General features: G+C 39.9%; 1 protein-coding gene across 2 annotated transcripts; it reads left to right on the top strand.

Annotated features, from left to right (window-relative positions):
- The first annotated feature begins 14,034 nt into the window (after positions 1 to 14,034).
- Positions 14,035 to 56,734, top strand: NID1 (nidogen 1). Of its 2 annotated transcripts, XM_032184254.1 has the most exons (20): positions 14,035 to 14,251; positions 18,472 to 18,771; positions 19,932 to 20,161; positions 20,742 to 21,166; positions 22,196 to 22,345; positions 23,599 to 23,850; positions 24,989 to 25,189; positions 26,777 to 27,022; positions 27,913 to 28,056; positions 29,408 to 29,536; positions 32,761 to 32,904; positions 33,643 to 33,765; positions 41,072 to 41,296; positions 41,910 to 42,082; positions 44,050 to 44,176; positions 49,145 to 49,316; positions 50,450 to 50,607; positions 51,990 to 52,113; positions 53,256 to 53,368; positions 54,942 to 56,734. In XM_032184254.1, exons 1-20 carry the CDS (start codon positions 14,060 to 14,062, stop codon positions 55,061 to 55,063), a joined length of 3,750 nt encoding a protein of 1,249 aa, XP_032040145.1. In that variant the 5' UTR covers positions 14,035 to 14,059; the 3' UTR covers positions 55,064 to 56,734. The 2 variants fall into 2 exon arrangements, with proteins under 2 accessions (XP_032040145.1, XP_032040146.1); XM_032184255.1 differs by lacking the exon at positions 32,761 to 32,904.
- The last annotated feature ends 904 nt before the right edge of the window (positions 56,735 to 57,638 follow it).

The raw sequence follows: 57,638 nt of genomic DNA, 5'->3' as shown, positions 1-57,638 counted from the left end.
ACAAATAGAGCTGCAGATGTTACTGCAGGAACTACATCAAAGAAAAACTCTGCTTGAAGAAAGTACTATGCAGATCCCTTAACTTTGGGGAGCTATTGACCATGAGCCAGCACTGTGCCCTCGTGGCCAAGAGGGCCAATGGGATCCTGGCATGCATTAAAAGGAGTGTGGCCAGCAGGTCAAGGGAGGTGATCCTCCCCTTCTACTCTGCCCTGGTCAGGCCTCACCTGGAGTACTGTGTCCAGTTCTGGGCTCCCCGGTACAAAAAAGACAGGGATCTCCTGGAAAGAGTCCAAAGATGATATGGGGCCTGGAGCCATATGAGCCTTATGAGGAAAGGCTGAGAGACCTGGGTCTGTTCAGCCTGGAGAAAATAAGACTAAGAGGGGATCTCATCAGTGTGTATAAATACCCAAGCTGTGGGAGACAGAGGGATTTAGCCAACCTCTTTTCAGTGGTTTGTGAGGACAGGACAAGGGGTAATGGCCACAAGAGAGAGCCCAGGAAGTTCTGCACCAACATGCGAAAGAACTTTTTCACGGTGAGGGTGACAGAGCACTGGGACAAGCTGCCCAGGGAGGTTGTGGAGTCTCCTTCTCTGGAGATATTCAAGGCCTGTCTGGACGCCTACCATGGCAGCCTGCTCTAAGGAACCTGCTTTGGCAGGGGGTTGGACTCGATGATCTTTCGAGATCCCTTCCAACCCCTTCAATTCTGTGATTCTGTAGTTTCCCCAAAAACTCTCATAAGCAAGTTGCTTGAAGATACCAACACAGTAACAACTTTGTCTTTTTCACTTCTTTTAATAAGCCTGTGTCCGCATAAGTTTATTATATTAAATAAGCATCTTTACAGAACAATAATAAGGTAACTTCAAAATTTAGGAAAGATTGTAATTAAGGTGTCACTGCAAACTTAATTTGAACACCTTTGCAAGTGTTTTTTCAGTGTTTTTTTTTTTTTTTTTTTTTTTTTTAGCAACTCATTCCCCCAGGCTCCTCACTTCCTTCAGAGGACAGAGTGGAGAGTGTAATAAGTGTTCTGGGTTGTTTCAAAGTGATGTGGCTGTTTGTAGGGTGTAAGATTCATGAGAATTGGGGTTTGATGAAACAAGGGCTCGCATAAGGGCACATCAGGTCTTTGTAACTACAGGCTGTTTGGGATTTTTGGCCTGAGCATCATCAAGAGGATTTTAGTAAGCACAGGATGAAGAGAGCTGGTGAGCTTTGCAGAGAGAGGGTAGAAGCTGTCCAGTGCTACATACATGCTGTGAAAGGAGAAAGGACAGAATGATTGAACAGCTGGGATGGAGGGCAGGGAGTAGGTATTTACCCTGGACGTACTTCTGTCACCTCCAGCTGTGCCGGTTGTAGTTTATTTTGGAGCAAAATCCAGTATAATACAAGGGCAGATTTCCAATCCTCTTATAGAACGGACAGCATGCAGTAAGAAGGCATCAATCATTTTTGCTATTAAAACATTTTAAGAGATGTGTTCCTGTATGCAGCTGTGTTTCCTCGTAACTATGCCATGCAGAGGATGTTTCATCACAACTTCTATTTTTTGTTTTATTTTTCATGTTTTGATGGCTCAGATTAAAAAAAGAAAAGGACTAAATCTCAGGCAAATGTAGTACGGCCATATGATAAATTAATAGAAAAATATATATATTTTTTAAATATATAAATACCTTAATGAAAGAAACTGAGCAGCCAAATTTAATTCTGATGAATCTGTATGAAACATTTTGAGATATGCATCCCCTTGTTCACTAATTTAAATGAGAGAAAAGCATTAAAGAGTCCTTTATCAGTGGGATAGTTGACAAAGCTAGAATCAAAAGTGACTTTAGCTAACTGATACAGCTTGCTGGGATAGTCATATTGGACTGCTTGTCTGCAGTTGTTCCACAGGTTGCTGACATCAGGTGTGCATTACATATGTCATGCTAAGTATTGATTTTTTGAGAAGAAAATACATATTAAATATGTAGTCAGATCAGGAACTAGTTTAGGTAGACGATTATTTTTGAAATAATCCTTCAAACAAAATGGACCTTTTGTTTATCTTCTGACTAGTATCCTCTTTGGAAGACAAACACCTCTACACCTAAAAGATGCTCAGAGCATGGAATGATATGTATCAAAGAAGAACCTAGTGACATCTTTTCACATCCTTGCTACTACATTTTTTCCAAACTTGGCAATATATATAGGCTTGGGTAGGCATTTACTATTACATAGCTCTCCTGATACACAAAGCACAAAGGTTTCCTGACTTGTTTTTTTTCCATATCTGCATGTGTCTTTATTATAGTGTACCACCATATATTGCTACACAAAATCAAGTTTTTAGATCAGTAATTCAGTGAGATCAGCACAGAAGAAACAAATTATAATGTGCTTAATCATCGAGAGTCACTAATTACTTCTGGATAAAATTAAAGGAAAATTATGCAAACTGTCGTACACCCTGTCTTCTTTGTGTGCAGTGAGGAGAGAAGTTGCTTAGATTGTTCTGGTATTGTTTGAATTTTACACATATCTATTGATCAAAAAATTTGGAAAAAGGAAAAAAAAATATGATGATAATACCTGTAATTTAACTTTTCATTACAATCTCCCAAATAAAGTTGATACTGTAATTAAAGCTCTAGTTAACATTCACCTGTTTGGGAAATTTACCTTTTCATATATGGAAGCAGAATCTGTACTGTAATTACATGCTGATTCTGTGCTTGAGCTTTCACATCGCTGCTCCTGCCTTTAAATGATGTATGCGTATAGTGACTGGAGGCAGCTGCAGCCGCTTACAAAGGAAATGAGTGATTGCTGTGTTTAGTAAAAAGCACATCTAGATTTAACAAAAGCACATCTAGATTTAACATCTCTAGATTTAACATAAGAGGTCTAGCAGCAGCTCCCAGCATCCTGTTTACTGCAGGTGCCTTTATGGCAGGGACCAGCTGAGGGTGCTGCTGCTACTTCTCTGTCCTGCAGCGTGCTGAAAAGGAGCTGAGAGCAGCGCTGTGCTGGGACAAAAGGTGTGCTGGTGTAGTTTTGCCTTTCTCCTTCCACCATATCCTTGCAAACTCCTACCCCCCACAGCGTCGACAGCCTGCCAAGTAACTAACTGGTGGCAGTGAGCACCATCTCCAGCCTGAAAGACAGGCTCTAATAGCTGTGGTGCCATGGAGCAGGAAGGGAACATCTCTCTTGGTTGTGAGTGTGGAGCTGAGCTAAGTAACCATGGTCCTGCTGCAGTAGTGTGTTGCCAGCTCTCTTGTTAGCTCCTTGCTGCAGGGTAGCCTCAATGCTGGCCTGGTGACAGAAAGTGAGGCCGTGGGCTCAGACAGGGGATGCTAAGTGCCACCAAAAGATTCTGCAAAATGACAATGGGAAGATAAGTGAGTCAGCCACCTGCTGCAGGGCTTGCCGAGGCAGCATAAAAGGTATCTCGTATAATGTACGAGGAAGTTCAGGCAGTCCTGGGGGTCTTTATGGAGGACAGGGGCCAGGGTGCAGCTGCTGTGCACAACAAATACCATGACAAGATGGGGGCTGTGCTCTCAAGCACCAAGCCTGCGCCCTGTACAGATTTGGATAAGCTTATCCCAACAAACTGAGCATCTGTGTCTAGTACATGGGGCCATTGAGAAAGAATTTGCAGTATCAAAAAGCTGCGTGGTAGGAGTCAGTTGTTTGTCTCATTTTCAAAGTCTGTCTTGAAACTATAGCAGAGAGGTTTTCATTGACCACTGGACTCAGTCTGTCATGCTAGCAGTTTGCATTTGTCTGAGCCCTGTTTCTGTTTCGAAGCATTTCTGCAGAGCTGCACAACAGGGGTTACCTCCTTTAGCATAAGTGTTGGCTGCATAGAAGTATCTTTTGTGGGGAGCTTTTGCTTCCCTCGTGGTAGCTGTAGCTGCTTGACTGCTTTCAAGCAATCCCAGTGCTAACTTTGAAAAGCCACCTTTTGGAGGCTGCAAGGCATACAGTGTTAAAAGTATCATATATGGGTAGCCTGTGTGTATTGAATAGCATATGCTTGGAGCATTTCTTGGATGACTTAACAGATGTTGGACCTCTGTCAGGGAAAAACCTTCTGAGCCCTCAGCATCTGCTTCACTGTCTTCAGTTTGCCAGATATCCTAAAGAAAAACCCTGCAATGCCAGGAACCATTTAACACTCACAGAATGGTGTCTGAAGACAGAAGGAAATGAAATGAAATTATATGATTTGCTCTTTGGACCAGCACCAGTGCCTGTCTTGTGCCTAGGGGGAGCCAAGGATGCCTGTTCTCCTTTTTCAAACATCCGTGCTTACTACTGAGTAGCAGCATTTCTTCCTTCATGCTCAGCAACACTCATTTTGAGAATTCATTCTTCTTAGCTGAGCTTTACTGGAGATAAGTGAGACCTTCAGTCAAAGGAGAGATTTATTTATTTATTTATTTATTTATTTATTTATTTATTTATTTATTTATTTATTTTTGTGCAGGGTGTGAAGACCAGCAGGACCACCAAACCTTGGGTTTCATTTTGTAGGACTGGGAGCATATGCATTGTTTAGGAGCACTCCACTTCTTGCTTGTTTGTCTGCAGGATTGGATAGCCCATGTTTTTCATTTCTGCTTGCTGTTAGTATGGAATCAGCCTTCTTAAAGTGAATGACATAATATGCATGCACAAACCCTGGTGATATCAGGTTTTATCTTTGTATCCTCTGACTCAAAAGGCTCAGGTTCTCTTTCTCTTTCCCACCTTCCTACTCCATCCTCATTTGACTCCTCTTCAAGATCCATTCTGTCCCTACCCTGGTTTGTTCCTTCTCAATTGAAAACAGACATCCTCCTCAAAGTAAGGAGTGAGGCTGCTGAGGCCAGTGGAAGTCCAGCAGGCTTCTTCTCAGCTCCGTGTCTGGCTCCAGCACAACTAGCAGCAGCTGAAAGCAGCTGGTTCACATGCTGGGAGTAACAGCTCAGCTACTCTGCTGAAGCAATGCATGCGACAGCTGGTTATATCTGGTACCAGAGGGGAAAAACACGTTCTGTAAAAATGGGCTATTTGGAAATGGCAAACGTCCTGTCCTTAGATGAGGCTGAAAAAATTGGTGGGATTTCAGTTTAGGTCAGGAACTGAGAAAACTGAATAGCATGCTGTAGGAAATGTTCAAAACTCTTAGTAACCAGAAAAAGTTATCAGAGTAAGTGGCAGTGAAATAATAAGGGTAATGTACCTAAATTATCCTATATGTGTAATACATACGATGCTAAATATAAGCCCCAAGTTTGCAAATGCTCAAGCAGGAATTCTTCCAAGTTTTTGAGAACACTTAGATGTATGAAGTGTGTAGGGCATGCTGGCAAGTATGTGAAAATGAGCGTTAGCAAAGAAGACAACAAGGTTAATTTTTGTCATAGTTTGCCATGTAAAATGGGTGTGATGTCATGGGGGCTTTAAAGGTGAGGTGTTATTCAGGAGAGAATTGTTCCTAGCAGAAGTTTGTCTTTAGTCTAATGCTGCATCTTTGTACTTTGCTGTCTTTGGACAGATGGGTATTTGAAAAATACTGCGCTGTCAGGGGTGATTTGCTGCTGCTGTTGTGTTAAATCAGCCTGTTTGTTTTACATTACTCTGAAGCATATTTCCTGTTTTCAAAGTTAGGTCACAATTTATGGAGATCAGAAACAGCTTGTAGGTATTTAAGACCAACCTTTTAATTCCTCCTCTACGTAACATGGAAACTATTGCAAAAACTTCATGTCTTTCTGTGCTTGCTGAGCTATAATTTATCAGCCATATACCCCTCTAGTAAGGCTGAACATGTCAGCCAGCAACCCAATTCTTCATTACATATTCAACTTAAAAAAACTGACTCTAAATTTTACTTGTGATATTTATTTTTTTGTCCATTTCTGCCATGTGGTAGCACCTTGAATATCTGAAGTTGGTGAGCTTTCCAGAAGCTCCTGAGCATTAAGAATAATGACAGAGTTCCACTCTCTGGATACCCACAGAGACCATTATTAGTTAAAATTGGCATTTGCCTTGAGAAGAAACACAATCTGCTCCGCTTCAGAAAGCTGCTTCTGGTTGTCAGGAAATCTCTGCTGAGTTTCCTGCCTGTCGTCTGATTTGCCAGGTGGACAAATTCCCTTGGTGCTTTCATTTTTCTGTCTATGAAGTGGAATAATAATGTTTCTTAAGTCAGCAGGAGAGGTTTTGAGACTTGACACAGTAGTACGTAGTAATGAGGAGTGCTGTCGGGACCATGATTGCTGGATGAAAACCTGCTTTGTACTTTAGTGCTGCTGCAGGGAATAAGCTGCAGAAAATACTTACATTTTGGATGGGGCAAAGTCCTGTGCTGTGTACGTAAATGACTGAATTGTATTCACTAACATGGAAGAAGCAGAGGGCAGCAGATTTCCCTCAGGAAGAACACAATGCGCTTGTTTGTTCAAAGGCTGTGGCTCATTCTGCACAACTTAGAATCCCTGCTCAGATGATGAAAATGTAAAAATCAGTACATCCACAGAAATCAGTTATTTTATTAAAATCTATGTCTATGGTAATACACATTTCTTCCACGTTGTTTGTTTCCAATAATTGTGTTTCCAAATATTTTCACAATGTTTAAGCTCTGTCCACACAGCTTTCTCAATGGCAGTCTCGTGTTGTATTTAATGGCTCTAGAGATGGGTGGGATTGATAGACTGGTTCATCATTTTAAGAGACAAGTGCATTAAACACATTTGATGCATTTACAACAATAGTTGTATTTAATGAGTAACTAGAGAATTAAGAACCAGATATAGATCATTTTATTTTAGGTAATACTTTTTCCGTCCTAAGTCACTTCCTTTAGTTTAGTGATTTCACTTGTAACTAAAAACTACCCATGCTGGCAAAAGTGGGGTTTGAAAGATCTGTGACGCTGGAAAACATTCAAATATTTTTCATGCAGGAAGTTTGAGAGAATCGTAAAAGATTTTGCAATTAAAGGGAAACAGGCATGAGTTTCTCTGAGAAAGAACTCGAGGAATGAGAACTGGTCAATGAGCCATAAAGCGGGTCAGCCCTAAGATCCCAAAAGGTTAATAAAAGCCTGTTCTGGAAAAAGACGAGGAAGGAAACTAAGAAGAACATACCAGTACAGAGTTGAAGGCTCTTGTGGAGAGTAGGTGAAGGAGGATGTTACGGTAGGTTCAGACAGCTCACAGGGTGTTAAAAAGGAGAGAAGACAAGACAGAAATTGATTAGATAGAAGTCCAGTCCTGAGCAACAAAACCAATTAATTACTTGAAAAATGTCTTGGTAAACTTTTTTTTTTTTTTTTTTCTTTTCTCCCCTATTGTAAGAGTATTGCTGCCCCTAGAAAAATTTAAAATATGCCTCTGAGAAGGAGGCTCCAGATACACAGGTACGTCTATAGTGCTAAATGAGAGGGGACCAGGATCTCTCTTAGCACTGGGTCTGTGAGTATCCGAACTGCTTGAATGTTAGCTGATTTCCTGCCTGCTCCCAGTGGCTCTTTCCCAGACAAAGCACAGGAGCAGCCTGCAGACAGTTTGCTCCAAGGACCAGCCTCAAAAGGCAGTCACACACAAGCCAAGACCAGGCTTTGTTCTTGGCCCTAAGCAATCTTCCAAAGCTTTGCAGTTTCAAATACCTGCACATCCCCTCATGTGGCATACCCTCAGTTTCGTGCTGTAACTAAACCACTTGTGTATAATCGTTCTCTTTATCTTTGACAGCATGTACTGGAAAAAAAAAATCCAAAAAATATTTGTTGTTTCCTAGGACTACAGTAACTCAGCAGAGCTCACAGGCCAAATGCTAAGCAGTGTGGACATGGCCACTGAGATCTCAGGGTTAGCAGTCTGGACACAATCCAGCCCTTGCTATGTGGCCTTAGGGATCACACCCTGTCTTTCTTTTAATTGGGAGCATAGACTACACACAGGGGCTGTTCTCAGCAGCCTCTTGCAGAGAAAAAAAAAAAAAAAAAAAAAGAGCTCCCGCTTTTGCTCCTATCCCGTCACTCCTCCGATGAATAAGTTATTGCATCAACCCTAGCGCTTGCACATACTGCCTCTTTTCCCAGGGGCAACATGATTGTTTCTGTGCAGAGCTGCTTTAGCGCAGATCCTCATGTTTTATTGTTGCTCTGTGACAAAGCTAGTGGTACATCCTAGGCTGAACACTCAACTTTGTTTGGGAAGAAATGAGTGGGCCACTGTTTATATTAGTCTGCAGATTCCAAGCGAACAGCAATGTAAGTTCTTAGGTCAGCTGCAATTCATGGAATTACTCCTGGTTTTTGGATCTGGACTGTTTCAGGCCAGAGGATAATTCACAGGCTTTATGCAGTTAAAAAAAAAAAAAAAAAAAAAAAAAAAAAAGAGAGAGAGAGAGAGACAAACACTCTTTCAGCATTACAGATGTGCGGCATACTACAGCCTACTCCAGGTATTATGTCCAACTGATTTTAAACATTTTATCTACAAGCATAAAAACTAGGCTTTTAGGTTAAAAATGCATAGTAAATTCTTGAATTTACAAGCAACCTCATTTGAAGAAATGTTAATCCCTAGTGTTCGATCTGGCCAAGCATGGGTTTAATTAGGGAACTGTTGTTCTTCATCTGTGCAGGGCTTTCACAACTGTTCTACATGTAAAGATGAACCACAATCTAATCTTAATTAATAAGAATAGGTGCTAACTTTATTTTTTTTTCCCTTTTCCAGTCCTGTTGTAAAAAACAGTGATGAAAATGATTGGCCTCTGCTGCCCCACAGCGTCATTTACCCGTTGTGAAAGTTGGTTTCTCTGTTTTATTCACAGCTACTCAAGGTAATATGCTCTCCTTGGTGAGTTTCACTGGCTTATGTAATGGATTCCACTTCAAAAAATCAGTTTCCAAAATAAGTCCTTTTCCTTCTACAAGATATTATCTGATCATGCTAGGGAAAAATTTATTAAGTGTCCTCATTAACCTGCCATGGCTGATTAGACTCACCTGAGAAATCATGTCTATTTTTTTTCCTTTTTTTTTTGTTTTTTCCTAATTGTAATTGTTATAAATTGTGTTTTCTCAGAGGCAGAGGGTCTAGGCATGGAGGCTGGATGCTCTACAGACACAATGAGCAGGGTGTGAGATAATAGTTTGGCTGTCACGGGGAACTCTGTGCCAGAGTTTCAGACTTTATTAGCCCTTTTCAGTGTTCATGGAAAAGTTAAGGCTGAGCTTCTATACTAATAATTTGTAATTGAATTTCTAGCTACCACTAGCCCTCTCTTTCCTTCTCGATAGTCATCTAGAGGCTTTGCTGCAGGGACTCAGTGCAACACCTTTTTTGTATCCCACGTACAACCGAAATTCGCATTCACTGCAGTGAAATTCTGGATGCCCCAGGAAAACAGAAAGCAAAATTTAGCAATGCTAAATTGGTTTGGGTGCGTGTTTAATCTTAAGTGGTGGTTTAGCAAGAAACGCATTAAATGCAACCTCATCACCAGGCTACAGGATGTATTTTCCCCATGTTTGCTCTCTCTGCTCTGAAGTCTGACACAATAAGATGTAAGTGAGGCAGAGGAGCTATGTCTTAAGTCTCAGAGTAGACAGGAGATAAAGGATACCTTTTCCATATCTGTCTTCCTGTCCCAGTCAAATTGCTTTTCCATATTCTATTCCCATTGTTTAAAAACAATGTTCCTTTATATTGTAATCATTTATCTATTTATTTATTTCACATATATAAGGAATGGGTCATACCTTTTGTCTTCCCACCTCCTATGTGGTTTTAAAAGTTTGAAGTCAGTTCTTAGTGTCTGTCTGGAGACTTTTGTTGCACAAAGCTAAAACTTTTAGATAGCAACAAAATAGTAAGACTTGGAATAGTTAGTGCTGTGCTCAAAATGTATATAGAAGACCAGCTATGTACCTGCTTTCCCCATTCCAACTCTATTACTACAAAGAAGTTGTAGTATTTTTCCTGGATGAGAAACTCCATTCTTGAAAGACTTGAGGCTATAGGCTGTAAAAAGGATTTTTTGATAAAATACCAAAACCAAAATGATAAAGAGTGTCATATTTTTCATGTGGTACGTGACAGATGGGAGAATTGTGAGGCTGTTATTTTTACATAGCTAATTTCTGTGACACTGGTATTTTTCTTTTCCATTTTCCATCTTGTTTTTCCTAGGCTGTAGACAGGGATGAAGGGAAGTGTTCCTGCAACTGCGTAAGCATAACATCTCTGTGTAACCTCCTCCATGGTAATTTGTTTCTGTCCCTTTTTGATACAGCTATCAGTTCTAAGACTAATAAGACATACAAGTGGAAGGAGGTAACCCTAGAAATGTAAGCAGTCTCCCCAAACAGTGGACTCAGGAAATAGCTGGGAGATATTTCTTCTCCCTTGCTTTGCCCCTGCTGCAGGCAGTGCCCAGTGTTACTGCTGCCCACCGTTACATCCCAGCAATCTCTCTCTTCTGTAATGACCAGGTCACTGTTGCACATCCCCATTGCTGCCCAGCTGTTCTCCAGCACAGGATATGAATTCCCAAGGAAGTTGTCCTTTTCTTGCCCTGAAAGATTACCACGTGAGAGAAACAGGGCAGTTCACAATCTTTTGTACCCTGCACTGATGCAGAGGGCCAGCCACGTTCATCTCTTCTCAAGATCGTCTAACACTGCTTCAAAACCAGTCTCCTTCTGTAGACAGTTCTGCTGCAAAATATCCTATTTGGAAATTGTTCCTAAATCTTGTGACCTCCATAATGATACAGGCTCATTTAGAGGGAAACTCTTAATGTTCCACTCTACTGAACAACAAACATTAAGTGCCAGGATGGAGTGATTTAAATTCCTGATGCTCACTCCACGATCTTCCTGCAAGCTTTGCCTTTGCTTGTGACCTTCTGATTCCCATGACCTTCTCTCTCAAAAAATGCTTCTTCTCAGCAGACCTCGGTCCTCTCCTTTCCTGTCATTATCCCAAATGCTCAGTTCTTCCCAGCTTATTACCACATGGTTACTCTCTCTTTTGATGATCCATCTGCTGGAATGCTTCCTCATCTTTGGACAGCTGACGGTCATCATGAGCAGCCCAGGTCACCACTTTCCTTCTTCCAACCAAGCCAGCAAGGAGTACCCTCCAGCTCCCCTTTTCTATTCAAGAAAGTGGGGAGAAGGTTGGGATTGTCAGGAGGATCACACAAAAACCATGTCTGTAGTCCTGTTTTCTACATCTCCTCATGTGTAGGCAGTGGAAATTTTCAAATATACACGCGTGAATACCTGTGAGCTATTTCAGTACCATATCAACACAAAAACTCAAGGAAAAAATCTGAGAGGCTATCTTGTCCCAGGATCAAATACAGAATTATTTCTTACAGTAATCCAATCAATCTGGAATAAGACTACTTAAAGCTTTCTGTAATTCTGCTTCCACTATGTGTAATCTCTGATTTTTCAAAAACTGGACCCCATGGTAAGGAAACTTTTTCTGCTATTTGGTTTTGTGGTGTCTTTTGGTCATTTTAATCCTTGGTTGTCTGTATTCCTTAAACACACTGATCCAATTCCTCCCTCTGTTTGGTAGCACCCTTCAGATACTTGAATGGAAGATGCTTCATATCTTTGATGGCAGATGGAAATCAAATCTCCTCCCTGTAATCATTTAGGCATGTGCAAAGTTCAGCTCTTTAATAATGCTTTATATGCTGCTCCCTCTGGTCCTCTGATCTTTTTAAATGTCTCGCTCAGAGTTCTCTCCCGTAGTGCACTTCTCGTGAGATCTCTGATCTTGCAAGCAGTCTCTGGAAAAGCAGTGTCATCACCTCCCTGTAGAAAAGGTCACTTACATCCCAGTAACTCAGTAAAACCTGCTCCTGTCTTGTACTTGATCTCTGGGGGCCACATTGCTTTGTAAACTGTTGCCATGTCTGGTTTGTTACCCATTGAAAAGGCAATATTCTTGGCATTTAATATTTGGAAGATTTTGCATGGTAATATCCTGGAGATAGCTGGTATTATGACAGTTTGCCTCTGAATATATTTCTTCCCATTTAAAATCTTATAAAAGTATTTTGCATTCTATGTTCTGCTTGGCATTAGAAATTAACATCTCCCAAGTAATTACAACATACGTAAACATGCTACTCTACCCCTTTTTCAGGTCATTATTGAAGATGCTAGGAAAGACAGCTTAAATAATTTTTTTGGCTGAGAACTAACAGTTCTCATTACTCACCACTGTGGGAGCAACATTGTAAACAAGGTAAACTTATTCAACAGAAACACTGCAATCCTCTTAACCCCAAAACAGACTAAACAATCACAATGTCCTGACTCATGGACAGAGGATTTACCATAACATTGCTATTACTCTGTTTTAAATATCCAGATGTATACGTTTAACTCTCCAGCCTTCAAATCAATTTCAGATTTACTACAAGAAGTTTCTGGCTTCCCAGTGATCCTCATCTTCCAAATTCTGGATGTAGTACTAGGAAATCATAGAGATCTGGCAGGAAAATGTTATCCTCAGATTTTTTTTCATATACATGTATATGCTTTTATCTTTCTCTGGCTCAGGTTGACTTTTGTGTCAAAGAATGTGGCTATGGAAAACTTCAAGCTTAACAGAAATGACATTTTTATGTTGTGAGTGTATATATGGGGGTGTTTTAGGGTTTGATTTAGGTTTTCTCTTTGTTGTGGAGCTGTGTTCCACAAACACATCTTGTCCTTACCTTCTGTAGGTTTGGAAGTAGCCTTATGCTGAATAGAGGAGGTTAGAAAGAAAGGGTGATTTTTGGTGAAGGCATTCCATCGTATTTGAGTGTGCACACTTAACGTGGGCAAGGAGCTGTTGCTGTTACTGGTTACTGTTTAATGGGCTGTGAAAATACGGGGAGAAGGTGCAGGTGAAAGTACAAAGTGAGCTCAGTTGTGTGGAGGGAGGGCTTCTCTTCCCAGACCTCCAGGCTACGTGTGTCTCAGTGGCTGCTTTTGCTGAAATGTAGAAATCAGGTGGACAGGGTTGCTAATGATAATAATGTTCGTTACATACCCAAATGTATTTCTACCTTTTAGGAAAGCATGGTTATAGCACTTCCCCGCGTGTCTTGTGATCTTGTAACTCACCAAATGTGAACGGTAGTTTCTTACCAAAAAGCTTTATCTGTGAGATTCTGGGAAAACGGGTGAAATCGGATGAGACTGACTGGGGAAAAGGAGAGAACTGGAAGGAGCAGGTGTTTAGAGACAAGTAAGAAGTCATGTAAAAGGCATGTGAGTAGGGTTTCAGCTGCCTCCCCTCAGGCGATTCTCTACTATAGGTATTCCGTGGAAATAGCACAGCATACGCTTCTCTGGACAAGATTTAATGATTTAAAGATTTAATTTGAATTAATTATTAACAATTCAATTCAAATTATTTAATTTGAATTAATGATTAAAGTTTTAATTTGAAGATTTAAAGATGTAATTAAAGATTTAAAACACTGGTGTTTTCTATAAATGTCTTTGCTTGGAACCTTTAGGAAAAAGCATGAAATTTATCCATTCTTCAGCTGATTCTGGGTGTTTCCTGCTGGCAGGAAAGTAGGAAGAGACTGCAGGCAGAGAAGTAGGAAGGTGTAGTCAGGGGCTGTTTGCTGCTCTGCATGTAGGTTCCTATGCACCTCATCCTCAGCGAAGTTCCTTTTCCAGGCTGGTCCGTGGGGTTTACTTGACAGCCGGTGACGCTGTGGCATTGACAGGATGACTTCACGAAAGACCTTTGGGCGTACTTTTGGGTTATCATCATTATTTCCCCTGCCGATAACCCCCCCGGCGTCGAGCCGCCCCCACACGGCGCTGCCTCCGTCCCCCCTCACACCACTTCTCCCCGCCTCAGCCCTCAGCCCGCCCCCCGCTGCCCGCCCCGCCCGCTGCCCGCGCTTATAGCGGCGGGGCCGCGCCGCTGCCGCCTCCCCGGCAGCCGCCAGCCATGGGTCCCGCACTGCCCTGCCCGCCCTGCGCGCTGCTGGCCCTGGCCGCGGCCATGGCGCTGCCCGCCCCGCTCCTTCTCGCCCCGGCCCCGCAGCCCCAGCCCCGTGCCGAGCCGCTGCTGCTGCTGCCCCACGGCCCGGGGCACGGCGACGCGGCGCTGCAGCACGGCGACGACTCGCGCTCGGCGGCGCTGGAGCTGAGCCGGGCGCTGCGCTTCTACGGGGCGGCCGTGCGCGCCCTACACGTGAGTGCGGGGTGCGGGGGGAGCCCGGCGGCGGGGTGTGGGGTTTTAGGTTGCAGCCCAGCCCGCTGGGCAGAGGAATTGACGCGCTGGAGGGGTGGCTGCTGGGGCGCATCTTCGCGGAGCTGCTTGGGAAGCTTCGCACCTTGCAGTGCCTTTCGCGCTGCGGCTGCAGGTGTGCAGCGTGGCTCCCCCGTGCTGGGGAGCGCCGAAGCCGTGCTCCTGCTCCTTGTCCGCACTGTCCCTACCTATTTAAGTCCCGAAATCCCAGCGGAAAGCCAAAACGCTGAGGGATGTCTACGTGTGAAGAGGCAGGCAGAGGTAACCGGTAGGAAGAGGAACCCAGCCGTCGGTTTGAGCCTTTCGGTCATTGTCTTGTCTTGTGCCTGGTCACTGATTAGCCAGCCCAAGTCAGAAATGCCCTTTTAGAGGCACAGACAGAGCCTTGCCAGATAGCGGGCTGTGTGTCCTGTCACTGAGGGGCGAGATAGCGAGTAACGTGCCCGATAAGGGACAGAGGGGGACAGTAGGTTGGGTAGCACCACGAGGTTTCTCAAGCTTAATGCTCTCGTTACTGGCCCATGCCATAAAACTACAGTGATTTGAGGCTAGTGCTGGTCTGGGACAATGTAGAGGCACTTCCAGAATCAATCCTAGGGCTTCTTCAAGCCTGGTTAGTGAGGAAAGACAATTCTCAGATTGGCCAAGTCTGGTAATAAATGGTGTTTGATATCAGTCTACCTAATACCAAGAGGTTTTTGTGTTGCATTTAATCTGTCACAAGGATTGTGAAACAGAAGCATGGCACAAAGTGTATGGGAACAAAGTATATGCATTAAAGGAATGTACTGAGCAGTCTTAAATGCACCTTCACAAGGTACCCATTTATTGTATGTTGGCAGGGAGTCAGTACAAGCTCTATGATGTTATTTGGTAAGCAAAATTTACTCAGTTATGTAGTGGATAGTAAATATTACCAAGCTTTTAAATTAACACATGGTATCAAAATGTATTACGTATATGCAGTACATAAAATAACTTCTGCATCAGATTTTGAGTTGTTGTGATGAAATATGTATTTCCATAAGGTTCATCAGGAGTATGGAACAAGCTTATTCTAATTTTTGAGCACATGATTTTTGCAAGTTTCATCAGTCAGTTGAAAAATCATGTGGGTTTTTCTCTCTTTTTCCAGTAGTTGGGAAGCTGAGTTGTTTGAATTAGGTCTACTTATGAAAGAGAAGGCAAGGACTCTTGAGGAATGATTCTTTATCATCAACTTGTCATAAAATCCCTAGCAACATAACTTTTTCTTTTCATAGCCAGGAGAGAGAACTCTCATTTAATACAAATTCAAACATTAGACTGTCACATACAATAACCTTCTGAAGACATTTCAAGGAAAATAAGGTGTTTTCCTATGCAAGGTTTATAACGCTGGAACCTATCAGTAGCCCGTACTGATCTATTTGTTTTAGTGACCCTGCTATGAAGACTTTTTCGGTTTACACTAGAGCTTGCTGATGTGGAAAAGTTAGAGGAGTGGAGACATCTTCATTTGGGGGAAGGATCAGAGTCTGTTAACTCAGGATAGGTCCAATTTAACTGGTAACTATTAGCATACTGATTTAATAATCTTTCATCTTTATATTAGAAAACTGTGCCGTTATAGGTCAACAGGCACTTACACGAATAAATTCAGTTGTTAAACTCTTTTTTTCTTCAGAAATATTCACGTCCTTAAAATGCCTAGCAACTGGCCAGGGGGAAAAAAATACTTCATTTGCCTGTAAGTTTGACTTGTATTATCCTTTTTTTTTTTTTTTTTTCTGTCAGTAGAAGCACTTAGTTACTTTTTAGCTCCTTCTCCTCACTTAGTTTTTCAAGATAGGACCATAACAGAGTGTGTGACTTGTTCTGTGACAGACTATGAATATATGTTAACTATGTGTGTAATCCAGAAGTTGGACATGCTAAAAATACATCCGTGTTAGTTCCTGTCAATTTAAATAGAATTATACCCTAAAAGGAAAGATGTACAGTACAGTTGGTCTTTAGACAACACCCACCTGATGCTTTTCTCCTTTTCCTTTCCCATTTGACAGGAACGATGCTTTAATGAAACCCAGTTTACTCTCAATTACTTCTCTGTATTTTGGGGTTCATGCTTTAAGCTGCCAGTGTGAGATTAAAAGGAACGGGGTAAAGTTAAATCATGATACTTGCTATCTGTATACATATGTGTATGTATTATTAAACCTGAAAACAAAAAGCATTTTTAGTAACGATTGATGTTCTTTCTCTATACTAAAATCTCTTCACAAAGTGCTCAGTTGGTGTATTTATTTTCACTTAATAGCTTGCAAATGTTTTCTTGGTGATAGAGTACTAGCAACCAAACAGTCCCTTAACATTTATAACCGAACCATCTCATTTATAAACTACAAACATAGAATGAAAATGGCTGGCATTTCTGCATCCCCTTAATTAAATTACTTGTCACACTAAAGTCTTAGCAAGATATAAAATGAGTAGTCAGATGCACATCCCTAATGGATGAAAAGAGAGAGACCAAATGTTAAGTCATTTCTTTTAGCCGCTACTTTGTTCTGTAGTATTACCTAGTCCTGATCGTGTTTTCTCACATTGGTATTTTAATCTTTGCCATACATGGGGGACCATGCAGGCTTAAAGTCTGCACACACCAAATCTGACTGAGAGTGTGGAATTTGTTTGAAATATTTTGAATGCAAGTCATCTCTCACAGGATGATTTAGAGTGGGAGTAGGAACGCTTGTGTGCAAAAGCCATAAGCAAGAAGGAAAAGAAATACTTTGACTTGATGCTAAATTCGTACTTCAAAGATGCAAAAATGTCTTAGCAAGCAGATTAGACTGGGGGGTTTCATTCTGGAGGAGAAATTAAACTAGGGGAGAGACTGGGTAGGATTTGGCCCTATGTCCCAGTACAAAAACTGGGAGCATAAAATGAAGTGGGGAGCCAGACTGAAAACAAACAAAAACAGGAGAGACCTCGGGGTATGAGTCAGGGATTGCTTTTTAAAGGATTTTGCGTATGCTTAAAGTTTAGTGATGTCGTAGGGAAGACTTAACAAACACTTGAAGGAGATCCACTGAGGATGAGTAAACAGTCAAACCACAGGGAACAGGGAATCCCTTGAGCTGCACGTGGATGGAGGCTGGCTGGAGAAGAGTGGGCTTTGTGTTCTGCTGAACCCAAAGGTGTTGTAATGCAGGTACAGCAGGGGGCACAGCCTGCTGGGCTAGATGGCCCTGAGATCTGGGTCACTGTGGCCATCTGCACATTCTTCCAAGTCTTCATAAAGATTGTGTAACACTGTGGATGTCTTGACCATGTGAGAAGATCCAGTGGTGGCTTCTTCTTCTTGGACATGAAGGAATCCTTGCAAGTGAGATAAAGCTGCGAGAGGCAGCTGGTGTAGTTTCAAGGCTTGTGGTGCCAATTTTGGGACCTCTGCCTATTTGTGAGCCATCAGCATGTGAGGTAGCAGCCATGGGGTCAGAAGTGTCTGGCTGCCTGCAGGCAGTCTGGTGTGCCCTCTTGCTGGGGAGTCCAGCACTTGGAAATGCGTGGCTGATTGATACAGGGCCATACAGGTCTGGAAGCAGGGCCAGAGGCAGAGGTGGTTGCCTGCAAGTCATCACCTCACTGACTAGCTACATCTCGCTGAGCTAGTAGATATGCATCTAGGTAAGAATCTAGTTCACTGCTTAACCAAAAAAGTAACAGTTGGCTTCATCTTTACCATGCCTGGTAATGCTATTGTAAAACTGCTCTGTGAGAATGACAGCTAAAAAGGAGATGAGCTTTTGGTCATCAGCGAGGGTCTGCACACAATGCACAACAGGCTCATGGTGGTGTTGTGCTGGGTTTTGGTCTGAGAAAGACTTGGGAACTTGTGAAATGTGGTGGATGTGGATGTCTGTGTTAGAAGAGGCAATAAGGATCTGAAATGTAAATGCCCAAAATCTTTTTTTCTAGAGAGAAAAGGTTGGTCAATCTGTAAAGTAGACTTGCTTTTTAAAAAGGAAGCTTGCAAAATTTAATTGCTTTACAAATACAAGGCTGACTTCTGACCATTTCTTTTAGAAATGGAATGAAAATATTGTGATCTAGAGCACATAAGTGTGGGAGACAGGCATATGAACAGTATTCATCTTAAAATTTCTACTTTTTATTAGGTTGCCACTAATGGGATTATAGCAGTGAATGAACCTTCAAATGAGGAAAAATATCTTGGTCAATTCCCTGTCAGTTTTGGAGCTATTGCTCCGTTTATGGCGGATCTGGATACAACAGATGGACGTGGAAATGTGTATTACAGAGAAGATTCATCCTCAGAGGTCTTGAAACTTGCATCAGACTACATCAAAAGGGGGTTTCCTGAGACCACTTTCGAACCCAGCAGTGTTGTTATTGTTACCTGGAAGCTCGTGGCTCCTTATCAGGGACCTGGAGAAGATCCTTCTTTGGAAGAAAAGGTGAATGTTTATCAGAGCTTTGAGCCAAGTTGAACACATGTTCAGTTGATGTGTAACACCATAACCTGTTGTTTTGAAGGCTCAAATTCCTTGTATTTCTTTGTTGAAAAGGCTGTAGCAAAATAGGAGTTTCCACATTTTTTTCCTGTTTTTTTTTTTTTTTTTTATAGTATTTTATTCATTCAGAGGAAAATGGTTGAATCTTAATAGCTGATTTCTTTGCATTCCCTGATGTTCCCATACCAAATGCTAAGCGTGATGCAATAACTGAAATAGTTGCGTATGTCCTGCCCTCCACCTGTGGAATACAATCCATTTGGCTTGAATTGTTCAACAGACTGTTAAGTCAGTTTGATATCAAACTATCTAAAATCTGATAAGGACTAATAAGAACTTCAAACTGTGAATCCACTTCTCCACAAGGAGAGTTGACCTTGCATTAACAAAAAGCCCATACTTTGTAGCAACTGTTGAATGAAGAAGCAGTTAGAGGTTACTTTTTGTATTATTTGCAATCCATTTCCCTTTCCTTTTTGCTTTTTAAGTCCTATTAGATACTATCTTATGAAGATTTCTGGTGTTTGTACCTTCATGTGCTATAATTATCCTAATTGATGAGCCTGTTCACGATGTATGAAGTTGAGAACATTACCGCAACTTAGCAGGTCGTCTTTTATCAAAGATGAATTTTTTGCACCTAGCTTGACACAGCCATTGTTTTCACAGTAACGATTCTGCACTGGTATATTAATGAATAGCTGATGTCTGAGGTACTGTATGGATGGCTCCTACAGTGTGCAGGAGTGTTCCTGCAGCAACATGCAAGTTCAACTCTTCTTTAAATACTCTGTTTACAAATATACTCATGCCACTTTACTACATCTTTTTATTTAATCTAGCCCATTGTCTTTTATTTTAAGGAGACGGCTACTTCCTTAATGATTTAACTTCTCTCTTTCTGTTTAATATTTATGCACGCTAAATGTAAAACTGCCTGAGCAAAATATAAGTTTGCATAATATTGATTTTTTTCCTAGTAATACATGATGCATTTATTATGTGTTATGGAAATTCAGATTTTGACTTTGTATTTAAAAAGAAAAAAGTCATTCTATTGTCTGTTTTTTTTTTTTTTTTTTTTTTTTTTTCCCCCCACACAGAGAAACACATTCCAGGCTGTTTTAGCCTCATCCGATTCCAGTTCCTATGCTATTTTCCTTTACCCAGAAGACAGTTTGCAGTTCTATAGTACATACTCCAAGAATGATGATGGGAAGATTCCTGCTACGGTTGGCTTTAGTCAAGCCTCCACAAACTACTACTTCTGGGAAAAGGCGGGATCCTACAATATCATCGCTAATGATGAAGACAGCATTAGAAACTTGCACAAGTATGCTTTTTTAAAGTTATCAAGAAAACCTCCAGGATTTCCACGTTTTTTCTTAATTGTAGCATGAGTCAATGAGAAATAAGTTCCATTTAGCCATTGCTTATAAAATTGCAAAGTCTGCCACTGATAAATATTCATTCTCTTGAAGAATATAGGGACAGTGGTGTAATTTTCAAATGGTCATGGAGTTCCGTTGTCAGTGCTAGGGGCTGCTTTTTACTTAGCTCTTCTGAAGATAGGACCACTTAAGACTAACTCTTTATACTCTTTCATGGGCGGTCTCTTTGGGGGAATTGAAAAAAGTGAACAAGAAGGAAAGGGAGTAGGTTAGGAAGTTCTAACAAGTGTTAGCAAGACCTTTGTGACTCAAATATGTCCTTCTGTTTCCACCTCTTTGGAGTCAAGAAGAGAGCTTTGAGTGCGGAGAAAAAAATGCTATCCAAACTGCCAGTGCAATTTGATAATGTAATTCAACAGTTTGTCTTGATATTTCTTAGTGAAGTATTACATTTTGTGTAGCATAAAAATACCACAACTTGCACTTGACCATTCTGATTTGGCATACACTTCTCTTTGATAGAAGCAGCAATGCTGGGAAGAAAGGAGTCTGGGTGTTTGAGATTGGTAGCTCGTCTGACAGTATTGTGCCCGCCAAGATCAGCAATGTTCTGGAGAGCCTAGAGTCCAGTGAACAAGACCAGGAGATGACATCAAAACCATTTATGTCAGACTATGGCTCCACTGAAATAAGACAACAGTATGTCACCAGCAGTATGGACAGTACAGAAGAGGATCAGCATGTGACTTACAGCGTTCCTCAGTTAGCTGCAGAAGACTTTGTCACTTCATACCAAGATGTAACAGGAACACCTTCAACTGAGTCTTTTTATAGTCATCAAGATTTCCCAACAGCAAAAGCTCCACCTCGCCAGTTCCCGGCCCAGCGGTTCCCCCCACAGGAACCCCAGGTCATAGATGTGGAAGAATTTGATGAAACTGGTATTGGTAAGGTCTTCTGTACAGCTTGGTTCCTGCTAAGTTGGATAGGCTGTTGGATAGGCTTCAGAAAATCTGGGCACTTTAAAGAAGCTTGCATTACTTGTTGAGGCAGTTAACCCTGGATGTCACCTCAGAATCATATCCTGCCAGTCTAGTGAGCTAATCCTGCAGCCAGGCTCACAGGAGAGCAAGTTTACAGTGCCTGTGAAACTGGAATTTCTCCTAAGGAGAGCTTCCCGTAAGGCTAGTGGTATTCCTAAGGTTGACACATAATTTGTGGAACTGATTTCTCCATGTCTTTTGGCCAGGACTATTGTTAAAGGTATGAGCTGAATTTATTAGCTGCATTAAGCGGCTGTTCCTGTTAAAGATCTTATGGGTTCTATTGAAATCTGGTTGTGTTTTTTTTTCCTTTCCTGGATGTGTTACTTGAATACAGGTGATTTAATAAAGGTTGGGAATTTTACTGCTGTAAAAATCATTGGCTAAAAATATTGGCTCAAGTTTTACAAGGCTAGTATTAGCAATTCTAACTTCTAAGGAGTTGTTTATAGAAAGTTCAAAACAGTGTAACTGACTACCCAGATGTTGTTTCAAGAAGCAGATGTGAGCATTTCTTTGTGAAATAATGGGTTCAACCAACTGGGATTAGTGTGTGTGTGGTGCAGGCTCCTAGGTATTGTACTGATATTTTGTTCTGAGGTTGGAAAGGTTTGCTTTTCCTGTGGTTTGGAAGCAATGGCAGGTAAAATACTGTGTGTTTAGTTTCACCAAGACAGCTTAACTGCGTAGATCCAGTGAATTCAATAGAACTAAACATCTGAAACACTGATGTTTTCTGGAAAACAGTGGACTGTTACTTGCATATTCAAACATTAGGAAAAAAATGAATTATAATTGATTGTTTTCCCCGAAGACAAAATGTGAAGAAAACCCCTCATTAAATGGTGTAGTGATGCTTTGAAACCGAAGCAGGGGCATGTGAATACTATAGTAATTGCAAAAAGAATGAGTGTCTGGTCTTATTTTCTGCAGTGTTCCGCTACCACACAGATGTCCAACAGACCTGTGCTAACAATCGCCACCAGTGCTCTGTTCATGCTATTTGCAGAGATTACCCCAATGGATTTTGTTGCAGTTGCATTGCTGGTTACAAAGGAAACGGCAGACAATGTGTAGCAGAAGGTAACTTTTTTTGAAAATTGGGTGCATATGAGGCAATTGCATGTGGCATGCTTGAATGAGGTAACCTATTTTCAAAAGTTAAAAAAAAGACATGGTTAAATGTTTCTTGAAAAGCTTACCACTAGAGATGTTTTAAAAAGTATTTTAAGTGAGCTATGCTTTCTAAGATGGTGTTTTCATTTCTAAACAGAGCAAATCATTTTAGGTGGTTAAGTATACGAATTATGCATTTTATGATGACTTTCTAGCAATTTCTTATATAACTGACATAATTTAATAGATAGCACAGCATCCAGTGTTACTGCTTGAAGTAGCTGTGAAGTTCCAGCGTTTCATAACCTGATTTGATCCCCGCTCTAGAAATGGATGGTCTAAAGGGGATGAACAAATGAGCTCTGATCATCAAAGTGAAGAGCATGGCTCCTCTTTGTCTGACTCTTAAGCTCCTTTACTGGAGCTAATCTGCCAGATTTTTGTTAGATACCCATTTAAACTTTGTTCCTGTGTAGGATCCATAAAGGAATTTCTTATGTACACACTTGTAATCCTCATAGTGACTTGACTCAGAGTATAGATGCATGTCAACAACTGAAATAGCCGACTGCAAACTTTGTGTTGTATAAGGCAAGAAAGTAAAACCTACTACTCAGCTTCCAGTTCATAAAACTGAGTTTTCCAGAAGGAAGAAAAAAAAAAAAGCATCTGATGGTAATGCAACTTGAATTTGAGCATATTTAGGATACTGTATATAGTATAAAAGTGGTAAATCAAAGTAACTACTCTAAGACACAGTCTCAAAACAAATTTTATCTGAAAGTCAGTAGTCAGATGACTCTGAACACCTAGGGGTGTCAGCCTTCTAGATAGCATGGAAAGAGCAAATTTACTTTCACTAGAAATTGATATGAAGTGTGATATTCAAGTGAAAAAGTGAAGTGCCACTTACTGTCAAAGATACTGCAACAGCAGAGTCTGTTTGTGGAGTTGTCCTTGGAGGAAAAACTGTTAATGAGGGTAAAGGGCATCTCTTTAGGCAATTTTGGCTGGTTAGTAATCTGTATTGTGACAATGCACTTGTAAGCAAACTGACATACTGCTTCTGTGCAGTTTCCTGTCATTTGAATTCAGTGAGCATTTGTTTGCCATTCATTTTGACGCTAGTATCTTTGAACATAGCACATGCTCTGAACTCATTCCTTGCAGAGTATTTGAGAACTGTCATTTTGTTCTGATGCCTTGCATTGATTTGCCAGGTTCCCCTCAGAGAGTCAATGGGAAAGTCAAAGGAAGAATCTTTGTAGGAAACAACCCCGTGCCAGTTACGTTTGAGAACACTGATCTTCACTCCTACGTTGTGATGAACCAAGGACGTGCCTACACTGCTATCAGCACTATCCCAGAGACCTTGGGGTATTCTTTATTGCCTCTTGCCTCTATTGGAGGTATAATAGGATGGATGTTTGCTGTGGAACAGCAAGGATATAAAAATGGATTCAGCGTTACTGGTAACTTTTAATTTAAAATATTTATTCCTCTGTCTTGAGTTAAGAAATGTGTATCTAGAAGCAATATAGGATGAAAATCTATTTATACTGAGCTGAAAATTGGTTGCTTTATAAACGTCTTGTTTAGATATTGGCCATTTCATTTTACAACTTGTGCACAAGCATGTAAGTCTCTTGGAGAAGAATGGATTGGCCAGTTCCTGTACAAGAAAGATTATTAAAAAGTATCTCATTTTTGGCACTAAAGTGTAACAAGCTGCTGGAAAAAAAACACCTGCCCCTACATGTATGTGAAGTCCAATATTAGTTGCTTGATTGTGCCAATGAAGCAAAACACAATGAAAATCTGACCTAGTGAAGGTCTAAATTTCTTAATGGAAGCAAATGCTACATGAGAGGCAAATGGTTTTGCTAACTTGAAGGAAACCCCAGCTCACAATTACAGCTTTTCATAAGTGTCCAAGGCCTTATCTACTTGTTTGTGCACATGAATTCAAGCTGTAGGTCCAATCTGTTCTCGAAGAACATGTGTTTCTTTTTTAAATTTTATCCTTTACAGCCCTGCACCATGAACTTAACTTATTATTTGGGGATTATTTTTTTTTGATATTGTGTACTTGAAGTTTGTTCCATAATTTACAACATACATTTTACTTGGTTTTGATTTAGAAACAGATGTGTGGGATTTTATTTTTAACTGACTGTGTTCCTAATGGATATATTCTCTAAAATACTCATTTTACTGTACTCATAGTACTCATATACTACTTTAACTGATAGGATAAGACAGAATATTTTTAGCTTTGTCTGAACATGTGTTTGGTTGTTTGGTTGATTTTCATTCTCCTGTTTTTTTTTTTTTTTGTTTTGTTTTTTTTTGTTGTTTTTTTTTTGTTTTGTTTTTAATGCTTCATTGGGATTACTTGCAGTTTAGCATGTTCTGTGTTTAAGAAGTGAAAGTTTCAGGTATCAATATACTTCTGGAAGTTATTTCTGTAGGGACCCAAAACATTAATTGTGCCACATAAAAGCTTGCTTGCAGAAAATAGTTATTTTTATTATCTGGTACAAGAGGTTATGGCAAATAGAAGCCTTTGGAAGCCAGTGCAAAGTAGCCTGACTGATACTGTTTCTATAGGTGGCGAGTTTACACGGCAAACAGAAGTTACTTTTCTTGGCAATAATGAGAAGCTGGTTATAAAGCAGAAATTCAGTGGAATTGATGAGCATGGTCACCTTACTATCAGCACAGAAATGGAGGGCAGAATACCTGAGATCCCCTCTGGTGCATCAGTTCATATTGAACCATACACTGAACTCTATCACACTTCTAGTTCTGGTAAGTTTTCCTAAGAAGGAAATGATATGTAAGTGCACATTTCTCATTGTGGAGAGTAAGACAATCTGGAAAACATGATTTTATTGCCTTCTTAAAGGGTGTGCTTATGACCTTTATTTACAGAAAGTTGCTTTTTACCTCTTAGGAGTGGGTCCCAAAAGAAGGTGGATTTTGAGTGCGACAATGAAAATATTTTTCATATTTTTATTGGGAAAAAAAATGAATTTAACTTTGAACTGTTGTTTGCACTGATGTTCCCTTTTTTAATTGTTCTTATTTTTATACTGCCAATGACAGTCACACCAATTGCAAAGCTTCTTGTAGGGTCCACAGCTCTCCAGTAGGAGCCAAACTGGTATACCTATTAGTAGACATTTGTAGTAATGTTGTCATTAAATGGGCTTTGCTCTTGTCTAATGAGACCATGCAAACCAGTAATTTACCAGTATGTATCGGTTAAACTACACTTCAATAACCATGCCTTCTGCTAGTAACAAGCATTGGTCAGTATTATTTGAGCTGAATTTAAACAACTGATCAGGAAGTTAGGAGGCTCTTAATTCCCTTAGCAGTTTTCTCCATTGTCTCTTCAGTACTTCTTACTTCCTTCTGTAAGACTCTGAGATTTGGTAAGAGATCCATTCATTTCACCATTTACATTGGGATAATCCTTTCTTTATTATGGATGTCTCAACCCAGCAAAAACAAAGCGAGGTAGCCAGACAACCCAGACTCAAAAGAGCAGTAAAGGGCTTTAGCTACCACATACTGCTTCCCAAGTGCATCTGGATATTAGAGAGACAGCGCTTTGCTCCGATGGTACTTGCACACTTTGATTGCTAGAGATAGCTGAAAGTGGTGTAGTTAAATCATTGCTGCACTGTGTCTGCTGGTGCCTGGCATTGGTATCCAGTGCAGAGCCCCTATTGCTGCTTTGCCTGGGAGGAGGCATCTTTCAGGCTGGGTTTAATTTACCAGCAACCAAATAGCTGTCCTTCTGCTGTCCTATGGCATATCTGATGGACCATTATTTAAACAGCAGAAACCCAGCTTTTGCCAACTGTTGTAAATGGATTGATATAGTGCTGTCTGTTTGAAGACTAGTGGAATTCAAAGGAACTTTCTGTAGGTGGGATGATCTGCAAGCCTAGATCTGCTTTGAAGAATAATGGTCAGAATTTTTCACAATATGGAAAACTGCTGTGGAGTGTACAAGGGCTCTCAGACATGTCATCTTCAGGACTGTCAAAATCTAAGACCAGTGGATGTCAATGAACTTAAAGTGGGTGTAGTGTGGTGCTGGTGATGAGGCTCTTCTTCTTGGCTTATAGATCCATTATGCAGGTTCATCTAAAGAAACTTTTGAGTTTTCTGAGTTAATTTTTCATTTCATTACCTGGCAGCCCACAAAATGAAATTCTATTTTTAATTACGTCAAGACAAATTATATGTCTTGTCCCTGAATGCTGCACTGAGAACAGAACAAACCTCATCAAGTACCTATTCCTTAGTACGGGAATATGTCCAGATGCTATTTGGGCAGACCATTTGTGATTTCTGATCAGTGTTCTTGTTGCCATTCTGCAGTGATCACTTCCTCATCCACCAGAGAGTACACAGTGACAGAGCCAGAAAGGGATGGGGTTGCTTCCACATACACAGGTGCCTATCAGTGGCGACAGACCATCTCCTTTGACGAATGCATTCATGATGAGTCCTTACATGCTACTTCTGCTACTCAGCAGCTCTCAGTGGACAGTGTATTTGTCCTGTATAACAGAGATGAGCAAATTCTGCGATACGCTATGAGTAATTCCATTGGCCCAATCAGTGGTATGTATGAATTAAAAATCTTTTTTCCCCTCTATTGTGAGTAATTAAAAGCATGCTTTTACGTTGTTTTAGCCTGCATTAGTTGGGCATTAATGAATTAAATTATTTGCGTTAGTCACCAGATCTGGGCCCATCAACTAAGAATAGAAATGGGACTGTTGAAAGTTCATGTTTTTACTTGGGGAATGCTATTTAAGTAATTATCTGGTTTTGAAATTGAGTGGAGTGTGCATCTAATTCCTTGAAATACTCTCAAAATACTAGCTTGAATCTATTGCTGCTTAGATACATGGGATGTCATTTTTCCTTAGCTAATGCGTAGTTCTTCTCTTAATGATTTTTTATATTGTCAGAATAAAGGTTAAAAGAGGGGAGTAATATCTACCATTTAAAAAAAAAAATTTCTGTAGTTTATCTTGAAACAAGGCACGTTAGTTGTAAGGTAGGTAGAAAGCCTATGAAATGTACTTTCTAGAACAGTCCAAGTGTGTATGTGCTAATATCAGGAGAAAAAAAGGAGATATTTGTAAATGCGTGTCAGATAAGTACAGAAAGGAGTATGCTCACTTTTGTTTGTTCCAAAAATAAAGTTCTACTAACTTAAGTGAACAAAACAATATGTTAATCACACTTTGGGTCTAGGCTAGTGGCTGGAAGAAGTATTTAAAAAAAAAAAAGACTCAACAGTCCTTTGCAGAAGTTACAAGGAATACAGGTGTTACTGTTGTTTGAGATTTCATGTCCTGCATATCTCCTGCAAGTCTCCTTCTTAGTGCAAAACATGCTTTTTTCTTGTTTAATGTATGCTAAAAGCAAACTCCTTCTGGGCCTTATGTGAGTCTTATTATTTGGGTAGTGTTCTTATGTCTGAATGTGATCTTTCTTGTCAGATGGTTCTGCTGATATTAACCGGAATCCCTGCTACACGGGTACCCATAATTGTGACACCAATGCAATATGTCGTCCAGGAACTGGAAATCGTTTCTTCTGTGAATGTTCAATTGGCTTCCGTGGAGATGGAAACGTTTGTTATGGTAACAGAATATTTTAATTTCAAAATGACAGCTAACATAGAATTTGGTTAGCTTGGAACTTATAGACCCTTGGTTTAAGGGGTTAGAATGAACTGAACTAAGAGGCTGGTTTGGGGAGCAATTGGTTAGAGGGATGCTGGGGTAACTGATCTATCTGATTAATTAAGTTTGTGTAATTAAATGATACATTTATTGACTGTTTTGGAGAATCAAACCTGGGTATGTTTTGTTAGCTTACAAAGCATCTTATGTAGTTACTCTTTTCATAAAACTTGTGGGAACTTAGCTGTGAGAAATGTACTGTTCTACAAAGTCTGGTTAAAATAAGTCAGCTAAGTTAGAAGTTCTTGAGGGCAATGAGGAATTGCATGTGTAACATGCATACAGAGCACAGGTGCATGGAGCCCATTGAAATAATCTTTTTTAAGATATGCTTTGAAAATTCCTTCTGTCCAAGTCTTTAGGATTCAGGGCTGAAATGCTTGAAGATGCATTATCTTTGTCTTTCTCTTTAGCGAAGATTTTCTCTCGCTACTGTGTGTAGCGTTTCTGCTGCCTAAGATCTCTTTGTAACATTTGATGGGTTTTTGAGATGCTTTGTAAGAGCTGCTGAAAAAGTTGAAAGCTCCATGTCTTTACTTGATTATCTTCTTGTCAATGAAACATGTTGTTAGGTTGACAGTTACATTGCTTTGCAGTGTGAAGTTTCCTTTTCCATATTTCAATCTATTTTGCATGCCCCAGGTCATAGTAGAAACTTCAGAGAGGCCTCCTGCTTACTTTAAAAAAATTGATTTTTTTCAGACATGCTCTTAAGTTGAACTAAACTCCAGTTGGTGACTTAGGCTGTGCAGTTCAATAAAATCTTAGGTCACTTTAGCTTCTGAACTTGTGATCTCTACCTCTTTTACGTGTATGTATATTAATATAAGTAAACAGGGAGCTTTTGGAGTTAATTGAAAGCTTCTGGCATATAAACCAGTTACTGTATATAAGGTCAAAACCACATATTTTAGATCAAATGTAAAGGTTATATCCCCAGTTTTAGTTTACTCCATATTTTAACTTAATAGTGCACATCAATTTTTTATTTGCCATTTTCTGTCTTTAAGAATAACCTGCAAGCTCTTTTTAATGAGTTAGGTTTCAACATATGGATAACTACAGGAGTCTTTCCTAAAGTTCTGCTCGCCAAGTAGTTATCACTGCTACTGGTCACCTTGTAGCCTGTGTTTTATTTCACAGTGTTTCTGATCTTCTGGCCTTCCTCTTACTACTCCACTATAGAATCTCTTTTGGTATCAGTATTAAATGCATATTTGTAATAATGTGAATCCTTACAATATTCTAGATGTTGATGAATGTTCAGAGCAACCAGCTCTGTGTGGCAGCAATGCAGTTTGCAATAACCAGCCAGGAACGTACCGATGTGAGTGTGTAGACGGATACCAGTTTGCAGCAGATGGGCAGACTTGTGTTGGTGAGTTTCAAATTTCTTAAAAACACTGATTTAAAACACTGGTTTTCAGGCTGTGATTTGTCTCACAGAAACAGAATGCACCTTGTAGGATACATGTTGGCTTCTAACATGGATTGAATTTAGGGGTTTGTTCTGCAGTTAGTAACTACAATCCATTAGGTAACTGAAGAAGGTGCCTGAAGTATTTTCTTTCCATCTCATAAAAATTCCCCAATCAAAATGTTTCCAAATGGAAAATTTATGGAATGCTTCTGTCTTTTTTGTACTGTGACTTAGTTGTAGATTTTACATAGAACTAAAATTCCAATTTGTAAAAGAACAAATTGAAGTGAGCAGTTACTAATTTGTCTTTATTTCAGTGTCTCACTCTCAACACGAGGTACTGCTTTTTCTGCACCATGGCTGTAAATTATTTTCTATTGTCTTGCACCTTTTGCTTTTTTGGATTTGAAGTTTTGTTTCTTTGTTAAAGCTAATGGTCAATAATATTTTCTGTCTTTTTTTGGTCTCCATACCTGATATCAAGGGACAAACCATTGCATCTTAAAGAAAAACTACATGTTCTCTTATCATTGGTTGTGCTGATCCAAACTTCTCTAGGCAACTTGTTCCAGTGCCTCATGACCCTCATAGGAGATAATTTCTTATTATCTAACCTAAATCTATCCTTTTTTAGTTTAAAACCATTACCCCTTGTCCTGTCACTACATTCCCTAACAGAGTTCCTCCCCAGTTTTCCTGCAGGTCCTCTTTAGGTACTGGAAGGCCGCTGTAAGGTCTCTCCAGAGCCTTCTCTTCTCCAGGCTGAAAAACCCCAACTCCCTCAGCCTATCCTTATTGTTTCAGCTGCTCCAGCCCTTTGATCTTCTTGGTCTCCTCTGGATTTGTTCTAATGCTTCCATGTCCTCCTTGTGCTGGGGGCCCCAGAGCTGAATGCAGGGCTCCATATGGGGTCTCGAGAGCAGAGCAGAGGGGGAGAATCACTTTCCTTGACCTGCTGGCCATGCTACTTTTGATGCAGCCCAGGATACGGTTGGCTTTCAGGGCTGCAAGCACACATTGCTGGCTCATGTCAAGGTTCTCATCAACCAACACCCCCAGGTCCTTCTTGTCAGGGCTGGTCTCAATCCGTTCTCTGCCAAGCCTGTATTTGTGTTTGGGATTGCCTGGGTCCAGATGCAGGACCTTGTGCTTGGCTGTGTTGAACTTTATGAGGTTCTCACAGGCACACTCTCAAGCCTGTCCAGGTCCCTTCCCTCCAGCATGCTGACTGCACCACACAGCTTGGTGTCATTGGCAAACTTGGTGAGGGTGCACTGTCCCACTGACCATGTCGTTGACAGAGAAACTAAACAATGCAAGTCCCCAAACCAATCCCCTGAGGAACAACACTGCTCATTACTGATCTCCACTTGCACATGGAGCTGTTGACCATAACTCTGAGTGCAGCCATCCAGCCAGTCACAAGCCCTATTTATTTGTCCAGTGGGAATTACCATTCCAGTCCACTCAGTGTACATGGAGCCTATTCTTTTCCTGCAGAACAGGTGGAAAAAAGTAACTTTCCACAACACAGGAGGGGATGGGGTCAGATATAGAAGTGCAGCTTTATATTCTTTCCATTATAATCACTGATACCCTATAGGCACCTTAACCTGAAATTGAATGTTCTTTCCTCCAGCCATGGCCTTGCTGATTTCACTCTACCACTTTTCCATGAAGCTGATGTGTCACGCTTGTAACAAGTGCCAAGTGGCTCCTTACCCAGCTTGAAGGACTTCAGTGTGATCCCTTCCTTCAATTGAAAAACTTTGCACCCATAAGATCGAGGGGGGGAGGATGATCTGTTGTTTCCCAACAGAGTGAAAATAAATGCCATGGTAATCTTGTTCCCCTGTCTATGGGTTTACAGCCTGTGGACAACCTGAACCTCAGAAAAGGCAACAGCTACCCTCTTTGTAGCTGTGTGGCTTGCTCTGGGCTACCCACTCTGCCTCGGCTTTTCTGGAATAGCAGCTTTTTCATACCAGCTGTGTGACTCACTGAAAAGCTTAAGGAGAGTTGTATGTGAATCCTGTCCTATTTTCCCACCGAGGAATAGGAGGACTTAGGGACTCCCTAGAAATTCTAGCTCTAAAACTTAAGCATTTAAAATGCTTAATTCTAAAGAAATTACTTCATCAAGTAGAACAGATAGAAATTATTCTAACAATGGTGTCATCTCCTCCAGAGAAATGAAGAAAATGCCTGTTTTCAGATCTGGCTATGATGGCATATATTTTTTTTAATTTTTTTTTCCCCTGCCAGTACTGTGGTAGTTTCCATATGTGTTCTGTGATGAAAGGAGCACTGTGGAGTGTGGTGTTGGTCCCCTGTAAGTTCCTAGGAAGAATTGCATAAAGAAAGCCTTGGTGAACTCTGTTACAGCAGCTGGAAGTCTGTTCCTAGATGTGCACGCTGCAAACTTGTGTACTTCACATATATAAATGTATACAACATTTTTGTAGTATTTTGCCTCTTTATTTTTTTTAAATGTCATGGTTTCTTTTCCTCTTCTTAGACATAAGAGAGCTGCTGAAACTCTGCCTTACCTGGAGTATATTTCGATAAGTGTTATAGTGCCTTCACAGTCACGGCTGCCAACGTTGAGAAAGCTGTGGAAAGCTGCAGGACTGGCCCCAGCTGCCCCAGTTGGTCAAAATCTCTCTAATAGTTGACAAATGTGTTTATCTCTTATTAAATGAGTCACGGCTCCTATCCGTAGCCAAGTGATGACAGCCCTGGGTCAATGCTAGGTTAGTGTTGCAGGATATCTAATAATTCCCAGCGCAGTGAACTGGCTACTCAGCTAACATGTGAGGTGCCTTTGTGAGATTCCTTACATTTCTTCAGCGAGGACTCCTGTTTATAAACAAAACTGGCATGGATTTTAGGATCTATGGCTGTGGTAGCCTTTCTCCCCTGCTCCCCATTAACAAGCATTTATGAGGTGCTAGAAGACACTATGTCACTTATGAAACATTAATAAGGTTTAACATCAGCGAAAGGGAAGGTCTTGGGGGGGGGAAAACAACAACTGCCCCCAAAGCAAAACTCAGTTTCCTTGTCTCCTTTCTATTCTCTGTGCTTTCACAGCTGTTCTTCTCTCTCTACAAATGTATTACAAGCTTCAGCCTTGTGGAGGAAAATTCAAACTTTCACTCTCTTGTACGTCTAACCTGCAGCTGTTGAATATGCCGTAAACCACTGTCAGACAGGCACGCATGGTTGCGACATTCCTCAGCGTGCTCAGTGTGTGTACACAGGTGGCTCTGCCTACATCTGCACGTGCCTCCCTGGCTTCTCTGGAGACGGGCGTGCCTGTGAGGGTGGGTAGCACCATTTGTTGTGTTTTCTTGCACTTCATTGCACAACTTGGCTGGTCACTGCAATCTCCTATAGTTACTTCTGATTTACAATAGGAAAGTTTGTAGCTTGAGTCCTGCAGGCAAGCACCAAAAGATCTTCTTTTCTCCCTGCACTTTTGAATTCACTCTTCAATATTTGTACTGCGGGTAGTCTGAGATGAGGTAGCTGCAATTTTTGCGGCAGCTGCAGTTAGGAGATGAGATCCTCATCTGCTGGAGTTGTTTGAACTGTATTGGTTTATGTTACTAAGAGGGAATCACATAGTGCTGAGAACTCAGTCTGCGAAAATGTTATTCCATGCTTCATGTCAATTGGAGTGTAGTGGGAGAGCAGCCTTACCTAAAAACATTGGAAACCTTGCTGGCCAAATCCTACCTCTTTTGCTATGTTTTTTAGTCTTTTCCTTGAGAAACATGGAGAAAGAAACATATTTAATACTGTGTGAATTAACAGTGCCAATTCCCCATCAGAGTAGCATGGTAGAGGGATTTCCCGGAAGGCAGAATCTAAAATATATGCATGCTTTTTTCCTCTTTGCATTTCTGTATTCTTCCAAAGGTCTGTAATTCTAGTTGTATGTCCTAAAATAGAAGCCTGAAACTAATAAGCCAGATTTGCACTTTAATTCCTCACTCTGACTTGTAAGCTACCTTTCATCATGAGGTGTGTTTATCTAAGACTGATATTTTATGTTACAGATACAGACGAATGTCAACAGGGCCGCTGTCATCCTGATGCTTTCTGCTACAACACTCCTGGGTCCTTCAGCTGCCAGTGTAAGGCAGGTTATCGTGGGGATGGTTTCCAGTGTGTATTAGGAGGTAAAATTTTACAGTTCTTGAAAGTTGGACTGGGAATATAATTGGGAAATTGGAGGTTATATGATCATTTGACTTCTCTATAGAACAAATTGTCTCACCGAGGACTTTGTTCTTTCTCAAGTTTCTCAAGTCTCTCAGGTTCTGAATTGCATCAAGTTTGTGCTGAAGTCTGTATCTTGACTATTATCACTTTTCTTGCTCAGCATCCTGTTTCAGGTTTTGTTTGTCTACCTCAAGCAATTCTCAGCCCAAAGCTGGTGCTATCTTTAGAAGTTGCCTTATGTGATGGTTTGACAACAGATTGACTTTGTTTTGCATACACAGTCATCTATCATAAAACATGGAGCTGTTGGTAGTGTAAATTCTTTGCAGCATTACAGGAGAAAAGTGAAGGATGAGATGAACGTATCTGCAATTCACTGAGATCTAGATGCCTACATTCAGAGTATAGCCAGTGAGAGTCCAGAAAGACTAACTCCAGTTTCGAGCTCTTAAATGTTTCTGTACTTAGCCAGTTCTGTATTTAGCAGAAGGTTCTTTATCCTTCCACACTTCTGTTCTTGCATTGTGGTTTGGGTCTTGAAGTACATAACTCCTGATCTTGTAGGCATGCTAGAATGTATGTATTTAGTAAGGAACTGTAAAGCACAATGTAGCATTGTGAGAGTTGCTTTAATTCAAAAGCATGACAAAGATCAGTGACAGTACTCATTTTTTGCACAATGTTGAGTGCTTTCATCCAGGAAATACATAAAGCCTACCATCTGAGTACACTTGAACCCACTTCCCTGCTTTTGAGATTGTTGGTGTTGGGATAAAGACCACCCTGCACCTCTGCATAGACTGAAACTCAAAATGTGCAGCCAAGAGTAAAAATGGCACGTAGCCAAAGGGGGGAAAAAAAAAAAATACAAAAAACAGTATGACTGAGGAAGGAGAATCTGTCTTTATAAATCAGCTTCTGTACTGTGTCTTAATGATGTCCAAAGTATTTGATTCAAAGTTTTTTTTTTTTTTTTTTTTAAATGATTGATGTGCTGCCTTAAAAGTGCTTGTCTGCATGACACAGTATCACTATCTGATGTGTTGCTGAAACTTATTTTCCTTTTGCTACTGTCTTCCCTAATTTGAAGTTCTGACACTTCTGCATGGTATGATACTAATGCCTTTAAACAAAAAGGCAAAGGGTAACTTATATAGGAGAGACAAAAAAAATCACAAGGTGATTCCTGGTTTTAGATCATATTTGCATGGCTTTATCGTGCACTCAACAGAATGTGTTATGTCAAACTATCCGATGTTTGTAGACTTGCCTGTCATAGGTAAATTGTAGGAGGTTTTGCACAGTTTAATTCTGAACCTCAAGCTTTTGCAACTGTACATGAGCTTTTCAATATTATTTTCAACGTACTTTTGATGCATGAATGCCCATACATATTTTTGTTCTAGTGCTAGATGAACGTAGAACTACTCTGTTTCTGACCTATGTTAAAACATTTAGCAACGAACTTGCTGATAAAAAAAAAAACAGGATTTTTACTTCTAGAGGAGAAACTTGATGTGAGTAGCTTGAAGCAAATTCAAACCTTGGAGCTTCCAGTTCTTCAAGAACAATTGCAGAGGCAGAAATACTGTGTTCATGTCTGGCACATTCCCCTTTGTAGCTGAGGCCAGTATTTTTGGGTGGTGATGCCCTTGAACAAGCTGCCCAGAGAAGCTGTGGATGCCCCATCCCTTGAAGTACTCAAGGCCAGGCTGCATGGGGCTTTGGGCAACTTCATCTGGTGGGAGGTGTCCCTGCCCCTGGCAGGGGGGATGGAATTAGATGATCTTTAATGTCCCTTCCAACCCAAACCATTCTGTGATTCGGTAGGCTGTTACTTGAATTCAACCATTTAGCTCTACTACCAGGGCATATTTAATTTTTTCTGAGTGTACATGATAGCATACTTGTATTGTTGGTTTTTTGTTTATTTGTTTCGGGAAAAACACCTTTTCACAGTGTGTCTACTAAACTGCTAATTAGAGTCTAGTATTTTTGTAGTAACTTGTTGTTATTACTCTTTATCCTGGATGCTTCTTGATTTTTTTCCCATACTCAACACAAATGTAGCTTGAATGGGGATGTCTCAAAGTCCTGGATTTAATGATAACAAAAAAAAATGTTTTGGAGAGTATAGTTGTGTCTACTGTTCTAGTGGGTGGGGATCGGCCAGGTTTTGTTAATTGGTTAATATTGTTTTTATTTTTTAATGTGGTTTTGTACTACCAGTAGAAGATGTGCTTTAGAAACACTTGGATCAATTAGTTCTGTTCATGAAATTCTCTGAGCAGGAGTAAAAAACAAAAAACAAACAAAAAAAAAACCAACAAAAAAAACCCACAACCAACCAAAACAAACAAAACCAAGCAAAACAAAACAAAAAAACCACCCTCCCCCCAATTTTATAGATAAGTCTCATTTTTGCTGAACCCTGACTAAGGGACGGAGCATCTGTGTTGCCTTGCTGGCCTGTAGCAATGGCAGTGTTTGTAACAAAGTTAGCTACTCCTCCCTTCTTTGAAAGTTAATAGAACAATAGCTGCCCTTGGGATGTCATTTATTGCTAAAACTTTAGTGCTTTTAAAATGGGTATATCCAAATGCTAATCACTGCCAGTAGTTAGAACCAAAATACTTTCTGAAGCCTAGCAAAAAACAGCTTAGTTTACTTTAGTACCCAATTTGTAAAGTAAGTTGCTTCAGGATGGAGATTGCGGAAGAGAATCCATTGTATTCAGATGTTATTAGAGAGCTTTCCTTCCCTTTTTACCCACTAGGGTTTTGATCTTATTAGCCTCAGTCAAGTCACTGAAGTCTTTCCTGGTGATTAACAGCATGGAAAGTTTCATTCATCCAAATACGGTTCTTTTTCCTGTCCTTTTCTGAACAACGTGTACAATTGTTTGCTTTTATGGTGTCTTTATTATTACGTGGAACCTTACCACTGAGAACAGCACCTCTTGTAGCAAGCAGGCTTAACAAGTAAAATGGATTTGAGTTGCATGTGAGTGGATGTGGTAGGAGTAAACCAGCAGGTTAATGAAAGAGTTAATGATGCTGGAATGCCCCGCTGCTCACAGCTATTAAGAATGTCTGCACTTCATTATTTCCTCACGCTTCATTTTTCCATTTCAAAAACCAGATGTCTGAGTGTTTTTACCCCTGCAGACCCCAGACACTGTTTACTAAACAGACACAAGTCTAGATTATTGGACTGGGGGTCTGACCATTAAGAGACATTCAGTGGTCCGCTGCACACCATCTGTTTCACACGAGAAATGCACTTACAGGGCAGCACTGGAAGTGAAGGATTGCAATGCAAAGTGAATGGACAAAGGGAAGTGTGTTTTGTTTTTCCTCTTCCTTTTCTGGCAATGTCTGAGAACAGCAGTTAATAGTGCCAGCATAACTCTTTGTGATACGTGGGGAATAAAGTGATCCGCATGAGAAATAAACAAGTACTCTTTGGTTGCACACTGGTCACAGTTTTAAATCACTTTTCTGCCTTTAGCTTATGAGTGAAAACCTGTATGAGTAGTTATATCAGATCTTGAAAAATTTCTGAATGCTAATTGAATTTAATATAGCATACCGGACTCCCTGCCAACCCCTCCCTACAGAGTGGAAGGGAAGAAGACCCATATGTCCCTGTTTCTCATCCTATTTTCTCAGCCTCCATCTTTTTTTGAAAAAGTCTATAAGTTATCTTCTGCAGTGCTTCTACGAGATCTTTCCTTCATAACCAAAAGAGACTTTGAATGTTTGCATATGCCTTTTTATTTTTTTGGCTTATGTTGGGAAAGTGTAGTCGCATGTTTTTCATATGGTCCACTTTCAGTATCTGTGCTATTTCCAGTTCATTTTTTCTAGTTCCATGATATTCTTCAGTGACTTTTAAATTATGTGTTGCTAGTGGCAGTTGATAAAAACAACTGGAAAAAAATGCTGAAAACATTAAATTGTAGTTTTATTTTCCTGAGAAAGGGTATTCATTTAGCTTGAATTCAGGATGTGCACCCTTTCATGTATCTAGTGTGACTTTTTGTGGTCCATGGAGCATCACTTCTTCAGCAGCCTTTCTTCTCTGTTCTGCACTACAGCTTCTCTCCTCAGAGCTCCCTTCTGTGCACTGCTTCAATTTTTCACTATCCATTCCAACTCTGGGTACCAGAGTTGGACCCACTATTCCTTGAATCATTTTATTAATCCCACGTAGAGTAATAACTTTGCTTCTCTATACCTGCATGGTGTTCCCTGTGTATATGCTGAATTCTTATTTATATACCCCATCACAACCCCAACAGGACTTAGCTCAGTGTTCATGCTGAGTTGCTTATCTACTGTCAGCTTTCATGGGTTGTCATTTTTCCAAGACAAGCCTCTCTATCTTTAGAGGATGATGTACGCAGTGTCTCCCAAGAAGAGTAACTTTCCATTTGACTGTGAACCCACTTGTTGATTTTACTGAGTTCAGTTGACCTAGTGAGGAGGTCACAGAACCTTGAAATAGGCATGCTTCATTTTCCAGCTGCTACAAACAGGTGTGGTAGTAGACGTAATGGCACAGTTTACAGCAGTTAAGCATTATTTGATCTTAGTTCTTAGTGAAGTTAAAGGAGATCTTCCTCCTGTAAGAGTCAAGAGACCAGAGAACTCTTCTAGTGTTAGTTGTTCTGGACCACTGAAGAGTCTTGACTAGATGAAATATTACTGTATGGATATTAAAGGAGGAGCTCTAAGGAACCTTCTCATGGAGGCTGGTGCACTGAAGGAAAGGAAACTTACTAGCCCTGTCTGTGTCTGAAAGCTGGCTTACAAAGTACCCCTTGTATGACCAAAATATGTGCCAATTCTTGCTGTATGTTTTGTCTGACTTGTGTTGTTAGGTTGACAAAGCATTATTTACTCTGTGACTCTCATCTTTCAGACTGCAATATAGCTAGCCTCATTTCAGACAGTTAATTAACACAACTTAAAGCTTGCAAAATTAAGCCATCTTCTGTTTTTTAAGCACTCTGAATGAAATGTATGACTGAGTAAGCATTATGAGTAGATTATTCCAACCAGCTGGCACGTCTGGATTTTTAGAAAGAATAAATCATATACTCTGCCTTCTAGAAACAGGGTTCTGATTTTGGAAACTAATTTGGTTGACTAATCTCTTTTCTTTGGTGGACCTAATTGCATAACCAAGGCATTTGTGAGATTGGTTTTGATCATTCCAATATGAACACGCTTCAAAGCTTCCATCAGTATTTTCCTGCATAAAGTCTGTAGATTGAAATGTGAGCATTGTTTTGAAATTTGAGCAGGCATTGGTATTTCATGTTCCCAATAACTTCAGTATATTTTGTGTGTAACAGTTGGGTCCAAGCTGGGAGCACATATGGTCCTTTGTATAGTTTATATTTGTTAGCTCCTTTTCATAAAGTTAATCTAGTCTGGTAATTTTTAAAAAATAATAATCTGTTTGAGTTTCTCTAATTCTGGGAGTTTGGGACAGGAAGGAAAACTGACCAGCTTCTACATTAGCTTTTGTATCCCACTAAGGAGGAACTCCTAGTGTCTCAAAGGATGGCACGAATGAGTTGCAGAACAGAAGCAGGGAGGGTCAGTTTACCAATACCCTGTATTCCCCCTGCTTTCTCTCAGAAATGGTGCATGTAATTAGATTAATAATAATAATAATAATAATAATGTTGTGACAAAAGTATCATACTGGAATCAACATTTCTTTTACCTGCATGGTATTTTGAGTTCTATAAACAACATTTGAGATAATGGAGTTTTTCTTTCAGTGTTTGATTTTGTAGGTTGACTCAAGGCCCTTCACCACCCACACTAAAGCTGAGGCCAAATATTTTATTTGCTTGGACTGAGCTGTTCTCCAGACATTTGTATTGCTTTAATTGTGTCCAGGTGCATGAAACTCCTCCAAAGCTTTTGCTTGCATAACTGGTTATAATAATTTAAAAAATATTCCCCCCCTTTATTTTTTGATATTTGTGTGACTGTTACACCATGATAGTCGGTAGGCACATGAGATTAGATTCTAGGTCAGCTGTGCTAGGTCTTGGCTGTCCACCAGGCAATGTAAAAACGAGAGTGTAATATTCAACCTCTTCATCAGACAGACTGTGGTAAGTATTTCTAGCTGTCTGTAGAAATCACTGACAGCAGGAAGATACTCCCCAGAATTACAAGTCTTTCCCATTGTGCAGGACTCCTTTATGAGTCTCAAGTGTAAGGTAAAAGTGACCCAGATTTCATTGTGCAGAGAAGGAAAAATGTTATTTTTATGGCGTTCTCTTAATTTCACTATGCTGTTTCATATTTGAAAGGATATGTTGATCTAGATGACATTCCCTATTGCATGACAGATAATACCAAGGAGATGTATTTTTCAGTACAGACTGCTTAGTAAACTTGAAAACAAAAGAAATGTATCCCTTTATCTCCTGATAAACTGGAAAGTTAGTAGTCTTCTGTAACCTCTGTAGCAATACACAAGCGTTTGGTGTGGCCACTGCATATCACGTTTATCTGTATGCATGTATGTATGTATGCATAGTATTCCTGTTTTCAGTATAGCCTCACTTCCGTGCTTTACCAGGCACTGGGCAAACTGTTCCTGCAGTTCCTCACTTAGGTCTAAAATATCAAATGAGGGCTCAAACGCGATGCCTCAGCTTTAAAAACCTATTATGCATCAGAGCAAAGAGTTGACTTGCTTCCTAGGCTCCATAGAGAACTCAGCATCTGCCTTGTGTCCTAATTTTCTTTGGTGCCTCTGAGGGGAAACTCAACTTTTAGCATTACCAAAAAAAAAAAACTTTACCCACTGTATGGTCTGGCTAATTGCTCACATTTTAAGGCCCACGGGTGTTTGCCAAACAAGTAGACTTTGGGGGGCCCCAAGTCGAACACAATGTTCTTGCTAATGCGCTGCTAGGAAAAAAACAGAAGCTGGAGAACATTGTCTGTGACCTTTCAATGTAGGAAGCTGCAGGGGAGCTCCTTGTTCTGTTTTAAATTACACAGTGAAAGATATTTGAAATGATGTGAAGTTAAGGCAAATGTGTTAAATTTACATAGGACAGACTCTCTGAAGGTGCACTGAAGGTATATGCCTTTAAAGTTTGTAATAATGTTCCTCCAGTGGTGAGAATACTCATGTTATAAGCCGTCAATGCATAGTAACTGTTAGTGGAACAGAGTTATTAGTTAAAACAGAAATATTCACCAGTCTGTTTTCTCTCCACAGGAGTGGAAAAGACCAGATGTCAGCATGAGCAAGAAGCAGCTCTTGCAAGCGGAGGCGCCTACTTCCAACGAGAGATGAGAGTGGCTCAGTTTGTTCCTCAGTGTGATGAGCATGGCAATTACCTGCCCACTCAGTGCCATTCCAGCACTGGATATTGCTGGTGTGTGGACAGGGATGGAAATGAGATTGATGGCACCAGGAGTGGCCCAGGAGTTCAACCACCATGTAAGTGGCTGAAGCACTTGTCTTTTGTGTCTCTCTCTGTTGAAGTGCACAGTCTCCAAATATGGGGCCCCTGAGATATAGCACTGACTTGGAGCATTGCAGACTTCTGTTGTCCCAGCCCTTTGACAACTCCAGCATATGCTTTTCCTTCAGCCAGGGCATCTGGACAACTGTGGTGAGCCTCTGATTAAGAAGATGGTTTTCTGACTTTTTTTTTGTGCCTTGAAACTGTGAGAGGCCTCTCTATAGTTTCTACCCTCAGGGAGCTGTGGCAGCTCTGGGTGTGTGGTAACTGGCTGTTGTTTCAGGAAATGAAAGATGTTCTTTCTTACATCTTCCTCACTTCAACTGCAAAATAAGATTTTGAACATTTGATGGAACAAGCAATTACAGAGTTGAACATGAAATGACCTTTTATGTCAATTGCTCCTTCTCTGTCAGCCAAAGGAAAAAAATGAGAAGCTCTCTGCATCTGATTATAGTTATTAGTGTCTACTTATAGGGCTGTTTCCTTCTAAGAAGCCTGGCTGTAATTGTATCTGAAAATAACAAGAGGCCTTGTTATGCTGTACAAGCTCATTTTTTCCCATCTGCTTCTTTCTCTATCAACAAGGTCTGAGCACAGCTGCTCCCCCTATTGTTATTGGGCCCTCTGTTCGACCAGACACGATACCTCTGCCTCCAGGAACACACTTGCTCTTCGCCCAAAGTGGGAAAATTGAGCATGTTCCACTAGAGGGAAACAACATGAAGAAAAATGGTGCAAAAGCACTCTTGCATATTCCAGTAAGTATCCTACTATAAAATTCCACGTTTCTTGGAAGAGCTGCAGCAAAGATCAAAGGGATTGTTTGTCTTTTATGTCATTTGATAATTGAAGTTCCAAATTCAGTTTTTATTCTTCATTAGAATTACAGTATTGTCTCACTTTGCCACTGAAAATCCATGACCTGACTACTCAGAAAAAATGAGCTATAGAAAAAAATATTTGCCTTTAAAGAATAGATCATAAGATAAAAATGTAATATTTGTGATCTTATATGTTTCCAACAGCTCATGATATAAACACTCCTACCCTTACACTTTCATTGGCTTTCTATTCATTTCTGGCTGTGGTATAAAAATGCAGATCTACAAAAGCAGTATATGGAGTTTTCCTCTTACTCCCTCAAAATTTTGTCATAAGTCTTAATCTCTTCATGTTCTCAGCATTCTTGGCTACAGATACATAATTTTTTTTCTTGTTTCCTTTTCCATGTGCAGCCCCAGTGGGTGGTAAATCCTTTTCCCACAATTCTTACTACTGTCTTGAGAATCATTTTTCCTTGAAAATGAATCCCTGATGTTGAGAATGTATCTTTTCCATCACCTGTGACATGCACAAACTCTTTCCGCTTCCAATTTCATCACATTAATTTATTTTGCCTGAAGCCTGGGATTTCTATTTTCATTCTAGTATTAGTGTATTTATAAATGATAACAACACCAGGTAGCATGCTGGCCTGATAGATGAGATACTGACTAAATTACCCAGATTCAGTTAAGTACACAGTACCACAAACTCTGCTGTGATGTAACGGCAAAATCAAGCTTTTGTCACTTGTCCACAGCACTGTTGCAGCAATGCTTTAAAGAAAATACTGTGGATAGTTAAGCTGATATAGAGAAACAATTCTGAATCCTTGTCAGCTAGTCTTGTTACTTACTTGGTCTGGCTTAAATGGTGTAATTAGAACCATCATCAGGAAAGAGCTTCCAAAAGACAAGATGTAACTATTCATTAAAACTTCAATTAAACACTCGATTTCTGCATGCGGTATTGTCTTTGTTTTGTGCTATCTCAGTATTTGGGAAGTGACAGTGTGGAGACATTTAGACTATTTAGTACCCTACAGTAATATTGTAGGCTCAAAAATATGTCCATCTCTGTTCTAATGCATGTTTTTGGACCATCTTTGTAAGAAGTTGCTGATCCTTTTTGTTTTCTATCCAATGAATGAGAGTCTTAAGTCTTCTTTAATAAAAAAGAAATCAACTCAGAAATCCATACAAAATTAGTGTTTTATCCAGAAAATGCCATTCATTTGTTTGGAGAAGAGTTTCCACTCTGAACTCAAACTTCAGCCCTACCTTTTCCTGCCCAGAAAATTGCTTCCTTGTCCCTGAGCATATTTATTCCAACAGAGTGATTGATTTATAGAGTTTTTCATTCAACTATTTTTTATTTTAAGAACTCACTTTGCTATAACTTTATACCAATTAATGCTTTGTAAGTAAATGCTAAAATGGAGCCATTGTGCATGGATTAATGAATATACAGAACAGCAGTCAGATTTGATAAAGTCATTGTTCTGTCCTTGAAGGGAAAGGATGAGAGGGGAAAAAAGCAGATGAGGAATAACAAAGTAAGATATTATCATGAATTTTCTTCTGCATATCCATTTTAAGAAATTACTGAAGTAAGACCAACAGGTCAGTATTAATATCTACAGTGCTTCATTGGAGTAAGAGAACAGTGAATGGTGACTGCTAGTTAGAAGGAACTTGAAACTAAAAGTATTATTCTAAGTTACACTATGATGACTACCCATACTGTCCTTTTATTTTTTTTTTTGCCTGTCTTCCCCATCTCTCACCTCTTTCCAAGAATTTTTTTTTTTAGGCTTGAGACTTTGACCTGTTGGCAAATACTTTTGTTGTCGTTGTTTGTTTTGTTTAGCATAAGCTGACCTAATTTTCATGTTGACCAACAGGACAAAGTTGTTATTGGAGTTGCTTATGATTGCATGGACAAGATGGTTTATTGGACAGACATCAGTGGCCCTTCGATCAGCAGAGCTAGCCTGCATGGTGGGGAGCCAACAACCATCATCAAAACAGGTAACAGGACTAACTTCTTTGTCTTGCTACCTCCTAGTAATGGTATTAAAGACACAAGTTTAATAATCTATAATTCGCAGTTGTTGCCTGAGCTGTAGCATCACAAGTGAGTGCTATTTTGATAAAAACAATAACCAGAAAGCCTGGCTAATGTAAAAAAAAAAAAAAAATATATATATATATATATATATATATATATATATATATATATATATATATAAATAAATAAAATCCATTTCCTGTGCAGTAGCACTTCATTGCCGTTTCACTATTGAGATAAGTGAGAAGTCTGATCTCCTTATATAAACTAAGTTTAAGCCCAAAAGTGCAGAAGAGCAGGCTGGAACATATGGGTAGACTAAGCTCTGATTGCTGTAAATAGAGACATTATTCATGCTTACAATGATGCAATGCCTACAACATGTAAATACATGAAGGAAAAAGCATAAATAAACATGATGTTAACAGTTGATTTAGGGTTTTGCTGGTTTTAACGTAGGGTAGTCATGCCTTACATAACTATGAAAGCTTTTCAACAGTCAGTGGTTGTGCAAATAAAGGTGATTCAGTAAGTATAATGTAGCTGGATTTTCAAAATGCTTTGTGAGGTTCTTTGCAAAGGACCTACCAATAGGCTTGTTCGGAGAACAGAGGGATGGTTCTCTGCTGGACTGACAGCTTCTTGTTGACTGAGCAAAAGACAGTAACAAGGGTAGCAGTAAATGGCTGGTGCTTACAATGGAACTGAGTTATCATTAAAACCTAGGGCATGTGCTGGGGCCAATCCCTGTTGTTTAATGCATTTGTGATTTGAAATGGAGAATGATGGATTGTCAGCTTTCTGTTGAATGAATGCAATCAAAACTAAAGCCTACTAAAGAGTTGCAGAAAGATTTCATAATAATTTGGTATGTTCACATTGAATACTATCTGTGGGTATCACTCTGATTTCGTTCTGGCAAGCAAGGTAGGTAATATTTTGGCTGTCTGAGATTTGAATTTGTATAGGCATTTTTTCTCCTTCACTCTGCCCGTCACCTGTCTGTTGTGCTGGGGAGTAATGGGTGGGTAGGGAGGCTGAAGAGGAGAACCCCTGCTCTCTCTGTTCCTGGGCTTGGAGATTGAACAGCTGAAAGGTGGCTAGAAACTGTTTCAGCTGTGAGTTTTCTTGTCTTCCAGTTAAGTTGTGAAGTAAGAATGAGTAAAATTAGTCTCATTCAGTTCTCACCCTTGGAGTTGCTCAGGGCTTTAAGAATTGGGCTAGAGAGTAATGTGGGGTTGGTGCTTTTACAGCTTATGTCCTGTTATTGTATTTTTCCCTCAGGTCTCTGTTGCTCAATGCAGTTTGTGTTTGTTTTCATTAGAAATGTAAGCCTGACCATCTACAATACAAAAACTTTTCTTAAAAGAAAAGGGCTAAGGGAAAGGACAGGTTTGGGGAATCACACACACACACCAAAAACAAAACAAAAAACAGCAAAAATAGCTAGCAGCACTATTTGCATGCACGTATCCTCAGAATTGTAGAACACCTGTAAAGTCAAGTCACTGGAGGAGGTGGCCCTTGCTTTTGATCCTTTTTACCTGTTGTCACTAAAACTTAGGAAATTGACTTAGCAAAATGGTCAAGCAGTTTTAAAGCTTCACAATAATCTTGCTTTGGTTTTCTTTATCTGTTTAAGTATCTCTATCTGGAGTATGTGCTTCAGAATAGCCAGTTTGCTGGGGCTCCATTCAGGCCCTCAGGGGCAGTGGAGAGGGGGGAGCAGCTAGGATCTTCCCATTGCTCTGGGAAGGGATAAAGGAGGGCTTAAAGCCATCCCTAACCACAGTAGCAACTATGGTATTTCTGTACAACTTGGTGGCTGAGGTATTTGTAGGACTTCTTTTTCATCCCAACACGTTCAATCTAAATGGGATTTTAATCCATAGTGCAAGCATGTGCTTGTATAAATACAGATTCAGTGGGGCAAGGATTTCCAAATTCCACTGTTCAAATATTTCCTCAGATTCTGTACTCTTAAAAAGTGAGGGAAATTGCTATTGCTAAAGATTTTGTATAGATATAAATTGGTCTATCTAACGAGAGAGTGTGTGCATGCATTGAAAGTCTTGCAGTGTATACAATATTTTAGCAACATTTGTGAAGATTGAGTTGAAAATCTTACTAAGTAATTCAAAGTGCTTACAACATGATGCCATGTGGAAACTTCATTTTTTAAATCTGCTACAAATAATATTGTGTGTGTAAAGACATCTCGTGATTTCTGTTGTCCTGTTGTCCCCATAGGATGTGTGTGGCATTCCTGAAGAGATGTTGAACACTGCTGCTCTTTACTTTCTGTGTGAAATGTTAACTGCATCAGAACAATATAAGGCTGAATATTCAGTATTTCAGTATCTCTATGCTATCCAAAACTCAAACTTTAAAATTTCAGGAAATGGGAAAAATTCGTCTCTCTCAGAAAACTCATGAGTCTTGTCATAAACTGTTTTGTTTTGATATTTGTCTTTTTCCTCAGGAGAGCTACAGCTGCTTGCTGCGTTCTTCTGTTCGTGTGTATTTTTGTGGAATGCACTTTTATTTTTTTTATTTTTTTTAATTTCTTGCAATCCAAGTGGAGTTGCTTTGCAGAAACATGTTTTATTGTGACACTCCATCCAGTTCTCATCTATTCCTGCAGCTGTATAGCCTTTGGAGGCTTTCTGAGCTCTGCAGCTGTGTAGGCAGGTCAGGAAATAGAGCTTCCCTCTTTGTAGTAATTGCCTAAATTTTATCAGCTGTATGTGTCTGTCTGTTTCCCAGGGGTAGAGCCTGTGACTGTATCAGGCCTGATGACAATAGTGCAGGAACATATTTGTGCCTCTTGAAAGACTATATCTTAATTAATCTTTTCCAGCTCTTCAGCAATGAACATACATCCAAAATGATGTGTTCAGACTAAGTTTAATCCACCCTGGTGAGAGAGGAGAGGCTGTTTAGTCTGCTGTGTAACTTAATTCACAGAAAAGTTGTATTTCTGTCTGGAGTTCTGGACCAAATGCCTTTTTTCCAGTAAGGCAGTTTGTGTTGGGATCTGTTTATTTCATGGCTATCAGCAAGTAAACCTGAGCATTAATAGAAGGCTAACTTGCCACATACCCTCATTCCAGTACATTCAAATGATGTGTGGATCCGCATTTGAAAAAAATTTGACAGATGGCTGGTATGAAGGGCCACTGCCTATTCTGGGGAGTGATCATGTGCAATTCTTTATTTCTTTTGGAACTGAAATTGGACTAAAATTGATTTGTACCTGTCTTTGGCTTCACTACATCCTGTACAACCTGCCTACTCTTTTTCAGTGAACCTTGAAGAGTATAAAGCGGCTTTTCAACAGTGGCCGAATTAAACCTCCAAGTGCCATGTATTTATTCTCCATCCTTCAAGTGGGTTAGAAATTACTAATGCTAAAGGAGTAGGTCATTATCTGTTATTTCCTGTTGCTTTTGGAACAACTAACTGTCCAAGAAAATCTGTGCACATACAGTTCTGAAACATGTTCCAAAAAGGGTTGCTGTGTAAAAAAACAAAGAACTGGATCTGAATTCCATCAGTTAGCTAATATCATTATCTCTAGTCCTTTGAGCTTGGTTATCTCTGTGTATTGTTTTGGCTACACTTTGTATGAAATCTAGTTCTCAGAGGAGTGCTACATATGCCAGTATCAAAGAAGGGGGAATATTAAAAGTTATAAAAATCTATTCCAGATCCTGACTTGCTAAGGAGGGTAGAGTAAGTTGTATTCTAGCCCAATGTAATGTAAGACACGAAGCATAAGTGAGTCTTAACAATTCAGGTTATCTGTGCTGTAACCCTGCCTGAAATCCATGGCTTTTATAAAGGAGGTGCTCACAAGAAGGGAAACATGGGCCAGGGGAGGCTTGGGGGAAAAGCTATCAAGCTGGGAATTCCCTCTCTCTGCTTTAATGCAAGTCAAACTGCTTTACTTGTTCTTATGTAATGAGAAAGCCAAAGCCCAAAGGTGCAAGGATGGGAAAGGAAGCACCAACGCTCGGAGAGTGAAGGGGACCTTGCTGGAGGTGGGAAGGAAGGTATTTGAGAAGGCAGGAATCTACTGTGAAAGGTGTAGAGCTCTAGGCTGTAGAATGTTTCTGTTTACTGCTTATCAATGGTCTTGCTTGTTTGGTCAAACCATTTGCTTCATAAGGCCTCACTAATGCAAATACTCTTTTCTTGCCCACCTAACAGCCCTCAAGTCTTGGTATAGAGCTTGTTGTTCCCCTGCACAGGAGGCTAAGGTGTTAAACCTGACCAGTAAAACACCACTGGGTGTTGAAACTCTACTGTTCTGAAGAGAAGGCTGACTGGCAAGACTGTTAATGTTAGACTGCAGTTTCTTCTAGCTAGCACTTGGGCACTGTGGCGCTAATCAGAGGGGTGTGCAGCTCTCATGGTGTAACCTAGCTGCATTAGCTGTTGTATTAACCTAGTAAATCAGCACTCAGAGTGCAAGAAATGAAGAGCTGGGGAAGCTGCTGCCTAGCTGTTACGCTATTTTGCCATGCCTGCACCAATGAGGCACTGCAGTGCCCCAGCCACTGAAGATCAGTTGCAGTTCAGGGCAACGTTCTTAAAAATCCATGTCCAGTAGTAACATAAGTCATCTTTGTTGTGTTTATTGGCACTGCATTTGCTGTCTTTCTCTGATTACAGATTGATCTTTTATTTATACATCAGACACATCTCCAAGGGCTCTGTGTTTATAAAAGTTCTGTGTATTTAAACTTCATAAGGCAAAATTCATATTCCTCTTCCAACTGATGTGAAGTGGCTTTTGTTGGACCACAGCCAGAAAACTGAAAGAAAACTTCTCTGTTAGGAGCTGAGAATGCTTATGAGGCCAATGCTGTATATTGGTACAAAACATAATGTCTAGGCTTGATTTTTTTTCTGTTGTCTTGCAGACTTGGGAAGTCCTGAGGGGATAGCTGTAGATCATCTGGGTCGCAACATCTTCTGGACTGACTCTCAGCTGGACAGAATAGAAGTGGCTAGGCTGGATGGGCGCCAGCGTCGCATCCTTTTTGACACTGGCCTGGTGAACCCCAGAGCAATTGTTGTGGATCCTGTGAGAGGGTATGGATGCCTTTTCTAAATATACATGCAAAGCTTGGTTTTATAGAATAGATTTATGCATTTATGTATTTAACAGTAGTGTATGCTCTGTGTCCATGTATTAGGCGGTCTGTAGACAATAATAGGACTATAGATTTTTAAAATAACAAACAAAAATGGAACAACCTACTTGTGTCCTGTGTAGTAGGCTTGAAATAAACTTCTAAAATGCCCACTAGGTAATGCCGTGATACTTTGAGAGATTTGTCCAATACATGTTAAAATCAACATTTCCTATATGTCACATAATTGTGGGATGAGAACGTCTGTGCATATGCATCAAGTGACAGCAGAGTAAGGAAAAAGAAACACACTTCATAGCGTGAAGGAAGAGGAGAGGCACAAGCATAATGAGACTGAGGGGGGACCTGTTCCATGCAGAAACCTCCTGACAGCATGGGGCTCTGGGATCTGGCTTATGTCTCAAAGCAGATTTTGTGGGTGGGTTTAGGGGTTAAAAAAAAAGCAAAGGTGCTTGCCTTGAGAGACCCTGTAAATTTTCAGATTTAGAAAGCACATTCAAGGAAAAAAAAATCACTGATACTTTATTATTAGTGATCAGTGGTTAGCGATTTTTTAATGACCTTCTCTGGGGTTCTCCCCTGACCATAGTCTGCTATGATCACTTCCATTGCATACCGCTTGGTGTGCTGACAAGAAAAATGTAATTCTGAATGAATTCCACGGATGTGTGCCAAATGCTGCTGCTGTTTAACTTGAGCAGGCATGACGGCTGGTGAGCAGCAGAGGTAGGGATGTATAGTTTGACCAGTCCACAGAACTGTTTCAGTAGAGGTGGTTTTGCCTGGTATCTTGCATGTATTCTATTGCACACATTGTTTAGGTAAAAAATATAGAAAAAACAGTTCGCCATGTGTGTGTTTGTCTGTCTTTGTTTTTAATGGAAGTATAACATTTGATATATCTTCACTGTTCTTCTGTTGCTTCTATATCCAATGGCAGTGTGGTCCTTCCTATGGATTTAACTAATGGGGATCATGGTGTTATTTCAGTGTTCTTACTGTTTTCCTTGATTACAACAATCCTTTGAGATCAGTCACTGTCTTAATTTTTGCCTTTTTCTTCCTCTTAAGAAACTTGTACTGGACTGACTGGAACAGAGAAGCTCCTAAAATTGAAACCTCATACATGGATGGCACAAACAGAAGAATTCTTGTTAAGGATGATCTGGGATTACCAAACGGGCTCACATTTGATCCTTATTCCTCAATGCTGTGTTGGGTAGATGCAGGTAAATAGGTGTCAAATCTATCTTCGTAATAGTAGTATAATAACTAATCCTGAAAAGATGCCCAACCAATTAATGCTTATAGCTCTTTAGGAAAAGTCTTAAATTTCATACCTTGCTTTTTGGCTTTAATAATCTTGCTTTATTTGTTCATATGACCACTGAGTTCACATTAGAGACTGTGTAAGCTGGAAGATTTAAATTCTGAACAGATTTTCCAGGGATGCAGCAGGTTTATATCTGTGTGCCTTGCACGTAGCTTTATGTTTAGATAGTATTTAGGCCTTTGGGGAAGTTTTGGTTTCATAGATAATAGTTTAAGACCAGAAAAGAACACTGATCTGTCTAATCTACAGAACATTATTTTGGCATTATTGTTCTAAGCCCTGTAACCTGTTGTAAGGTAAAGTCTGGCTTATATTTGACTGAAGCAAGCCTTGAAAAAGCAATTCATACTGTATTTAGAGATCAAGAGATGAAATTCTGTCATTGACACATTGCTGGTTTCCTGCCAGTGTCTTAACTGTTCAAAAAAAAAAAAAGCATACTTCTAATCCTCATTTCAACTGTTCTTTTTTTCGCCATCCTGCTGTCTTTGCCACTGTAGATTCTGCCAGAGATCTCTTCCTATGGATGTCCTTTTATACTTCAAGTCACCTTTCAAGTTACTGATAAATTAAAAAGATCAAGCTCTCTCTTTCACTGTAAGAGACTTTCTCCAGCCTTCATGTTTCTCCTTTTGCTGTATTTCTTTTTTCCTTTCTCCTTCTTTTGTTCTCAGATTAGTCTCTTATCGCCTTTTCTCTTAAACACCCGTAGTGGGTTTCAAAATTAGGTTCTCTAGCCATGTTTCCAAGGTGCGTAGTAGACTTAGAGCTAGACCTTTAAACACCCTATTTGCATTGATAAGTTGGATGTTCCTCCTGCAGTATTGTCTTTGTGGCCCAACCCATCAAGCTTTTTGGGAACATGTTTACCAAAGTGTACTTGAAAAATGCCTTCTAGAGGATGTGGAACCTGACTAGTGGCTGAAGGATCCCTCCAGAATGGAGGAGACCTTCTGTCAGCTTCTACCCCAGCCTGAGTATGCTGGTTTCAGTACCAAGGGTTTCAACATGTGAGCAAAGCCGTAGCTGCACTGGATGTTAGTGTTTCAGTAAGTTAGGTGCTGTGCTAATTACATTAGCACTAGGGTACTTTGCCATCCAGTCTTTGGCACGTGTGGAGATCTGGCGTGGGAAAGGCTTTGACTAAGCAGCAGACCGAAAGACTTCCAGGAAGTTTTATTCTGTTTGTGCTTGCATGCTTACACTTAGCCTTTATCCCCTCTGAGAGCTCTCTTGGTCTTGTTTTTTGAATAAACTAAATTGTTTCACTATATGCAGGTACAAAAAGACTGGAATGCATGAACCCTAATCAGTTTGGTCGACGAAAGATTGTTGAAGGAATTCAGTATCCTTTCAGTGTTACAAGCTATGGGAAGAATTTATACTACACGGACTGGCGCAGGTATGTTATCTGCTAAAGGAATTATGGAATGCTTTATTCTGTTCTCCTGTCTCATAGGAACTGAAGTATTTGCTGCATTTTTCATGTGTGACCTCTCACACATTTTTTTTTTCCTCCTGGCAATAGCTGTTGCAGGGCGGAGTGAATCTGCAGAGTTGACCTATTGATGTTGCCAGTTAACTGGGTTTTCTTTTTTCAGCACATTGGTTTGTCCTCTAAGAAAATGCTTTTAGAACTGAACATTTTTGGGAAAGGAGTGGGAGTTAACATGTTTTCCTTATGGCTGTACTTGCAGCATTGTAGAGGGCAGAAATTATTCACTCAAGGTCTTCTATGCTCAATGTTATCTGACTGTTCAACCAGAAATAAGAAGGCACTTTTACTGTCTTGGTGGCACACTCTTTGTTGCAAGTGAACTAAAACATTGAAATATGATTGAGATTTTATAGTTTATATATTTAAAATACATGTACTGGATGTTTTTCTGGAAATATATAGTATTTTCATTTGATGTAAATAGTTACTTGGACTTACCTGCAAAATTCTATATAACTGAGTCTGTTAATTGCAGCAAAAAGAGCTATTAATGTTCTTAATTATTTCCAAGCTGGAACCTAATAGCTGGCAAATGCTATTCTGGATATATATATATATATGGATATATATGTATTCTGGATATCTCATATGGATGTATGAGAAACTGTGTTGCAGTTCTGTCAGCTGAGTGCACTTTTGTTTCTAGGAAAAAAAGAAATTACTTAGGACCGCCTGTATTCCTTTCAGATAAAATGCTTCACCTGAAACACAGTATTGTCCGTAATTATTGTGTGTAGTATCTATGTAGTCTATTTCACAGAAGATATCAGAGGGGCAGAATATGTAATGTGTCAAAACTACTAGCAGATGTGCCCCTGTGTTGGAAGTACCTCCAATAATAGTAAGCTGGCTCCTTGCTGCTAAATCTTTTTGCTGCCTAGCATGAGGGCTATGTATATACTTGAGTTGTCCATGAAAGTTAAGGTCTTGGTGGAATTTTATTCTGGCATCACTTCCTACTAGTCAAAATGAGGCACTTCCAGATTTTTCTTTTTTTGTTTTGTTTTTCCCTGTACTTATACATTCGTTTCTCTTGTATGTGGCAGGGATGCTGTTGTAGCAGTGGATCGCATGGTTTCGACAGAAAATGATAACTTCCAGCCTCACAAGCGCTCCCGCCTCTATGGAATCACCACAGCCTTTGCTCAGTGCCCAGGAGGTAATTCACATTTTTTTTCCAGCTGTGCAGCACTTTAGCCTGTAAACGAGCTTAGTAGCAGCTCTCACGGAAAGGCTTCCAACTGATATAGATGGTTATTTAAATCTAGTTATTGCTTAGATTTGTGTCTTCTGAGTTACTGAAAATCACATATGTATGTGTTGTTTTTATAGAAGCAGTTATTGTGGTTGCCATATCAAACCAGAATAGGGAGAGAAGGGGCCTGTCCTTTCCTGTATGGAAGGACAGGTGTATGATCAAAATGAAAATCTGATATGGCAAAAGCTGCTATCTTGTCATCATTGAAATTGAATGCTATATTTGTACTTAGAGCTTATTTACTTTTTAAAACAAAACAAAACAAAACAACTTTGAACTATAGAATATAAACTTTGAACTATAGAAATATCATGGTCTTTCGTCCTTAAGAAGATTGGTAATTTTAAAATGAGACTGTTCAGAAAACAGCAGGTGGTAGAGTGGGTGGACTGGTCTTCCTGTACTGTTGAATGTTAAGTTTTTTCAGCTACTCTATTGAAAATGCCCTTGTGAAGCGTAGAAGAGAAATTGATAACCTTGAAATAACAATTTGTTCTTTGGGAAGCAATACCACAGTTCAGTTATGTTCTTCTTATCAAATCACAGTTAGGAGATGAGTTTACCTTTTATTATTATGATGTGGCTAGAATTACAGGAGGTGTGGTATTTTAATTTCAGGCCTAAAAAAAACCTTGAGATAGTTTCTACTCAAGTTACTCAACATGTATAGAAAAAAATGTAACTTAATTGCATCCATGGTTCAGAGCATTAAAAATGCATATGAATATCATAACTAAGAAAACAGTTATTTTATTACTAGTTAATACTATTAATTATGTGGTTGACTAATTATTAGCTATTGGTTAATTATTAACAAGTTAATAGTTCCATAGTAATAGGCACTGTGTAGCAAAATAACACTGTGTGCACTAACTAAATGCATATAATGGTAGTAACCTTGGCATCACTTCTGTCTCATCAGTCTATTTCAAGTGCTTTTCCTCCTTCTTTGACTCATACCTTTGCCCTCAAAATCCACTCCGTGTAGATCTTTTGTTTTACCCTCAACATTAATGCATTCCTCCCCATACCCCCAATATTATTTTGTTTTCATAAATCATTCCTCAATGTTTTTGTACTGGGTGCTCTCCAGGAGTGATATCCTGTGGCCTTTTAGATTTGGTCTTCATGTGTTGCGTTTCCCCTGTTTCTTCGCTCATCCTCTCTTCATTCTAATGTCTGTGATCACTCAGCCAATTTATGAAGTACGTTTCAGAAACAGGCTATTTTTTTCATGTTGTCTCTCCTGCTCTGTCCTTATATCTGAACCTTTATTTGAGGGGAATATCAGAAGCAAACACAGGGGATATGATGAATTCCATCTCCCCAAAGCATAGTTTTGTTTCACTCTGTCTTGTTCTGACTTGTTTTCCAGTGCAGTCACAAAATCTACACTTTCTCTGTACATGTGTTTTGGATTTTTTGTGGGTTTGTTAATGCTGTTCTTCAACATTTTACGTCTCTTCTCTTTCAGGACACAATTACTGCTCAGTGAATAATGGTGGTTGTACTCACCTCTGCCTGGCTACCCCAGGAGGCCGTACTTGCCGCTGCCCTGACAACACAGTTGGAGTGGATTGTATAGAAAGAAATTGAGCATTAAAACAAGCTTTCTAGTGGCAGGCACTTTTTGGAAATGTGCTGTAAAAAATTTAGTTCTATAAATACAATCAGGCCCTAAAGATAAATGCTGCATGCTGTTGACAGCAAGCAACAATGTACGTATGCAGACACACACAGGCAATAACTGTTTTGTAGCAGTTAGGCAAGACAGAGCTAGTCAGCTTGGGTCCAGCTCAATCTTATTCCCTGTAATACTACCTTCGTGCTTTTAAATTTAAATGTGGGTGCCTTAGTTGCACCTGTGCTGGGCTAGGAGGAAGTGTGCCTTGAGAAAATTGAAGTACTGAATATAGAATGGAGGGTGGTGTGATTCTGAGACTGGGTTGTACCTTGAAGCATGCAGAGGTTATCTGCACAGTGGTATGGTGTGCTTAGCCCTTCACATACATGACTGGGCTCTATCTTTAGCAGAGAAGCAGCCAGGGGTCCCAAGGATGAATAGATGTGGGTGGGAACACCCAGTAATAGCACAGATTTAATGCCTAACTCCATTCATTCCCACTACTAGTCTTTACACTTTCAAAACTTGAATCTAAATTTTTGATTCTTGTGTTACAGAAATACTTTATCCACATGCTGCAAGGGTAGTTCTCACTAACCTCATGATCCCTTTCCACAGCATGTGATTCTTGATAGTCAGCACTGCTCAGTGGATGTATTTGAAGTTTTTGCTGGATTTTGAGAGATTTATTTTAATTCTGTCTGATGTGGATTCTGGAGTAGTTTCCTAAAATCCACTAAACAAACTTTAGACATAGATCTTGATTTATGATAGTTCATCAAAGAATGGATGTTGATTCATTTGGAGGTGTTTGTTTTTCTTAAAGAGAGAAAGTCATATATGTTTCCTGAGAAGTTTAAAAATAATGTTTTTATGTTTGAGTCTATAAGCCTGAGAATGATCTTAGAACTTCTTTGTAGCTATCCTTCTTCTTAAGCAAATCACATCATGCCTTGTCATAGGCGATGTGAAACATGAAAGTTAAAAATCTGGTTTCCAGAAAGGTCAGTTGTGTCTTAGTGCTCAAAAGACAAAAAGCTATGTCCCGTTTGTGTGCCAGTGTTCAGTAACAGCAAAAAGGTATGTTGAAAGTCTAAGGAAAATTGTAGCATGTTTTCAACATCACAGATGAGTTTGGAGATGAGAGGCAAAATCAAAATCCATATTCTCAATGTCAAAGTAGCAGTACAAAGCTAAGAGTGAAGCGTATCTTCTACAGTTTGTGTTGGGAAGGAAGCTTATGTGCAAGCCTACTTCTATCAGCACACATTTCACAATAATGTTGTGATCTGAGCAGTAAGCTATTAACACCCCTGTTTCCTCACTCCTTCAGACACTACAGTTAAGCTTCCTAGAGAGCCACAGTCTTAACTGTGGCATCTTCCTCTTTAATTGTATATTTATCATAAAATAGCAATGTAAACTTTTTAAAGATTTTTTGTATAACTTTTTATAACTTTTAATTCATTTTACTCATACACTTAATCAGGAATGTCTTACTGTAAATATCAAAAATGTGTTGAAATGAAGGTGCTTGATAATTCTTTCTCCAGAATTGTTCACATCTGGTGAAATATTAAAGTTTACACTCTGTACAGCTATCTACAGTACAGTCAATAAAAATGTTTGGTTTTTTAATTTTCTGTTTTAAAAAAAAAAGTCCTCCCTGCAGAAGGAATATGATACGTGGTGTCTCAAATCTCTTTTCCTATAGATTGTTGATGATGCAACCGTATAGGGGAGAAAGTGCTGTTGGGAATTTTTGTATTTTAAAGCCAGTAGGATACTTTTAGTGCTCTCGAATTAGTTTTGCATAAAAGAACATACAATTTCCTCTGTTTTGTGACTTGGATGACACAAATGTTTTACTGGTTGTTATCTTTGTTGGGTAAACATAAGTTGAACACAATTCAGTTACACCATATGTCACTCTTCTGTATTAGTGGAAATACAGGGCAGGGAGTAGAGAAAGTGAGGGCCAGAATTTATCCTTCTTTTCAGAGATGCCCTGTGTGCAGAGTTTGAGAATGACGGGGGTGCTTTGTTGCTGCAGGCTGCATGTGTGTGGCTACAGGTGTGTGCTGTGCCTGCAAGGCAAGTAGAAAGTTAGGCCATGGGGCCTGCTGGAGGTGGTGATGCTGAGGTTTAAACTCTTAACGCTTTTACTGCTATGGTATGTCAGCGCCAGGGTCAAGTCTGGGTGCAGTGATGAAGACCAGTGACGGCCAGGCAAGTCCATAATGAAGGCCTGCAGTCAAGCTGGTGAGTAGGTTTGCTGGCCAGGGTCTGGATCAATAGCGTGCATGGCTCAAGCAAGGCTCAGGGTGAGAGCCTCAGCTAAAAAGCAGCAGCTGAAGAGCAGCCTCGAAGGGAAGGAGGTTGCCCTCAGTGAGGCCTCCCAGCAGAGCTGTTTGAGGACAAGCCTCTGCTGAGGTTGCTTTGCGCTTTCTTCATACATCCTGACAGCCAGCTGGCCTTGTGCAAGCAGCTGAGCTGCTAGCGGTGGGAGTGTGCTCTGGGTCATGACACTGACATTTCTTTATTCCT

The sequence above is a fragment of the Aythya fuligula genome, chromosome 3, assembly GCF_009819795.1.
Source record: "Aythya fuligula isolate bAytFul2 chromosome 3, bAytFul2.pri, whole genome shotgun sequence".
Taxonomy (NCBI): Eukaryota; Metazoa; Chordata; class Aves; order Anseriformes; family Anatidae; genus Aythya; species Aythya fuligula.
Note: the sequence above shows the minus strand (reverse complement) of the source record. Positions and strands in the feature narration are given on the sequence as shown.

What these genes read in the sequence shown, in the direction of transcription:
- NID1 (XM_032184254.1), top strand. Translation starts at nt 14,060, where the DNA reads ATGGCGCTGCCCGCCCCGCTCCTTCTCGCCCCGGCCCCGCAGCCCCAG. An exon ending in GCTGTGTTGGGTAGATGCAG is followed by an intron (nt 50,608 to 51,989) that starts GTAAATAGGTGT and finishes CACTATATGCAG; the next exon opens with GTACAAAAAGACTGGAATGC. An exon ending in CTTTGCTCAGTGCCCAGGAG is followed by an intron (nt 53,369 to 54,941) that starts GTAATTCACATT and finishes CTTCTCTTTCAG; the next exon opens with GACACAATTACTGCTCAGTG.